The sequence below is a fragment of the Apium graveolens genome, chromosome 3 (assembly GCF_009905375.1).
Source record: "Apium graveolens cultivar Ventura chromosome 3, ASM990537v1, whole genome shotgun sequence".
Classification (NCBI taxonomy): Eukaryota; Viridiplantae; Streptophyta; class Magnoliopsida; order Apiales; family Apiaceae; genus Apium; species Apium graveolens.
Window position 1 is genome coordinate 108965786 of NC_133649.1, and position 67357 is coordinate 109033142.

Consider the following 67357-nt stretch of genomic DNA (forward strand, 5'->3'; position numbering starts at 1 on the left):
GAATTGGATATTATACTTTTAATTTAAAAACCAAGGTTAGGCTGCTGATCAGTCACGCACTAACCCCGAGCAAGGCACACAGCATTGCTCTAACTACTGGATCCAAGGCACACATTGGCCTAACTTGACCATTATATGGTCTGACCTCGAATCTGGTCCACAATTTTATAAAAACAATCCAATTCTAACATAATAACAGAATATGCAATAATAAACAATAACCGAAATCATTAACAACAATAAATGTTTAACAATGAAAGGGTTTAAATCCTTGTAAGGATCAACAAGGTACTTTCAAAGCTTGAATGCTGGGTATTGAAAGAATTGGATAACAAAGGAAACAATATTTCATGGTTTCAAGGATTTGGTTTTTCAAAGCATAAGATATCATGGATTGAGTATATAATAATTCAGTTCAGTGTCTGGTATTTAGTTTGTATGTATTTGTGGAGTAGTATCGTAGATTTGTGGTTCTTGTTTGGGTATACAATAATCAATGGATTAGAAAGAATATGGTTCATAGCTCAAGAACAATAACTGAAATCAGGATTTAGGTTTCCGTGCTTCAAAGCACTTGCAATGTCAACAAGACTATCAAGAATTACAATATCTCGAGAAAGTTCAGAACACTTGCCTGATATTAGCTTACTATCCTGCACTTGCTTTCAATCACAATCGTCTTACTCCTCAACTACCTGTTTCCCTTTCCTATGCCTTGCCTCTTCTGCTCACATATCATAAGCATCTATCAATCATCAACTCATAGGATTCTATTCAACACATACTTCTATCTACCCTTCGTTTTACCCAAATCCGATTAACGGATTGAAATCTATGCAATAACCAAGTAAACACCGAATATATAGACCGATAGTTAAACAACAGGTCACGTATAACACATAATACATCACGTAATTAATGACATATCATTTATAAAGAAGTCTCGGGTCATAAATATGCTTTCGGATATTTAAAATGATTTTTAAAGCATTTTTCGGAATTAAAACGGTTCGTTGGATCAATTTCGGGTTAATAAACAGGGTTCGGTTGGCCAATTCTGGTTCCGAAACAATTTTAGAATAATCATCAAGCCTTGGAAATAATTTAGAATAATATTTTAAAGCTCGTAACTATTTTTCGGAATTTTTAAATCATTTTTAAATAATTAAATCTAATTAAATAATTAATTAAAAATCAACTAATAATTAATTAAATCAATTAATCAATTAATTTTCGAATTAATTGACCAATCAATCAATTAGAAAATAACTGAAATTAATTAACTAATTAATTCAGATTTATTTGTGAATTAAAAATAATTTTCGGAATTAAAATAATAATTTTTAGAATTTTAAGAAATTAAAAACGAATTTTTATAATAAAAATAAATAGGAAATATGATTTTTAAATATTTTATAAACAGGAATCCTAAATTTGCAAAGTCTGGAAACTACAGGGACCAAACTGCATCGTTTTTAAAACTGCAGGGACCAAACTGCAATTTTGTAGTCCAGTCGCCGGAAAAAGTCGGGGGTGGCCGGAGAGGACGATCCCGGCGTCCTCATCCCACCAACACCTCCAGATCAACACTACACAATACCAGGAACTTGTTCATGCATTCAAAACATTCTAATCATCCCTGTTCTGGCCGGAAATTGGCCAAGAACATCGCCGGTTTCCGGCGAACATCGCAAATCTTTAAAACACAACTCCCTTCGATTCAAACATCCTCTGTTAACGAGCTATATATCAATCGATTGCAAATTTTATAAGGAACACAACCTACTATAAATCAACAGCTAATAACCCCTGAATCAAAAACCCCCAAATTTCAATTGAAAACATTCATATGGGTTATAAAACCTAATTTTGAAAATCGAAAATTAAACTCAAATTTGAACATGTTATTGAACTCCAAATCAGACGTATGACATATGAAAATCATCAGGAAAACAAGCTCTACAACATGCAATCATCAAATCATACAAACAATCATCCGAACAAAAATTCATATTTTTAATAAAATAAATTCAAAAATAAATAAATTTTTAGAAAAATAACCTTGATTTCTGCAGTGAAACCAAGCTCAGAATCTGATAGAACACCTCAAATCCTTTGTTTTGGTTACTCAAGCTTTAAAAACAGAGATCGGTAACGCCTTCGTTTTGCTGTTTGATTCTTAGAACAGTTTATGTAATTAGGGTTTTTCTCTGAAAATTATATAATTAACTATCTGCAAATGATTTTGATACGAAATAAAATACGGTAAAAGGCTATTTATAATTATGGAAAATTAGTATCCCGTTGGATCATTCCAGATATAAAACGGTACGTTTATTTGTAAAAACTGATCCAAACGTTATCGGTTTTCGGGATAATTATCTAAATCAGTACAATTTGTACTGCGGTCTTGGTCTCAGCGCCTGGTTACACGTATTACGAAGTGATAATTGGGATAGTTTAATAAAAAGCTCCCGTTTATCGAGAATACGGGTTTTATTGATTTACCGAAACGAATATTGTATCGAAAATGTTGTGCCGGGACCCGCGTAGGACAAACCGTAAGCCGGATCGAAAAAGTCGAAACATGGAAAATGCTCGAAATATTACAATTAGGTTAGGAAGGAGTTCTCGAAAGAGTTTCGGGTTCGAAAAATGTAACAACGGTTGACGTCGGTTGGTTCCCTTTTTATAAAATAGATTTTAATTACCCGGAAAAAGATTTTAGAAATTTCAAATGATTCTTATAAATCCATAAACCAACATAAAAATAATTAGGAAGATATGACAATTATCTATATTTTATTTTGGATATATAAAAATTAAAATACTCAATTAATATTATTTTTGGAATATTCAAGTACAGATAACACTTAATAATTACACGATATATCCCGGATATTACACTATAGGGTCGCACAAATAGAGCACTTAATGGAATAGTTAATTTAAATTATGGATTTAAATTAATTGATGATTATTTGAATTTTATTATAATTAAGTAAGACTTAATTGAGATAATATAAATTCGAATTAAAAGGAATATTTTTGCCCATAATAATTAAGTATGACTTAGTTATTAATTAAATAATAGAAATTCATTTTTATTATTTAATCCAATACCTACTAGGGTTAGGCTTTGCTGTTATGGGCCTTTTTAATCAGCCATTATAAATACATAATGATAGGTTAAAGAGGCTTGTACGTTTTTTAGAAAACCCTAGCAGCAAAGAGAGGCAGAGGCAATTCAGATCGTCAAGAAGGAGGCTAGTACATCCATTCCGTAGTCAAGTTCGTGAGACGTTCTAGAAGGTGCTCGTGTGGATACCATAGAGGTGTTTCTCCGAGAGGTAGACACAAAGTGTGATAGCTAGGATCTCCGTTGAGTTCGTGAAAGTTAAGCTCTTGAAAGGTATGATTCGTTATCTCCATAATCTGCCCATAATTATACATGGATCCTGTTTTTGGGTTTCGAATTTTTTTTTGTTTTATTTACGTTTATCCGCTGCGTTTTATGCCTTCGAAACCCAACAATGGCATCAGAGCTACGTGTATAAAGGGCTAATTTGGTTACGTGTTTACAGTATTTTTACAAGTATGCATGTGTGATGAGTCTGCCATGATAACAGTTATGTTATATGAGTCTTCCATGATAACAGTTATGTTATATGAATGATATAATGAATCTGTTAATGATCTATATGATGATACTAGTATGTTTAAGATCTGCCATAACTCATATGTATGCGATCTCTTAAAATATGTATACTGATACATGTTTTTGGTAACTGGGATATGGATCGTGTGTATACTGATACATGCTTCTGGAATAGTATTCTGATACATGTTTTGCTAGTATTCTGATACTTGATTTTGCAAAAAATTTCACCATCGGGGGGCTCCCTCCGCGTGCTTAGGGTTTCGTTTTTAATTTGTGCTTATGACATATGCTTTACTTATTTATTATTCTTGATTGGATCATGATAAGTGATAAATAGTATGTCATCTTTATATGATCTATCATGTTCTTTAATGGTTACTTGAGGATGGTGCATAGTTATGGCCTTAAGACCTTAGTTGTAATGGTTTATTCTTTTGGTTTGTAATAAATACGACTTGCATGTCGTTTTCTATTTGTAGTTGTTTTATCTCGAATGTAACTCGAGTTCTTTTGTAAGTTCATTAGTATAATTCTTAATGTAACATCCAAGAAGGACAAGGGAAAGAGGAGGCATCCTATGGAGGCCAAGGAGATAATGGAAGCAATAGAGAAGACATATGTAATAGTTATTTTTATACCATAGACTGACCTTGATCTTTTAATTAGCCTGAAAAGATCACATAGGATTGGGCCATAACTATTGCATGTTTACTTTACGCACTTTTCATATGATGTATAAATAGTATGTGTAGAGTAGAAAATGCATGTTTTAATTAGATTAATGATGCATGTATGTATTAGATACATCACCCATGCCATGCCTTTAAACAAGATAAAATCTGTAACGACTCAAGATTTAAAATTAACAAACGATCATGAGATTCTCGTGTTTATGAAACACAGAATAAAATATGAATTTTCTTTATTTCTGATATGGGGCGATTTTCTCAACAACGGGGTCATAGAACTTGTAAGACTGTGGGTTTTAAGCGAGACCGATGTGACTCCTCCACTACCTGGAAATCAAACCATTGACGAGTATTGATTTGAAGTATTTTATTCAAGAAAAAATTGGGAATCTCTTTATGATGGGATCATGATCGTTTTAAATTAAAAATCCCTTAAGTAAAAATATTAAGTTTTAATCAGATGCTTTCCAATGAATGAACACTCATTAAATCCTAGATCGATAAGGGGAAGGGCTGTCAGTGGCAGGGGACTCCTATCTATCATGGTAAAATGCGACGAATATAAACGGTTATATTCGGACGTTGTATCATTGGGTCTAACTTAACTGAGTCATCATAATAAGGTGAATATAAACGGTTATATTCAACTATTATGAACTTAAAAGCATAGAGTTTGGTTAAAAATCTATTAGATAGATAAGATCAATTATTGTTCACCAAATTATCCAAGAATTATATATGATATAATTGACAACTGTTGTCTACCTAAATAATTATGTTTTAAGGATACCAGTGGTTGACTTAGAACATGACGAAATATGGATCTTGGCTCACTAGAAAGATTTATGGGATATACTTTCCGAATTAATAGTTAGGGCTATTAATTTGATAAAAAAATAGTGGGAGATATATTATGAATATATCATAATCATATGAACATAAAATTTTAACTCAGACAATCTAATGTTTATTTTGCACTTTTATTATTGTAGATACTGAGTAATGGCAAACAACACAAACACACTATCCGTACGTTCAGTCCTTGAGAAGGACAAGCTGACAGGAGGAAACAACTTCCTAGTCCAGGCCCCCTTCCTGAGGGTGCTATTGCTGATGAACGAGCAGCACGCACAAGGGATGAGAATGATGCAAATGATGTTGCATGTCTTATGTTGGCAACTATGAGTGCTGAGCTTCGAAGACAGCATGTGCATATGGATGCATATACTATCAATGAGCACTTGCAAAGCATGTTTGCAATCCAAACTCGTCAAGAAAGGTTCAACATGAGTAAGTCACTTTTTAATTGCAAACAAGGGGCGAGTGAACCAGTTGGCCCACATGTTCTGATGATGATTGGTTACATTGAGTACCTTGAAACTTTGGGTTTCCCGATTGGTCCGGAAACTGGTATTGACCTAATCATGAATTCTTTGTACAACAAATTCACTCAGTTTGTTGTGAACTACAATATGAATGAATTTGACAAAATACCTACTGAATTGTTGCATATGTTGAGAACATATGAGACCAACATGAAGACAGCTGAACCTGCTCCCATACTAATGGTGGGAAATAAAGGTAAGGCCAAAGGGAAGGGCAAATGGAAGGGTAAGAAGAAGATTGGATCTGATTCTACACCCATGCCAAAGTCAGGTCCCAAGCAGGCTTTAAAGCCTAAAGGTGGTGTGGCCAAGGGTGAATGTCACTACTGTAAGAAAGATGGTCACTGGAAGAGAAACTGTCCAATTTACTTGGAGGATCTGAAGAAAAAGAAAGTAGTTCAGATTTCTGGATCAGGTATTTATGTTATAGAAGTCAATTTGTCTATTTCTACATCTTGGGTATTTGATACTGGATGTGCTTCTCACATTTGTATAAATGTGCAGGGCCTGCAGAGAAGTAGAACTTTGGCTAAGGGAGAAGTGGACCTAAGAGTAGGCAATGGAGCAAAAGTTGCTGCTTTAGCTGTAGGGACTTATTATTTATCTATGCCCTCTGGGCTTGTTTTAGAACTAGAAGACTGTTTTTACGTGCATGCGATTCGCAGAAACATTATCTGGCATTGTCGTCTAGGCCACATAAATGAGAAACGCATATCCAAATTACATAAGGATGGATACTTGGATAAGTTTGATTTTGAATCATACCAAGAATGCGAATCTGGTTTGCTTGGTAAGATGACTAAAGCCCCTTTCACTGGTAAGGGTCAAAGGGACACTAAACGTCTGGAGCTAATATATAGTGATGTATGTGGCCCAATGCGTGTAATGGCTAGAGGAGGCTACTACTACTTCATAACATTTACTGATGATTTCAGTAGATATGGATATGTATATCTTATGAAGAACAAATCCGATTCTTTTGAAAAATTTAAAGAATACAAGGTTGAAGTAGAGAAGCAAATTGGCGGAGATGCAAGTATTAAGATCTTACGATCCGATCGTGGGGGTGAATACTTAAGCACCGAATTTAGAGAGTATTTGAAAGAGTGTGGTATTGTATCATAACTCACTCTGCTAGGAACACCTCAATGGAATGGAGTTTCAGAGAGGAGAAATCGCACCTTGTTGGACATGGTGCGATCGATGATGAGTCATGCAGATCTTCCAATTAGTTTCTGGGGTTACGCTCTAGAAACGCTCTAGACTCCATATGAGATATGGAAGGAGAAACGGTCAGGCATGAACTTTATGAAAGTTTGGGGATGTAAGGCGTTTGTGAAACGTCAAGAATCTGACAAGCTTGGACCTAAATCCAAAGAGTGCATTTTTATAGGATACCCTAATGAAACAAAGGCGTATTATTTTTATAGTCCTTCTGAGCAGAAAGTGTTTATTGCTCGAGATGCTGTCTTCATGGAAAGAGATTTTGTTTCCAAAAGAAACAGTGGGAGAACTATATATCTCGATGAAGATCGAGAACCGCAAAATAGCATTGAACCTGAAGTGGAACAAGAGCAGAATAATGATAATGCTCAACAAACACAGGTTGTTCGTAGATCTGGTAGATTTCACCATGAGCCAGAGAGATATGGATTTCTCATGACTCAGTGTGGTGATTTGATGCTCATAGATGAAGATGAGCCTCTCACATACCAAGATGCTATGAACAGTCCAGACTCTAAGAGATGGCTTGAAGCCATGAAATCCAAGATAGATTCCATGTACGAAAACCAAGTATGGACTTTGGTTGATCCACCTGAATGGGTAAAACCCATAGGGTGCAAATGGGGTTTTAAGAAGAAAAAGGGCATGGATGGAAATGTTCAGACCTATAAAGCTAGGCTGGTTGCAAAAGGTTTCAAACAAATTCATGGTATTGACTATGATGAAACTTTCTCACCAGTGGCTATGGTCAAGTCTATAAGGATTTTACTTGCCATTACAGCATTCCATGATTATGAAATCTGGAAAATGGATGTCAAAACAGCCTTCCTTAATGGAAGCCTTGAAGAGGATGTGTACATGACATAACCTGAGGGTTTTGTCGATCCAAGGAATGCTGGAAAGGTATGTAAATTGCGTCGATCCATTTATGGATTGAAGCAATCCTCTAGGAGATGGAATATCTGTTTTGATGAAATAGTCACAGAGTATGGCTTTGTTCAAAACGAAGATGAACTGTGTGTTTACAAGAAGGTTAGTGGGAGCTATGTGGCATTCAAAGTACTATATGTTGATGATATACTACTAATGGGGAATGACATACCTTCTCTAAAGGCTGTTAAGACTTGGTTAGGGAGTAATTTCTCCATTAAAGACTTAGGAGAAGCATCCTACATTCTAGGAATGAGGATCTATAGAGAAAGATCTAGAAGGATGATCGGTCTAAGTCAGAGCACATACATTGATAAGGTTTTGCATCGTTTTGGAATGCAAAATACAAAAAGGGGATATGTCCCCGTGTCTCAAGGGATAACGATCTCTAAGGACCAGTGTCCGAAATCATTGTATGAGAAGGACCACATGAATAAAGTTCCATATGCTTCAGCAATTGCATCAATCATGTATGCAATGGTATGTACTCGCCCAGATGTCTCGTATGCTTTGAGCATGACGAGCAGATACCAGTCTAATCCGGGTGAAGGTCACTGGACGGCAGTTAAGAATATTCTTAAGTACCTGAAAAGAACTAAAGATTCATTCTTGGTGTATGGAGGAGAAGAGAAACTCGTTGTAAAAGGTTACACCGATGCAAGTTTCCAAACAGACAGAGATGATACTGTATCACAGTCTGGTTTTGTGTTTTGTCTAAACGGAGGTACTGTAAGCTGGAAGAGTTCAAAGCAAGAAACAGTAGCTGATTCTATAATGGATGATGAGTACATTGCAGCTTGTGAAGCAGCTAAGGAGGCCGTTTAGATTCAAAAGTTCATTTCTGATTTGGGAGTGGTTCCATCGATCGCAGATCCCATTGATCTATACTGCGATAATAATGGAGCCATTGCACAGGCTAAAGAACCTAGATCATATTCCCGGGCTAAACTTATACTCAGGAGATTTCACCTTATTCGAGAGATTAATGAAAGGGGTGATATACACATATGTAAAGTGCACACAAATGATAACATTGCAGACCCACTGACCAAAGGCTTGTCGCAGTAGAAGCACGATGGTCACACTAGTTCCATGTGTATTAGATATATGGGTGATTGGCTCTAGTGCAAGTGGGAGATTGTTAGTGTAGGTGCCCTAGAGGCAATACATTATTCTTTTATAATCTTTATGTCAGTTGATCATTCAATAAATGTATTTATTATGACCTTAATTACTGCGATATTTTGTTAGCATAATAAATGTCCTTAGAATCATGATACAAATTGTATAGTTTAAGTACATGACTTGAACTTGAGATTATATAATATATCATATTCTTAAAGGTCCCTAGTCGAGTATTATTATATAGGACAATAATAATACATAGATAGACTAGTATATTGTTTGACAAGATAACCACATCTCATTGGTTATAAGTATGGGGATACTAAAGTCAATACATAGGTACATGTGAGAGTACATGGTACTGGACAGACCCACAGTGAGATTCTTCATGTTTAATAAAGTCATAAGAAAGACTCACAGTGATAATGGTGTAACGATCCTTTGACTTGAAATCATTATATTTCTATACGAGGATTAATATACTTTGACTACATTAAAAGTTACTTTTGATCGGGTGATGATAAAAGTGGACATCGGGTATATCATGAGTCGTATGAGAAATATGAATGATAGATAAAGGATTTAACCCTCCTATAATTAGGGGAGATATTATTGGCCTCTTGATTGAGTGAGATTATAAAAGCATGGCCATGCTCAAATAATGATTTGTCTCGATAATCTACTCACTACAAGAAAAAAGTCCATAGACATCGCTTTTTGACCGATGTCTATGCTGTTTTCCAACTGATGTTGATGTCGGTGATGTCTATTCTAGACATCGGTGAATACCCGATGTCTATACTCGATTAGACATCGATTTTAGTTAAAAAAACAGATGTCTATGTGTTGATTATTTACATAAAATGCTATAAATAAATTAATTAATAACTAAATTACACCTAATTAAACATGTTAAACATATCATGAGCTATCTTTTTTGTCACAAAAACATCGATTTTCATGAAAAACACTGATGTCTATGTGATGATTTTTTACAAAAAATGCTATAACAAAATTATTTTATAACTAAATTACAACTATTAAAACATATTAAACATATATTGAGCTATGTTTTTTGTCACAAAAACATCGATACTTTTGACAGAGGTGATGTAAAATGACATATTAAACATCGGTTTCTTTAATGAAAGGTGATGTCTAATTTAGCGTATAGACATCAGTGTTTTCTAGAATGAAGTGATGTCTATGTATCATTTAGACTTGAACATGTTAGTCTTTAACATCAGTTGTTTGCCTAAAACTGATGTACATTGTGTTTTTTGACATCAGTTTTGTTTGGTTAAAAGTGATGTTTATAATGTTACTTGACATCAGTTTTATCTTAAACAAAGTGATTTCTATGTTTCATTTAGACTTGAACCTGGATTTCTTTGACATCGGTTTTTTACCTTAAAGTGATGTATATTATCTTTTTTGACATCAGCTTTTCTGAATTGAAAGTGATGTATAAGAAGTTTATAGACCAAATTGTGTAAAGTTTTACATCACTAATTATGTAATTATTGTCTGAGAACGTCAACCAAAATAGTAAAACATATGATCTGAAATCTAAACTATTACATTCTCACTTCTAAACATATGCAGCACGGAAGGTTGATAAAAGTTGTGGTTACTGCTGCCTAATTGAAGTTGGTGAAATCCTTGATAGCTTTGGGAGGAAGAATCGACATCTGGTATTTCTTGTTTACACCAGAGCCTTTGGTGATCAGCGTACGGGTAATGCATAGTAATTGGAGACTTCGTTTGCTGGAATGCGATAGTAGGCCAGTTAGTATGGTGGGAACCATAGCAGCAATGTCATACGCTTCTGCTGCTTCTTCCTGAGTGCCTATTAAATAGTCATGGTGAAAACTGAATGAGATCGCGAGAGAGTATTCTTAATTAGACCACACACACATTCTCCCTAATATAAATGCATTTCTGATAAGCATGATTCAATCAGTACAGGGGATAAAAACTAAAGGATTATTATTCATGGAGCTCTAAACGATTGAAAGAATGCAACACACATGTAAAATTTTTTTATTACAAAATATTCTCTATGTTTATGCAACAACTTTTTAAATTCCAACAGTCTCCTCCTTAAAGAACACATATCTTAACTTACTACTTTGAGCAAAGAAAAGCACACGTTGTTCTGCTAAGAAAGGTCTTTATTACTGAATATTCTCTCCATTTACACCTTTTTAAATTCCTAAAGTTTCCTCATTAAACAACACATATATCAGCTTACTCTTTTGAGCAAAGGAACAATACAGATAGACAAAAAAAAGGCAAACCGCACCCGTTCTTTTGCTCAGGAAGGTCTTCTACAAATTCTTGCTTCCACGAACTAACATCCATTGATTATTCCAAATTCACAAATAGAAGCTCCCTTAACACAGAGGAAAACCAAACATCATGATCACGAGGAACTTTATTAGTTATAAGTGGCTAAGAGCCATAGGTTAATTGACAGTTCACCGGTAAATGTGATAGTTGGGACTATACATGCAGCTTTCAGCAAACTTGACCAGATCTTCTGGAGGAAGACGTGTTGCCAAGCCTGTGAGACATCAAATTTGTTATGTTTTAGGATGGCAAATAGATGGATAATAGATAAATCTATGATACAAAAGATACTAACCAAGATCATATGCTTTAGCAGCAACTTTAGCTGCAACGTTAGCGGATATTGTTCTGATATTAGAAAATGGTAGGAATGTCATTCCCTTATCATAGTGTTCCTGTGTTACTTGACAGGCCAAAGCTTCAGCTGTTTAAAAAAATTCACAGATAATAAGTTTTTACGCACTCAGCTGACATAGTATGCGTCTAGTTATCAAACAATTATGGTTCATACTTAGCAATTTATAGTTCAGTAGGCAGCATTATTAATAGGAAGAATTATGGTATATTTAGAACATGTAATTCCATGGTCCTATAAATGGAGTGTCAGTACTTACAAGCTGCAAGAAGCATTTCATCGTGCATGCGGATTGCACCAGACATAACCAAACTAAGTCCAAGTCCAGGAAAGATATACGCGTTACTTGCCTTTAAAACAAAGAGAACCCAAACATCTCAGTCATTTATGCTTATATAATTTTTTCTAACTAATACTGATATAAAATGTACAAGATTAATCTATAGAACCTGGCCAGGAATGAAAAGTTGGTCATTGTATTTCACAGGGTCAAATGGACTTCCACTGGCAAACACTGCGCGGCCCTGTATTAAGGAATAAGGTTTTGTTGGTTCAATGAGTTTCTTTGAAGTAAATAACATCAACTAATGTTGGATACATATCAATATATCATGGAGGGAAGAAAAACATCTTTTGTTTACCTCAGACCAGTTATAAGATTCTTCAGCAGTGCACTCAGCTTGAGAGGTTGGGTTTGAGAGAGCCATAATAAGAGGTTTCTGCATTTCGTCGGCTCATGAACTTACATACATGTATATAAAAATATGTTATATTGAGATACATGCCAAGGGGGAGGAAGGACCTTATTGAAAGAAGCCATAGCCTCTACAACTTCTTTAGTGAATGTCTTCCCCTGTCCTGATGTTCCAATCAAGACTGTTGGCTTAATAGCCTACAGTAACTCGAAACCAAATTAGAGATCAGAAATTAAACAAGAGACCAGGACGACAATCTTTGATGACTGACTGCAGGGAATACTACGAGTCTACTGTGTACAAGAACAGTTGAATTGTTATTTCAGTTTATTGAACCTCATTTATATGTGTGTTCATGGTTCTACTGGTTCTCATTTATTTATTGGTTCTCACTTGATCAAAACCCACCTTTTTAAATATTTTGCCTTTTCTGTGAGTTAGCAAATCAGGGCTCTAAAATCATTTTTAAGATTATTATCTTGAATCAGATTAGATTTAAGGAAAAGATAAGAAAACTAGATATAAGTAATTATAAAGAGGCCAAAGCGACAGATGTGTTAAAAAACAACAGTCAACAAGACTGTTGTTTAACAACAGTCTTTTGTGTGCTCACTATAAAATTTTAATAACCATCTTTTGTCTTGTTTTATTTACAAGTTATATTGCAACTCCTCTTCATTCTTTAATAACCAATTTACTGAATCTTCACATAAGATAGATAAGGAAGCTTTGCATTAACAACCATGCTAGATTAGCCAAACCTAAAGTCTACTAAAACTAATTTACACGTATGCAAGTAGACAAATAATTTGAAGGGAAGGGGCGAACCCACAACATACCAAAACTTTCATTACTTGTCGATCCCCTCCTTTAAGAGAATCAAGATACTGGAACTTCTCATATTTCCTGTTGATTACTGCCAAACACCAATGTGCTTCTTTGTGGATAGGGACAAATATCTGAAATTAATAATGATGATAAGAAATATTGTCAGCATCCCAACTATAATAGGGTAACAATAATTAACACACACACACAAATTACTTTTTCACATTCAATGAGACTGTATCCCAACTTCCTTTGAGTAGTCCATCTTCTGACTGATTTATAATCATAGCCACTTCCCCCACCTATCAACTGAGATCACATATAAAAAAATTTATCAAAACAAATAGGACGCGTAGAGCAGAAAGAAAGATCCAACACCAAAAGAAAAATATATCAGTCAACTCTAGCAGGAACCTTAATTAAATAGGAAATAAAACAAGTAATATTTATATAGGAATAAATTAATAGTCATTATATAAAGAAGTAGCAATACTACAATCAAGTCAAAAAACTATGAGAATTTTGGCAGCATGACACCAACTTAGCCGTCTAAAACTTAAGTCTAACTGACTTTTACTAATTGTTGACGTTTGAAACACCAGGACAGGGGACTATATGTGTAAATACAATAGTCAGAATTCCATCTCTTCTCATTCGGATGATGGTTCTTGAAGAAAGACCCTTTATATAAATATAAAGAAGCAAAGCAAACACTACAAGAAGTGACAAATAAACTAAGTTAATAATAGTAGCAGGTCTTGCCAATTGTGATAGTTGCAATACATTGAAGTTCAAATCATACTTAATAATCTAACTTGTTTTATAGTTTAAGATATGAATAGTACTTCTTTATAAGTTTAAAAGGTGAACCAGTCTAACCAACAAGGTCTAAACTACCACAAACCTGCTAATGGCAAATTGGCAATATACCCAGAAAGGAAAGGCAAGAAAAAGTATATACCAGTTACATTTTTGTGGACATTAAAAAATTATTCTTTTTTTCAGTTGGCTTAAAAAATTATTCTTTTTTTCAGTTGGCTTCAGTACATGGAAAGAGCACATCATATTTCCATCAACGCTCATCATTGCACCAGCATTATCAAATTCACCGCAATAGTTGGGAGCGAAAAATATGGTAACAAGCTGTCTTTCAGCAAAGAATTCATAACCATCCTCCACAACCTGCACAAGCATAACGTCAAGTCATCAACTCCGGTGCAAATTAATTGTTGAAAAAGAGAAAATTATTGGTTTTACCTGATGAGCACGACAAACAAGGTCCAAGTCATGCTTCGCTAAGAACTCTGACATCTTATTAGGGCCAAAGGTGAATGATACTCCTCTATCATTCAATCCCCATCCCTTGACATCATTACTGGGATCTGACCAAAATAAATCATAGATCAAACCTGTGTCAGGTATAGCAGTTGGACGTGGCAGGTTTTTGATCTGATCCAAATTGTTAAGATCAGGGGACAGACCACCATACATGCACAATATCTTATCATCAACAACAACAGCCACAGGAAGACAGTTGAAACAGTCAGTAAAGGTTTTCCATAGTTTAATATTGAATCGGCGCTTACATTCATCATAAAATCCATATATTCTATTGATAGAGGCGCATTCATGGTTCCCCCTAAGAAGAAAAAAGTTATTCGAATACTTAATTTTATAAGCAAGCAAGAGCCATATCGTTTCTAAACTTTGTTTTTCACGGTCCATATAATCCCCTAAAAATAGATGATTTGATTGTGGAGGAAAGCCACCATATTCAAAGAGTCGTAACAAATCACTATACTGCCCATGGATGTCACCTGAAATACAAACGAGTGTACATTATATATTTTCAGCAAGCACAAATCTTAGTATTAAGTGAACCATAGCAGTCTTGTGTAGCAGAAAATTTAAAAAAATATAAACAAAAAATCCAGACATTGAAGTGTAAAGTATAAATAGCTTCACCTTTTATCCAAATCAAATGTACAAGCCTTAAATTGCACACATTACATATAACATTTTTACAGTTATTGCTACAATTCAATTTGATGTTGTAGAGCTAAATCAAGAGATGAAATCTATAACAAGCACCAAGCACCAAATCAAAACATTTAAAACCTAATCATATCCGTAATAAAATAATGGATCAACATTTATAACGAGCAAAATAAGATAAACAACACTAAATCAAATCACAAATCACAACTAAAGCAAAAAAAATAAGGATTGAAGTTAAAAAATACCATGTAATCAGTAGAGATGAAAAGATCGTTAACTTTACACAATTTACAAAAATAAAAAAAACAAAAATACAAATGAACAACCAAAAACACCCAAATTACCTAAAGCTCTAAATCTTTTTCTCAGATTAGGTCCTGTATATAACAAGAAGAAAAGTATTAGCAACAAGTTTAGACACTAAATTAATAAAAAAAATAAGGGTTTCGAATTAGAAAAACCCCAATTTACAAAATTAGGGTTTTGAATTCAAAAATCATCAACTTTTAAAACTGGTCTTCATGCAGAGAAGACCAGTTCGATTCAAGTAGATACAACACTTACCGAAGTAGAGAGGTTAACTGAAAGAGGTTTAACGGAGAGATTGGGAGCGGAGAGAGGTTCAGAGAGAGAGAGAGAGGTTCCAGAGACAGGTTCGAGACAGAGAGGTTCGAGAGAAAGAGAGGTTCGAGAGATTGTGATGGTGAGATGATGGCCGGAGTTCAGAGAGATTGTGAGGGGAGAGAGGTTTGATCTAGAGAGAGAGGTTGAGAGAGAGACGGAGGTTCGAGAGAGTGAGAGAGACTGTTTTTTAGTTTTTAGTTTTGATTTTTTAGTTTTTTGTTTTGATTTTGTATCTGAAGATTAATTTGGGGGGGACCAAAATTTGGTTAAGGGGGGAGAATTTTGGGATGGGGGGAATTTAGAACTAAAACTGAATGAAAATTTGACTAAGGGGGGAAAGAAAAGGTGGGCGTGAAATTATTTTTTTTTAGTGAATTTTAGACATCGGTTTAATTATAACCGATGTCTACAAAGAACAAAGACATCACAAAAACACGGGGTGATATCAATATTTCTTTTAACATCAGTGGCAAAGTTAACCGATGTCTAATATGTGATGTGCTGAGCTTCAAAGACAGCATGTGCATATGGATGCATATACTATCAATGAGCACTTGCAAAGCATGTTTGCAATCCAAACTCGTCAAGAAAGCTTCAACACGAGTAAGTCACTTTTTAATTGCAAACAAGGGGCGAGTGAACCAGTTGGCCCATATGTTCTGATGATGATTGGTTACATTGAGTACCTTGAAACTTTGGGTTTCCCGATTGGTCCGGAAACTGGTATTGACCTAATCATGAATTCTTTGAACAACAAATTCACTCAGTTTGTTGTGAACTACAATATGAATGAATTTGACAAAACACCTACTGAATTGTTGCATATGTTAAGAACATATGAGACCAACATGAAGACAGCTGAACCTGCTCCCATACTGATGGTGGGAAATAAAGGTAAGGCCAAAGGGAAGGGCAAATGGAAGGGTAAGAAGAAGATTGGATCTGATTCTACACCCAAGCTAAAGTCAGGTCCCAAGCAGGCTTTAAAGCCTAAAGGTGGTGTGGCCAAGGGTGAATGTCACTACTGTAAGAAAGATGGTCACTGGAAGAGAAACTGTCCAATTTACTTGGAGGATCTGAAGAAAAAGAAAGTAGTTCAGATTTCTGGATCAGGTATTTATGTTATAGAAGTCAATTTGTCTATTTCTACATCTTGGGTATTTGATACTGGATGTGCTTCTCACATTTGTATAAATGTGCAGGGCCTGCAGAGAAGTAGAACTTTGGCTAAGGGAGAAGTGGACCTAAGAGTAGGCAATGAAGCAAAAGTTGCTGCTTTAGCTGTAGGGACTTATTATTTATCTATGCCCGCTGGGCTTGTTTTAGAACTAGAAGACTGTTTTTATGTGCCTACGATTCGCAGAAACATTATTTCTGTTTCTTGTTTGGACAAGAAAGGTTTTTCGTTTACAATAAAGAACAACAGTTGCTCTTTTGCTTTGAATGATTTAACCTATGGTGTTGCGCATTTATTTAATGGTTTATATGTCCTTGATTTAGATAATCCTGTCTGTAATATAGAAAACAAATGACTTAAAATGAATGACTCAAATCAAACATACCTCCGGCATTGTCGTCTAGGCCACATAAATGAGAAACGCATATCCAAATTACATAAGGATGGATACTTGGATAAGTTTAATTTTGAATCATACCAAGAATGTGATTCAGGTTTGCTTGGTAAGATGACTAAAGCCCCTTTCACTGGTAAGGGTCAAAGGGACACTAAATGTCTGGAGCTAATACATAGTGATGTATGTGGCCCAATGCGTGTAATGGCTAGAGGAGGCTACTACTACTTCGTAACATTTACTGATGATTTCAGTAGATATGGATATGTATATCTTATGAAGAACAAATCCGATTCTTTTGAAAAATTTAAAGAATACAAGGTTGAAGTAGAGAAGCAAATTGGCGGAGATGCAAGTATTAAGATCTTACGATCCGATCGTGGGGGTGAATACTTAAGCACCGAATTTAGAGAGTATTTGAAAGAGTGTGGTATTGTATCACAACTCACTCCGCCAGGAACACCTCAATGGAATGGAGTTTCAGAGAGGAGAAATCGCACCTTGTTGGACATGGTGCGATCGATGATGAGTCATGCAGATCTTCCAATTAGTTTCTGGGGTTACGCTCTAGAAACAGCGGCTTTCAAACTTAACCGTGTTCCTACTAAGAAGGTTCAAAAGACTCCATATGAGATATGGAAGGAGAAACGGTCAGGCTTGAACTTTATGAAAGTTTGGGGATGTAAGGCGTTTGTGAAATGTCAAGAATCTGACAAGCTTGGACCTAAATCCGAAGAGTGCATTTTTGTAGGATACCCTAATGAAACAAAGGTGTATTATTTTTATAGTCCTTCTGAGCAGAAAGTGTTTATTGTTCGAGATGCTGTCTTCATGGAAAGAGATTTTTTTTCCAAAAGAAACAGTGGGAGAACTATAGATCTCGATGAAGATCGAGAACCGCAAAATAGCATTGAACCTGAAGTGGAACAAGAGCAGAATAATGATAATGCTCAAAAAACACAGGTTGTTCGTAGATCTGGTAGATTTTGCCATGAGCCAGAGAGATATGGATTTCTCATGACTCAGTGTGGTGATTTGATGCTCATAGATGAAGATGAGCCTCTCACATACCAAGATGCTATGAACAGTCCAGACTCTAAGAGATGGCTTGAAGCCATGAAATCCAAGATAGATTCCATGTACGAAAACCAAGTATGGAATTTGGTTGATCCACCTGAAGGGGTAAAACCCATAGGGTGCAAATGGGGTTTTAAGAAGAAAAAGGGCATGGATGGAAATGTTCAGACCTATAAAGCTAGGCTGGTTGCAAAAGGTTTCAAACAAATTCATGGTATTGACTATGATGAAACTTTCTCACCAGTGGCTATGGTCAAGTCTATAAGGATTTTACTTGCCATTGCAGCATTCCATGATTATGAAATCTGACAAATGGATGTCAAAACAGCCTTCCTTAATGGAAGCCTTGAAGAGGATGTGTACATGACACAACCTGAGGGTTTTGTCGATCCAAGGAATGCTGGCAAGGTATGTAAATTGCGTCGATCCATTTATGGATTGAAGCAATCCTCTAGGAGATGGAATATCCGTTTTGATGAAATAGTCACAGAGTATGGCTTTGTTCAAAACGAAGATGAACTGTGTGTTTACAAGAAGGTTAGTGGGAGCTATGTGGCATTCATAGTACTATATGTTGATGATATACTACTAATGGGGAATGACATACCTTCTCTAAAGGCTGTTAAGACTTGGTTAGGGAGTAATTTCTCCATTAAAGACTTAGGAGAGGCATCCTACATTCTAGGAATGAGGATCTATAGAGAAAGATCTAGAAGGATGATCGGTCTAAGTCAGAGCACATACATTGATAAGGTTTTGCATCGTTTTGGAATGCAAAATACAAAAAGGGGATATGTCCCCGTGTCTCAAGGGATAACGATCTCTAAGGACCAGTGTCCGAAATCATTGTATGAGAAGGACCACATGAATAAAGTTCCATATGCTTCAGCAATTGGATCTATCATGTATGTAATGGTATGTACTCGCCCAGATGTCTCGTATGCTTTGAGCATGACGAGCAGATACCAGTCTAATCCGGGTGAAGGTCACTGGACGGTAGTAAAGAATATTCTTAAGTACCTGAAAAAAAACTAAAGATTCATTCTTGGTGTATGGAGGAGAAGAGAAACTCGTTGTAAAAGGTTACACCGATGCAAGTTTCCAAACAGACAGAGATGATACTGTATCACAGTCTGGTTTTATGTTTTGTCTAAACGGAGGTGCTGTAAGCTGGAAGAGTTCAAAGCAAGAAACAGTAGCTGATTCTACAATGGAGGCTGAGTACATTGCAGGCTTGTGAAGCAGCTAAGGAGGCCGTTTAGATTCAAAAGTTCATTTCTGATTTGGGAGTGGTTCCATCGATCGCAGATCCCATTGATCTATACTGCGATAATAATGGATCCATTGCACAAGCTAAAGAACCTAGATCACATTCCCGGGCTAAACATATACTCAGGAGATTTCACCTTATTCGAGAGATTAATGAAAGGGGTGATATACACATATGTAAAGTGCACACGAATGATAACATTGCAGACCCACTGACCAAAGGCTTGTCGCAGCAGAAGCACGATGGTCACACTAGTTCCATGGGTATTAGATATATGGGTGATTGGTTCTAGTGCAAGTGGGATATTGTTAGTGTAGGTGCCCTAGAGGCAATACATTATTCTTTTATAATCTTTATGTCAGTTGATCATTCAATAAATGTATTTATTATGACCTTAATTACTGCGATATTTTATTAGCATAATAAATGTCCTTAGAATCATGATACAAATTGTATAGTTTAAGTACATGACTTGAACTTGAGATTATATAATATATCATATTCTTAAAGGTCCTTAGTCGAGTATTATTATATAGGACAATAATAATACATAGATAGACTAGTATGTTGTTTGACAAGATAACCACATCTCATTGGTTATAAGTATGGGGATACTAAAGTCAATACATAGGTACATGTGAGAGTACATGGTACTGGACAGACCCACAGTGAGATTCTTCATGTTTAATAAAGTCATAAGAAAGACTCACAGTGATAATGGTGTAACGATCCTTTGACTTGAAATCATTATATTTCTATACGAGGATTAATATACTTTGACTACATTAAAAGTTACTTTTGATCGGGTGATGATAAAAGTGGACATCGGGTATATCATGAGTCGTATGAGAAATATGAATGATAGATAAAGGATTTAACCCTCCTAGAATTAGGAGAGATATTATTGGCCTCTTGATTGAGTGAGATTATAAAAGCATGGCCACGCTCAAATAATGATTTGTCTCGATAATCTACTCATGGATCAAGTAAACCCGGATTAAATATTGAAGAGGATGACTAAATACATGCCTCGAGTTTAATCTATAATATGTATGGTTAAAGGGATTATATTACATGAAAAACATTAATCACGAAAGGTTTTATCTAATCACGATTTAATTATTGTTTAATTGGGTAACAATGATGTATTACTAGATACCGCTCATTGTTTATAATTTTATTAAAGAATAAAATTATTGCCAATTAAATAATAGCCTATAGGGTCGCACAAATAGAGCACTTAATGGAATAGTTAATTTAAATTATGGATTTAAATTAATTGATGATTATTTGAATTTTATTATAATTAAGTAAGACTTAATTGAGATAATATAAATTCGAATTAAAAGGAATGTTTTTGCCCATAATAATTAAGTATGACTTAGTTATTAATTAAATAATAGAAATTCATTTTTATTATTTAATCCAATACCTACTAGGGTTGGGCTTTGCTGTTATGGGCCTTTTTTAATCAGCCATTATAAATACATAATGATAGGTTAAAGAGGCTTGTACATTTTTTAGAAAACCCTAGCAGCAAAGAGAGACAGAGGCAATTCAGATCATCAAGAAGGAGGCTAGTACATCCATTCCGTAGTCAAGTTCGTGAGACGTTCTTGAAGGTGCTCGTGTGGATACCATAGAGGTGTTTCTCCGAGAGGTAGACACAAAGCGTGATAGCTAGGATCTCCGTTAAGTTCGTGAAAGTTAAGCTCTTGAAAGGTATGATTCGTTATCTCCATAATCTGCCCATAATTATACATGGATCCTGTTTTTGGGTGTTAGGTCCCAATTTGTTTGTAGAAGGGGGGGGTTGAATACAAACAGTACCGAATAATCGAATTAAATGCGGAATAAAAAATGTGAAACAAAATTCAAGTTAAATAAAACTTTTATTAAACTTGAAAGGTGTTACAACAACTGTATCGATTACAAGGAATTAATCTCAAATTAATTATCACAAATCTAGAATAAATTCGATATGAACTTTTTCTATTTTTGTAATAAAAAAGATTCAAATGCTAAACGCAATTTGAGATTAAGTTCTAGGGATTTTGATCCGCTAGATTGATACACAAGAGCAAGATAAAGATTTCTAGTGGATTGCATTTAACTTTACAATCTAGAAATTTAATCTTGAATTTCAGCAGAGAAGATGATTTTATATTTCAAGGCGGCTGCTCTTTTGTTCTTGACTTGTGTGTTGGATGATTAAAATGATATGCTGCTCCTCTGCTTCTATTTAAATCAACAAAACCAATAGAATTGACTTGGCATGACAATCCTATAGCTGGCAAGACTTTCGGTAGGACAATTGAATGAACTAGCAAGACAATCTGAATGAACTAGCATGACAATCAGAATGAACTAGCAAGACAATCAGAATGAACTAGCAAGACAATCATCCTCCTAGAGTAACTTTCGGTGAGACAATTGACAATGGCCTAGCATGACAATCGGTATGACAATCCTGATTGTCATGCTAGTTCATTTTCAATTGTCTTGCTGATTTAATGCTTGAATTTAATCCAATTAAGCTTCTGAAAATTCCTAAAATTCCTAGAATTAATTCAGAATTAATTAATCAATTAATTCAATTAATAAATAAATTATTCTTCGCAGATATAATTTATTTTCTTAATTAAATTAGATGACTTAATTAATTAATAGAGAATTAATTCTAGTCTTGAGCAGCAACCATTCTTCTGCAAATCTTCTAAAAATCACTGAAAATTATGAATCAATTCCGCCACTTCAACGTTGACACTCGATGTACTGTCTGGTTCACGAGTGACTAACTTCCATGACGTTTCTTCATGTCTTGACTCTGACACTTTGATTTTCTTCAGATTAAATCCTTGTAATTAATGATACTCTGACGAGATCTCTGTCACTTGATTAAATCCACGATCTTGACTTATATCACTGAGGCATGATCAATTTCTTGAACTTCTTCCAGTGAATTAATTCCTCAAGTCTGTAGATGAACCTTGATTCTGAATCCTTTGACAGATATTACTTTGCGAGATCTCTCTGACGGTAGATCCACTATTTACTTATTACATTCTTATTTGAGTTGAGTTGAATCCTCGAATATACAAATAGGTCTATGACATATGACTTACAATCTCCCCCTATTTGTTTGTTAGACAATAACACACAAATACCTAGAGGATAACTCAACTAACAAATAAGAAAAAGATATAAATATACATGCAAAGTAAATAGTAGAAAAGTTCTGGATGAGATTTAACATTTTCCAGATTCCAAGTAGATGTTCCTCTAGACTGAACATATCTTCAAGTAGTTCCATCTTCACATGTACAACCACATTTCCTGTTGAGAAGCCTATATCTCTTGCTTCTCCCCCTATGAGAATCAACTGATTAAAGAAGATCACCTTCGTTTTACCACCTCTCCCGTACAATAGGATCCGCAGATAAAAACCAATGGTACTCCCCTAACAGCTTCTTCCCTTACTAGGAAATCACCTTGTGTTTACCACCTCTCCCGTACAATAGGATCCGTAGTTACAAACAACAATGGTGTGGTGTAGTGTACAAGTAGGATCTTTTTCTTCCTCCCTGCTATTTCTCCCCCTTAGTTGAGGAATCCTCCAAACTATTACTTAAGCTTCTATCTCCCCCTTAAAGAAGGAATGTATGCCGTCGTCTGAAGGAGTTCTCATATTTCACTTGGTTGGAAAAGAAATAACAAGTAGTTTCTTTTTCTTCCTCACTGTGAGTGTGTGATTGTATTTTAGTGTACCTCACATGTGTTTCACTCTTCTCTCCACTCGTGTTTACACTCATTCTCACAAGTGTATCACTCTTCTCTCATAGCTCCATAATCCAGCTGTACCTGCAAGGAAAATCACCTTAGCCATCCTTAAAGGAGGTCACAGGTGGTGCAATGGGAGTTCACAAATCCCCATCCTTGTTAAACTCGTCAGATAAATCTGAGTCATAATCTACAAGTTGCTAGTTTCCCTTTTAGGGTTCCAGATTTGAATTCTGGGAAGGTAAACAATGATCCAAAGAATTTAGCATAAAGATTAAAGTTCCCTTCTAATGTCTGTGAAGACATTTCCTTGTGACTTATCAGGTAATATCTGAATCATTGTCAACAAGTTGCCGATCTGCACCTATGTCAGATCCACTATCCGCAGATGCATCCAGGGGATTTAAGCCTGGGGAGGTAGACACTGACCACTAACATATGGCTTTTGGATCAGTATCCTCTCCTAACACCTGTAAAGGCAATTGGTCCACTAACGAACCTTGAACAATCGAATCTGACCTTAAAATGGTCGAAACTCTTGTTTCCGTCAACTCATCCTTTGTGTGTGTAACCTCTCCTTGTGCATCAAGAATTGATTATGTTTGAAGTGGTGACACTACATCGGATACCTTGGCCGACAGGCAAAATTCAATAGACTCACCCTGTTGAGAGAATGAATCTAGTAACTGTTTTTGTGCCTTTTCAGCCATTACATCTTTTTGAGAAGATGTATGGGGGCTAGCAGTTGTCTCGGTTTAAATACTACTCATCTATGTAGGAGACAGAGCCACTGGGTTGACTACAGAACCTTCCTTATGTGGTGCACTAAGGCACTATCTCCCTCACGCTCATTCATACTACATTTAGTGGTAAGAGAGTGTTGGTTGGTTCTGTTTTTTTGTGTTTGTCTTTACAGTCTGGGATAGACGTTGTGGGTTTTCAACCTCATGACTGTCAATGAAAGAAAGTCATAGGAGACTGAACCTGTAACACAGAACATATGGTGATAGAGAGAAAATGATTTACAATAGTGATTTCAAAAGATTTTACATGACATAAGAAATCACTAATGTAGAAAGAAATTTGATTTTGTTTTTCAATATGAATGAGTTTTTGATAAAACATTGATCACTTAGGGTAAAGTCTAAGTAATTCTCATTCATGTCAAAAGCTTACAAATATCTGCAACATAATGTTAACAAGATATCATTGACCGATACTTGTCAAGTACTTTAGATACTAATTGTTATGTTGCATTAGCAATATACCACTGCACATATAAAACAATATGTTTGTGCTTAGTGATAAGATAGTTATTAATATGACGACTCTACTTATTCATATAAAATTATAACTTCTGTTAGAGTGCCATACCATGTTCTTGACGATTGCTTGAGCAGTATACTAGTTCATACCAACCTGAAGTGAGATTGTGAAGAAGAGATTGCATAGTCCAATAGATCTGCAGCTGCAAAGTCCATGAACTGTGGTGCACTGACTTCCTCTTTTGACTCACCAAACAGGAGTACACTTGTACACATCTTACTAGAGTACAATTCCAAGTGTAATGTGCAGCAGGTGTCTGATATGTCGTAATATTCTCAAGTCTCGTCACTGGTGCTATATGTTAGATGATGCTTCCTGATAATAACCTAGCACAATATACAAAATTATAATGATAACATTCCCAGCTTGCAAACAGCCATATCCCTCGGATAAACCTTTGCTGTTATCTCCAAAGGTAACCATGGGGCCAGCTTTCTCAACCACATTTGATAGCAGGGCTCTATCTCCGGTCATATGTCTTGATGATCCACTGTCAAGAATCCACACTACCGGTTATACTTGTTTAATGCCCTGCACTTCAAATGGATTAGACCTTCTTCGAAACCCAAACTTGGTTGGGCCCGGCATACTTGTAGAACTGTCCTTTGTCAGGCAAAACAACATTTTTAATTTTAATTGTCTCAACTTTCTCAATGACTGAACATTTGACCTTGTAAACAGCCTTAACAAATTTCTGTTTAAGCTTAGGCACAAATGTCTCCTTTCTAGCCTTAGAAGGACTAGCAGTCTTAGACCTATCATGCTTCTTGTTATTCACATGCTGACGAGGAGTAGTCTTATCATTAGACACATGCTTACCATTAAAATAAGCATACATCATATTAAAAGCACAAGACATACAATTAGCAACACCACATGCTTTATGAGAGTGATTAACAGCAGGCAATTTATGCATGGTAGACATGGCATTATTGTTATCCAACTCATGTGTGTCTGATTTAGTCTCAGTTGCTTTCACAACTTTGACTGGAACTTTCGACTCACTTGACTTGGAAACAATCTTCTCATAAGCATGATCCACAGCACGTATTTCTTCTTGAATAACAAAAGAGGTCGCATCAAATGGTTCAGCAATTGATGCTTTATAGAGGGGTTCATCAACACCCTTAAGCACATGTGGTACTTCCCTCCCTTTAGCACATACATGAGGAGGGGAGTTTATGCCTAATTCTCCAATAGCAGCATTGTAATCATAACCTATTCCAGATGTTTGATTAACAGCTTGCTTACTGTAGAACTCTTTAGCCTTCGAACAAGAATTGAAGTAGGCTCTAACCTTAGTCTCAAGACCGGTGATCTTGTCTTTGAGAATAGTTTCGAGTTTTCTATAACAGTCAACTCTATTCTCTAGAAAAGATACCTGTTCTTTTAATTTGTCTTGATTAATATGCACAAGTCTTAATTCATTGACCTCTTTCTCAAGGTCTGTGATCTTTAAACTTAACAGTTCATTATCACGACGTGCACAATCTAAGTTACCTCTTAGATGATAAACCATTTCAGCATCAGAAAGTTTTACCTCTATTCTTGACGATGAAGCTTTTCCATCAATAGCCATAAGAGCAAGATTTCCTTCATCTTCATCTTCACTGTCAGTATCATCCCAGCTTCTTCCCTTTGCCAGATAAGCCCTTTCAGAGTTCTTTCTTACTTGCTTTGGCTTCCTACATTCTGTGGCAAAGTGTCCCAACTCATTGCAGTTATAGCATCTAATGGTGCTCCGATCAACCATCCCTGTTTTGTATCCACCACTGCTGGTGTTAGAGGATGAAGATCCACCTTTCTGGAATTTGTTGTAGTTGGACTTGTACTTAAGCTTGGGATTCCTCTTGAATCTGATATGGGAGAGTCTCTTGACAATTTGGGCCATTGACTCGTCTTCCAATTGCTCCAGCTCTTCCAAGGAATAAAAATCATCACTTGATTGATTTGTAGTAGGAGGATCATATTCTGCTACTAACTCATTTTCCTCACCCTTGGAAAACTGTACCATTCTTTCTAACTGTTGAGATTGTTGTTGTTGTTGACCTTCAGCTACAAGTGCAGTAGATGTGCTGACCATTCTATCCTTCCCGTAGACTTCCTTCTGTTGAATCTGCTCCAACTCATAGGTTTTTAACACTCCATAGAGCCTGTCCAAAGAAATCTCACTCAGATCTCTAGCTTCTCTAATGGCAGTGATTCTATGTTCAAGATGAGCTGGCAGTGTTAAAAGGAACTTTTTGTTGACCTCCCTGATTGAATAATACTTTCCATTGATGTTCAGGTTGTTGATCAACGCATTGTACCTCTCAAACACTTCAGTAATTCCTTCTCCTGGATTTGATTTGAAATGTTCATATTCAGAGGTTAGGATTTCCAACTTGTTCTCCCTAACTTCCTCTGTGCCTTCATTAATCACCTCAATAGTTTCCCACATGTGTTTGGAATTTTTACAGTTCATCACATGTCTGTTCATCAAGGGATCAAGGGAATCAATTAATATTAATTGAAGGCTGGCATCCAAGGAAGCTTCTTCCTTCTCAGCAGGAGTAAAATCTTCAGGCTCTTTTGGATAGGTTCTAGCTTCAGTAGTCACCACACCATCTATTATTACCTCCGGTTCAATAACCATCGGAGTTTTTATACCCTTCTTTAACAAGTTTGAATATTTGGGATTTGCAACTTGTAAAAATAATAGCATCTTCTTCTTCCACATGATATAATTCTCTTTATCAAATTGTGGAATTTTAACGGTTCCAACTTTATGTGAAGTCATTATGAATTTTTGAATAAATAAAAATTCAAGGAGTTGAAAAATCACAAAAGTCTAGGATCTTGATTTGTTCGTTAATCAGAAGGCTCTGATACCAATTGTTAGGTCCCAATTTGTTTGTAGAAGGGGGGGTTGAATACAAACAGTACCGAATAATCGAATTAAATGCGGAATAAAAAATGTGAAACAAAATTCAAGTTAAATAAAACTTTTATTAAACTTGAAAGGTGTTACAACAACTGTATCGATTACAAGGAATTAATCTCAAATTAATTATCACAAATCTAGAATAAATTCGACATGAACTTTTTCTATTTTTGTAATAAAAAAGATTCAAATGCTAAACGCAATTTGAGATTAAGTTCTAGGGATTTTGATCCGCTAGATTGATACACAAGAGCAAGATAAAGATTTCTAGTGGATTGGATTTAACTTTACAATCTAGAAATTTAATCTTGAATTTCAGCAGAGAAGATGATTTTATATTTCAAGGCGGCTGCTCTTTTGTTCTTGACTTGTGTGTTGGATGATTAAAATGATATGCTGCTCCTCTGCTTCTATTTAAATCAACAAAACCAATAGAATTGACTTGGCATGACAATCCTATAGCTGGCAAGACTTTCGGTAGGACAATTGAATGAACTAGCAAGACAATCTGAATGAACTAGCATGACAATCAGAATGAACTAGCAAGACAATCAGAATGAACTAGCAAGACAATCATCCTCCTAGAGTAACTTTCGGTGAGACAATTGACAATGGCCTAGCATGACAATCGGTATGACAATCCTGATTGTCATGCTAGTTCATTTTCAATTGTCTTGCTGATTTAATGCTTGAATTTAATCCAATTAAGCTTCTGAAAATTCCTAAAATTCCTAGAATTAATTCAGAATTAATTAATCAATTAATTCAATTAATAAATAAATTATTCTTCGCAGATATAATTTATTTTCTTAATTAAATTAGATGACTTAATTAATTAATAGAGAATTAATTCTAGTCTTGAGCAGCAACCATTCTTCTGCAAATCTTCTGAAAATCACTGAAAATTATGAATCAATTCCGCCACTTCAACGTTGACACTCGATGTACTGTCTGGTTCATGAGTGACTAACTTCCATGACATTTCTTCATGTCTTGACTCTGACACTTTGATTTTCTTCAGATTAAATCCTTGTAATTAATGATACTCTGACGAGATCTCTGTCACTTGATTAAATCCACGATCTTGACTTATATCACTGAGGCATGATCAATTTCTTGAACTTCTTCCAGTGAATTAATTCCTCAAGTCTGTAGATGAACCTTGATTCTGAATCCTTTGACAGATATTACTTTGCGAGATCTCTCTGACGGTAGATCCACTATTTACTTATTACATTCTTATTTGAGTTGAGTTGAATCCTCGAATATACAAATAGGTCTATGACATATGACTTACATTGGGTTTCGAAATTTTTTTTTGTTTTATTTACGTTTATCCGCTGCATTTTATGCCTTCGAAACCCAACACCTTCTTCACCAAAATATGATGCCTACTCACCAGAAACTAAATGATGTAGAGAAGACAAATTAACCAGCAAAAAACATGAGCTTTTTATAATAACGATCATGTTCTAATATCTATTCAATAATTTTCAAATATGGAAATTATCTAGAAAAAACAAACAACTTCCATACAAATTATAAAATATACCGAGATAAATAACTTAAGAGGATCAGTCTCGTGGTAAAACTTTTACACTTCTACAATTAATCACATAATTATAACTCATAAATACACTGATATATATTATTAATAAATTAGTGAGTCTCGTAAAATATATAAGATTAGCTAAAAATTAATATACATGACATTTATACACATAAATATATACGTACCCATAGTGAGTGCTTTCTTAAACCTCCTCAACTGACCTTCGAACCCGCAATATGCGCCCTCCAAAATGAGCTATAAGTCAAATATCAAAACACAAAAATAGATACCCACATGTACATTAAAACTGAAATAATTCAACTAAATAAAAGTTTAACATGCTCAATTCAAACAATTACTCAAATAAATTAAAGTTTAACATGCTCAATTCAAACAATTACTCAACTAATTAAAAAATTAGGGTCTCAAATTGAAATCTCTAGTTTTAAAATTAGGATTTAAAGCATTTTAACCTCCGACTTAGGTTTAAACTCCGACTTGAACAAACTATGACGACCTTTTCAAACTTGAACGAGAGCACACAGAGAGCACACACAGATAGAGAGAGCACTCAAGCAAAGAGGGGGCGGGAGAGATAGAGCAAAGATATCAGCACAGTTGAAAAAAGTTGAAAAGTGGGGGATGGAGATTTTAGACTTGAAATTCTACCAGGGAAAAAAACGAGGGAGGGGGAATTTTTAAGAGAGAATGAATTATTTGGTTAAGGGGGAAAACGGGGACGAGGCATGCCCAATCATTTTTTTTAAAATAGACTTACAACATCGGTTAGGTTAAAAATTTGACGTACATCATCCGCAAAGACATTGGTTGGGTAAAACCTTAAAATAATTTTTAGAGTTTGTAAACGCGCTTTGACTGAGATTTTGAGCTTTGGCGAGATGATTTAACAGTGATTTTATCATGCGAGAGATTTTGGTTTATGAGATGATAAATTAAGGTTCGTGTGAGTATTTTTTAGAGAGAGAAAGAACAGATAAGTGTTCGTGAAAGATTTTGTGTCGGTGTGTTTTAACTTTAGTTTTTAATTTTTGTGCGGGAAAAATATTTCAGCAAGAGTGGGATTATTCCCCCGCTTTTTTTAACAAATTTTTACATGTCTAAGGCCACACCAAAAAGGTGTTGGTGTAAAAAATCTAAGACAACATATGTAGACGATGTTTCCATACATCATCCTTTTCAATTTTCAAATCATACAGGACAATATTTTCTGTGGCAACACTAATTTTGGATGTTGCTAAATATCATTTATGATGTAATGAGAGGTTTTTTAGTATTACTTGGTCGGAATAAGATGACATGTATATCATGTCAACAATCAGTCAAACAATATTGACCCGGTCATAATTGGTCGTTAAAAATTGAATACAGACAGATATTTGACCACAATCTGCATTGACTATGGGTATTGACTATGTCATTCCTACCGAGTTTAAAAGTCGGTCATTTTATCCCTTAAAACGGTTTGGTCGATATTAGGCGGTAAGAAAATACCATATTTCATGTAGTGTTATACATATATTTAAATATATAAAATAATTTATTTTATTTATAATTTTTTTTCTTCATATTTAAATTTAATATAGGTAAATACCACCAAATTTATTTTATAAAATCAACATTTTTATAAATTATATAGACAAAGTTAAGTTACTGGTAATTTGTAATTGATATAATGATATTCATCTGGGTTTTAGGTCACAAATTTTTTATTTTACAGAATTATAAGAGTAAATTTTATAAATTCAAATTGAATAATTTATTGAAATATCTAGCATTTGAAGGGAAAATAATCTTCCTCCCACATGATTATATACTCTTTTTTTATCCTAGGGAACCCGCAGTCGCTACTCTTGGGGGCGCACCGGGTAATCCCCACGGGCTCACGCAATAGAAAATAGAAAATAATCTTCCTCCGACTTGATTATATACTATTTTCACTAATCTAAAATAGAAAATGAAGTTTTAAATAGTTTTTTAATTGAGATGCAACTTTTTTCAGTATAAAATAATAATAATATTATTATTGTATATGAATAGATTTTCGTGTAATTATAATAACATCCTCGTATGTTTATGTAAGAATAATTTTTTAAATTCAAATATTTATGTGAGATAAATTAGGAAAACCAATCTAGAAAATACTAAATGTAAGTGATTTTGGTTAGGCACTTGAAATTAAAAAATAATAATAATTTTTATGAAAACCACAATTATCGATATTATGTAGCGAAAAAACAGACTATTATTAGATATAATGCGACAAATTAGAAGCTTTTATAACAAAACAAGAAGAGTGAATTTGCAAAGATTAATTATACTAACTATTGTATATTTTAAAAGTCAAATATTTTTTTTGGGAAATCTCAACTTCACAGTAATCCTGACTAATATTTGGTCTAGTAATATTATTATTTAGTCTTTTGTCCCCTACAGTTATTCAGATTCATGATGGTCTCATTTCACTACAAGAAAATATGACAAAACCGACCGTCAAAAACGGTCGGTTAAGAGGCAAAACGGTCGGTTAAAAGGGTCATAACCGACCATAGGCCGTGGTCGGTTTTAGCCTGGTCAGTTATGACCTTTGGTCGGTTTTGACCTTTGGTCGGGTTTAACCCTCATAACCGACCAACATTGTGGTCGGTTAAGTGCTTGGGCATTTTACTGAAATGTGGGGTCACTATGTACACGTGGTAACACATGTGCACACGTGTCGCCATGTCACTGAGTCATAACCGACCGCTAGTGGTCGGTTATGTTTATTTTTAAAAAGTTGATTGGAACTCATAACCGACCGTGGTCAAAGTGTGCACATCGGTCGGTTTTACACCAGAAGCTGACTTAAATGTCATAACCGACCGTCCTAAAACCAACCACCCTCTAAAGGAGATGATCAGTTTTATGAAGAAGATGGTCTGTTATGTCACCTGACGGTCGGTTTTCTGGGTTTTGTAATGGTCAAAAGTGGTCGATTATGCCTATTATCGGTCGGTTTTAAGGTTTGATTTTAAAAAAAATTGCAGGTTTTTCTACAGTCCCTATACAAAAACAAATCAAACAACCAAACAACCAAACAATATTTACAACCAAACAGTATTCACAACCAAATCTCCAATCCATTCAATAACCTATACTACTCAAAATCATTCCACCAAACTAGTAAATTTAATAATTAAACAATAGTAATTAAATCCAACGAAATCATTTACAAACTCCGATAACCGGAGGATCAAAACATAGCATTACATAATAAGCAATCTCAAATAACCGATAAAGTATCAAACCATAACAACGTATTAAATTTAAAGTAGCAAACTACAATAGTCTTAAAATCGATCAGTGTAAACTAATCCGACAAATCAACAACGGATGATCCACCGCCATCACCGCTATCACCGCCGCCATCACCGCCGTCATCATCAAAGTCCTCATCATCGGAGGTCTCATCCTCGGACGTGTAATCCTTATCGACTTCCATAGCATGCCGATTGTTTTTCTAGATACACAAGTTTAATTAAACTAGTTAAAAAGAAGAAACAAAATTTGCATGTGAATGAAAACAAATAAGTAAACAAGAAGGTCAAAAATTATACCTCCGCGACATGAGCTTCCGTCTTTTGGACAATATCTTCAATCAAGGAGCCCACGATATGCACGATCTCGCCACCGATAAGGTTATTCCATTGCAACCTTTGGCTATGATCGGATGATGGATCTGAGGCCTCGAGAGCGGTATGTGCGAATATAGCTATTTGCGCATTAAAAAGTTGGCGAGCAAACCGATTTGGATTAGCACGGATCTCCGTAAGCACATTCCTCACGATGGCAAGATATACATTGTCGAGGATGGCTTCACGTTGTCTCGGAGCGGATGAGGATGAGCCGACTTCATTCTATGTGGAATCTCGGTACCGGGTAGCTAGTGTAGGCAAGAGATTGGTGGCCCAAGCATTGGGGAACCCCACCACATAATTCTTTTTCGGCCTTGTACCTTGGGGGACCTCCAAGGCTTCCATCCACCAATCCCACGGCTCATCCCAATCACCCGTTTGTTTAACCTTCACGGGCATGCGCTCGAGAATGGCGGCATATCGTTCCTACAAATTCATTTAAAACAATTAACGATGCATTTAAAATCAAATAAAAATACATATAAAATCACATATAAAAATGCATTTAAAATCACATAAATACATATAAAATCACATATTAACAATGCATTTAAAATCACATAAAAATGCATATAAAATCACATATAAAAATGCATTTAAAATCACATAAATACATATAAAATCACATATTAACGATGCATTTAAAATCACATAAAAATGCATATAAAATCACATAAAAATGCATTTAAAATCACATTAAAATACATATAAAATCACATATTAATGATGCATTTAAAATCACATAAAAATGCATATAAAATCACATTAAATGTATTTAAAATCATATTAAAATACATATAAAATAACATATTAAAGATGCATTTAAAATCACATAAAAATGCATATAAAATCACATAAAAATGCATTTAAAATCACATGAAAATACATATGTATTCACTTATTAAAGATGCATTTAAAATCACATAAAAATGCATATAAAAACACATAAAAATGCATTTAAAATCATATGAAAATACATATAAATTCACTTATTAAAGATTCATTTAAAATCACATAAAATGGTCATAAAAGCACAAAAAAATTACCGCAATACGCATGGCGGCCGATGTAGTTTAGACGGGATTTTCCGGATCGGATCCAACTTTCCTATGACATTTATCCCACACCTCGAGTCTCGTCGGCTTTTTCTTGTTTTTGTTCGTCATTACCTTTCAAAATATTAAACAACTTATATTAGCACGTCCTAATAATTAGTTGATTATATTAAATATGGTGAACGTGTATGTATGTGTGTGTGATGGAATATAATAATATTACCTCCCGAACTTTATTGAATGACCTTGCATCGGCACTATGCAATCTTTCAACTTGTTATCGGTTGGTGGATCCAACCGATGACCGGTGCAAATGTCCTTCGTTCTTCTCCCAATACTCCAAAAGGTCATTCCAAAAAGGAACGGACCAATAAGGCGGCTTCAAAGATAACTTGCTCATGCCCTCCTCCCTTGCTTTTCTCTCCACCCTCTTCTTAAGCTCGTTCAAAGTCTTTTTTATCGTCACTTTAATATGAACTTCCATAATTTTTCGGGCCTTTGAACGGCTTTGCCCCATAAGATGCCTATAATATTTCTAAAATTGCAAAAAAAAAAAGAAAACAAGGATAAATGCATCATAAAATCAAGAAATAAATGACAATTACAAAAAAAATGAATTTTTAATTTACCTGAAACTCCTCGACTCTTGCATTCAACCAACCCGGGTGACGTACTTCGATATCTGTATAAGTGTAACGCCCAAGAGGCCACTTCTCCCGAATCATAGCCAAAAGCGTTTTCTTAGCCGTATCATCTTCAATACTATATTTACATAAAAGAAAATAATAAAAATTAAAAATTCACCTAACAATATTCGAGACCGCCTTCCTCGCCATTCTCGCTCCTCCGTATTTGTCATGTGCCGAGTCGGATCATTCGGGTCCGAATCTGAATCTGTCGGCTCATCCCGTAAATGCACGCTAGCTTTGCCCTTACTCTTGGCCTTGCCCTTGCCCTTTGTAGTACTAGTGGCTTTGGCCTTGCCCTTGTCCTTCTTCCCCTTGTGCTTCTCAACATCCTGTCCCTTCCCTTTCCTCGCCATTGCCAAAACAACAAGGCTAATCATCATCAATGTCAACAACCAAGCAAAAATATCATAAAATAAACAATAAGAATATATTAGCCAATATGTATTTAAAATCACATTACATCAAAATGTATTTAAAATCACATTACATCAAAATGCATTTAAAATCACTTAGAGATACATATAAATATACATATTAACGATACATTTAAAATCACATAAAAAATGCATATAAAATCACATAAAATGAATATTAAATCACATTACATATAAAACATATGCTAGTAAATCACATTACATAAAAATGATTTTAAAAACACATAAAAAAGCATTTAAAATCACATAAAATGCATATAAAATGCATATAAACATATCCATTTCACAAATTGTCGATAGAAATAAACACAACTAATTAGAGTATTGTTTAATTACGCAAATTAAACCATTAAATCAACTTAATTTATATATACAACAAATTAAAGTTCCAAACTCATATATAAAGTGCAATATTTATCCATTTTCGAGTACGGATCATGTTTACAAGAGCAAACCCCTATAAATTAACCCTAAAAATACATTTATACTTCTACTTAAACATAAACAAACCAACAAAAAACCTAAAATTTATACTTATACATATATTCAACAAATTGACAAAACCGACGAATCTTTTACATGCAAAAGTTTACATGAAAACTGAAAAATCATATGAACTTCAACTGGAAGTGAAAAAATTCAATTTAAGTGGGAATTATCAATTTCGAGTACTTTTACGTGTTAACGAGAGAAAACCCCTAAAAATTAACCCTAAAAATACATTTATACTTCTAAAAAGAGTAAACAAACTGACAAAACACCCAAAAATTATGAATTTAACCTATATTCAACAAATTGACATAACCGACGAATGTTTTACATGCAAAACTTTACATAAAAACTGAAAAATCAATGAAGTTTGATTTGAAGTGAAACACATCAATTTAAGTGAGAATAATACTTTAACAAACACAAAAAACATATAATTAACTTCGAATCATATGTATAAACACAAAAAATACATACGCATACACAAATATATGCAATCTAATAAAAAAATAGCTTAATCTTAAGAAAATCTTACATCGAGAATGAAACAGGAGGCAATGAGAGATGATTTGGGGCTCCTTCGTGAATTAAACGCCATTGAATCGAAGTTTTTTAGTGAAGTTTTGAGTATAATAGAGAGATAGAGAGAATAGAGACATAGAGAAAGAAATAGAGAAAAGAAAAAAGTGAACCATTTTTTTTTATTTATAACAGACTTAAAACCGACCGCCTGGTCCTTAAAACCGACCACCTAGTCGGTCGATTTTAACCTTGAACCCTGTGCATCATGCAAAACGGTGTCGTTTTGCTAAAGGCGGGGTTTTTAATTTTTCACAAAAAAACCCGCATTTTTTTAGGTGGTCGGTTATGACCTAAAGTGGTCGGTTTTATACAGTTTAATTTTTTAATTATTTTTTAATTTTAGGGTTTAGGGTTTAGGGGTTAAAAACCCCTAAATTTAAAAAAATCTTATAAAAGCATGATTATTATTATTTAAATAGCTTAATTTTTGGTACATTTGCTCATTTTTACTGCGTCGGTCCATCCGTACGGTTCGATCATGTGTATTTCATAATTTTTATTTTTTTATTAATTATTTCACTTTTTAATCAAAATTGCTAATTTTCTTATAAAAACGTATTTGTGATCGTTCAAATGTGCTAATTTTTTGTGCATTAACATATTTTGACATAAAGTTAACATCCGAACGGTTCGATCGTTAAAAATAAATTTTAAAATTATACTTATAGTATCGAATGGAATGTTCAACTTATTCTGTCTACAGAATGCCGACATACTTACTGAAATAATCATATTCCATATGATTTTGATTATAATATTTTTTAAATAGCCTAATTTTTGGTACATTTGTTCGTTTTCACCGTGTCGGTCCATCCATACGGTTTGATCATGTGTATTTTGTATTTTTCATATTTTTCATATTTTTAATTAAATTTGCTAATTTACTTATAAAAATGTAACAGTACTCGTTAAAATGAGCTAATTTTTTGTGCATAAGCATATTTTGACATGAAGTTAACATCCGTACGGTTCGATCATTGAAAATAAGTATTAAAAATGTACTTTGACCAAGACTGCTAAAACCGACCGAGGTCAAATGTCCAATGTGGTCGGTTTTACATCAGAAGCCAATTTAATTCTTATAACCGACCACCTTAAAACCGACCGACCCTTTAAGGAGACAGTCGGTTTTATCAAGAAGGTGGTCGGTTTTAGTCAAGGAGACGGTCGATTTTCTGGGAAATATTATGGTCAAATATTATGATATTTTGGCCCTAACCAGACGTAAACTCATAAAAATTTAGCATTAAAACCAAAAATTCACAAACCCATTAAAAATTTACTATAACTTATAAATGAAGTATCCTAATCATTACAAAATTTACTAAAAATCATCTTTAAAATACAAATGACGTTATTCAAAATCGTCAAAACCATCATCATCTTCGTCACCATTATCATCCTCATTGTCACCTTCACTTATTTCTTCTTCTCCTTCATTTTCATCTTCGTCATCCTTCAAATCATCTTCTTCGTCTTCTTCGTCTTCTTCACGCCGAATAAACAGTATTTGTCCATATTGTGCAAAATTGACAAAGAGCGAAAACGAGGTCGATGCATTAGTTCTATCTTCCTGAAAAGCATCCTCTATATCATTTTGTGCAACGATAGATTCATCAATTGGGCGACTTTTACATTTTCCCACCGTATATATTTTCGCTTTTGGATCCAATACACTAGGAGCATAATATACTTGTGAGGCTTGACTAGCTAAAATAAAAATCTCATTTGACTTCAATCTTGAAGTCATATCAATTGTAATCACACGATTCTTATCAATCCTCACACCATTACCAACACTATCAAACCATATACATTTGAAAAAATATACATGATTGCATCCTTGATAAATAAGTCTAATAATTTCTTGTAGTAGACCATAATAATCAAGATTATTTCCGTGCAAATTTCCTTTAACAACAATACCAGAACAAGATGCAGATTTTGTTGAAAATTTATATCCATTAACTTGACAAGTCTCAAAAGTCATAACTTTTAATACCGGCCCTTCAAGTAAGTCCCTAAAACGAAGTCCTTCCACCTCATCTTTATCAACCTAAAAACAATTCAAATCGATGAGACATTGTAATTATAAGAATTTAAAACAAAAACAAATCATGCATGTGACGCCCTCAGTCTCGGGGTTAGGAAATGAGGACCCACACACCTTTAATCTACTAATTAAATAAACATAAACCCCGATTAACTACTAACAAGATCAAACAGGATAAAGTATGAGACAAGATTACAACTACCAACCATAAAATATAACTTACAACCCCAAAATAAATCCAAATAAACATAGTCGATCCCGTCTTGGAATCGACAGATTACCCATTGTATCTTTACAATTCTCTGGCTAAGCGCTTGCTCACTCAAAAACATTACTACCTGCTCTGGCAACCGGAAGCCCTCAACATGATAGGGACCACCAGGTACGCTCTTACGAGCAGTGCGCCTAAGCCTGACCATCTTCTTGCTTAACTGCCATGGTTAGATTAAAACAAAACATATGAGTATAAAACTCAGCAAGTAACTAAACATCAGTTCTACGATATAAAATCCATAATATACTTTACTGATCTCAGGGCATTCTACTTTATCAATTCTAGGTGGAAGATTTCTATTTTTAGGTTATGCAAAGGGGCTATGAAGAAGATTTTTTTGGGCTTTCAAGGAACAAGGCTTAAGGCAGGGTGAAAGCTGACATTCATCACAAATCATTAACAGGATCACAAATGATCTTTTGAATGGAAAGCGACAATCTTTTCATTATAAAGAATCAATTATATGATCAACAGAATTATAAATCAGGGTTCACGAGCTATAAGCTTCACAATATCATAATCAACTCTTTTCAAAGCAATATAAACCATTTTCATTTTCAAAGAATCAATTACTGAGTAGAAAGTTTCAATTCCTTTTAAAAATCAATATGGAACCCTTGATTAGACCACTTCATCTTTCATTTCATAATAATAATACGGGTGATCAGCCCGTACCGACCTCCATCCAGTCTTTAAGGTACCAATGGCATAATTTTAGCCTTAAACTAGACTAGCTCTGCTAGCCTCTTACTATGACTGGACTAGTCCCACAAGCCTCTTACGTCCCAATCCAATCCATCAGGAATTCGTTTGGAAAACCTTGAGTTGGAAAAAGGTAGGTTTTCTAAATTCATTTTATCATTACCGAGAATATGAAATCATTCAGATTCTTTCAAGTCGAAACTCTTTCTTAAATTCAATTTCGAGAATTCAAGGTTAAGGGAATGAATCAGGAATAAGCAAGGTTCAATTCTAGGGATCTTGATCAATGATAACATGGTAATCAAGTTAGGGAAACCAAAACTGTTTCAAGTATCAATAGGGAATAGGGTAAACAAGGAATGAAGCATCATTACAAGGGGTTCGTAAAGGTACTTATAGGGTTTATAACAGTTCATGGTATAACAAATAAGTAGAACATGAAAAAGAGTTACCAAAGGGGTTGGATCAATAAGCTTATCAATAATAATTTGACAAGATCAAAGACAGGGTATCTCAAATCAATAACAGGGGTTCATAACTTTAACAGTTCAATACTCTACATGGCATGAACAATATCCTCTCTATAACCATTTACACAAGTAATTAGAGTTACTTGCCTGAATTCGCTTTCCTGAAGGTTGAACTACTACCACCTAGTATACCTTTCCCTTTCCTAGCCTGAATGCCCTCACGCTCGGAATCTACAATCAAAACCAAAACCTTAATCAGTTTCTCAACTCTCGTTCCCAGAACATTCACTCAATACGATAGCTCGATTATACTCTTGACTCGAACTATACGAGTATAGTTTATACATACATGCACATAGCACATAACACATTCCTTTTTCATAACCTTTATACCTTTATATACTCAATAGTCAACTTATACTCGCTTAACCTTGACTATTCTTCAAATCAAATGATTATAACTCATACGAGTACACGATTCATAGACGAATAAATCTTTACGACCAAAACTATCACTTATAGCTATTAAAATCAATCAACTTAGTTCCCTTTTCTATTATTCCTTAATTCGAACCACATACCACAATCAAACAATCAAATCCATAGATATTCACATATACACACCCAATAATTCTTTGGTTACCATAAGTCAAGTTTTAATTCTAAATTCATATGGCCTATTCGGCCTTATTACAATTTCCAACCACAAAATCAATCAATTTTCACTTTAGCTCACATAAACATATAGAACAATTAAAAACCTTTGAAAAGAATCACTTTCCTTTCTTTTAACATCAAAATTCGAACCATAACCATATATATACAATCAAATTTCTCAAAAATTACCTTATGCAACTTTAGTTCTAGCATAATCAAACATTTAAACTAACATCCTTTTCTTTATTAACAAAATTCGAACCAAATCATACATGTATGCTTTTTATGCAATTCAAATTCATTGCTTACTCATTTTAATCACAATTTCGAATTACTCATTAAAACACAGCTTAGTGACTAAATCCCTAATCGAATTTTCCAATTAACATACATGCATTCACTTAGCATCAAACCAATCCCTTTATACTCATTTTTCATTCGGCTATAACCATAAATCATATTTTAAAAAATCAAACAATGACATGCATCACTAATTCCTCTTTTAAATCAACATGCAATCTCATTTCTTGCTAATTAACTTAGTTTATACCAAGAATCAAGTCACAAAATCCCATACCCTTTTATTAGTACAAAACCTGAACCAAACCTTAGCATGCAACAACAATTTCACTCCTTTTAAACCATTAACCAATCTAATTTCTCACTATTATTCTAAAATAACAATCCACAATCACTTTATTCAACAAAAATCAAATCAATAACTTCAAAGATCAAAACCATTCAGTTTTTAGACAATCGCCATATGCAAGTACCGAAACTAAGTTTTAAGTGTATTAGAGCTCAGTAATTACATCATCACTCACCATCGATTCACTGGAGTTCATCACCGGTGGCGGTGGCTTCACGGTGGTGCCTTCATTCGAGGGTGTCCAACCACGAAACCCTCGTTTTCCCATTAATTCCTCAAAATAACTAACATGCACATCTCATATATCATTCATTTGCAAAGAATCATGCTTAAACAAGATGGTATCAACAAGAACCGAGAGGTTCTCGGGTGAACACACACACATCGAGCACAAACAATACACACACACCTACATGCAAGTGGATATACACACATGCACAGTCTTCTACCTACATATATGTGTTTATCAAGAGGATTTGGGAAGGATTGGTGAGATTTAGCAAAGGAACAAGAGATATACCGAGAGAGAGAAGAAAGCCGAGAGAGAGAGAGAGTGATCGAGAGAGAGTGAGAAAGAAAGAGGGAGAGAGAGTCACGGAAAGAAAGAAATAAAAAGGGGGAAGAAATGAGCTTATATATAATAGTGGGAAAGGGTTGTTTGGTAATTTACTAATCCTTTCTTTTGGTTAATTTACTCTCTCTTTTTACTCCAATAAAATAAAAATTGAATATTAAATATATCCCTCTCAGAAAGTTGAAAATTATTGTGAATGACAACTTTAAGATGTAGATCTCAGAATTAGCTTTCCAACCATTACTCATAATAGACGTTTGAGCGTACGGTTGATTTTATATGATTTTTACAAGTTTGTGCTAATAATAGCATTTTATCACATAAAAATCATTTTAAAAACAACGATCATGAAATAATTTCGTCTATCATTTTTAGAAAGTCTCTAGGACTATTTCGAAGATAACAAAACAAATCCCATGCCTTTACCTTACTTAGAAAATTTTATAAAAATGTATAAAGGTTAAATAAACCTTATTTATATCAAATAATTCCTTTAAAGAAAAATATCACAGATCACGTAATCACGCATATAGACAAGCAAGCACGTATACTCACACATCACAACTTATGTCTGATCATAATATTTCCCTTTTATCATTATTCCTCTTTTCGCGTACCGGGTCACGTTCAGCCTGACGGCCCGACGCTCAGTGTTTCAATTACGCTTCACAATATTGTTACCGACCGACACGTCACTTAGAACACAATACTTTATTTAAACATTCATTTCACATAATAACACATATTTCATATTTTAAATACTTTAATCCCATTTTAGGACAGGTTCCGTTCTACCTGACGGCCCATCAATACAGCTTAACTCCTAAGCTGACTCTTTAAATTGGAACGCTTCTATCTAAGCTCCTAGATACTTATATACCATAAAGACGATTTATCAACACCTTAATCACATAATTTATAATCACATCACATAAATCATACTTTATTGACTTAATTACGTCACGAAATTCTCAGTAATCGCAATGCAAATTAAAAATAGATAAATACCTTTTGTTTAAACCAAGTTTTAAATCGATTTTTGACAATACGATCTAAATCTTGAGGTGTTGTTTCCGGGCGTTGTCGCATAACACGATCTTGGTACTTCCTAAAAGATAAACAGAAATTAACAAAAATCATGCATGTGTCATTAATAAAAATTATTACGCATATTTTTTAAAGTAAGATTTTGGTACCTTAGATAAGGTTGAACTTCAGGAGAGTTTAAAAGAACATATTCTTCCGCTAACTCTCGTTCATCATCACTCATGTATCGAGTTCCTTCCTTTCCAAGAGATTGAATTGGATATTTGAACACTTCTAAATTCTTGGAATTTTGCACATCAAACAAAACCTCGTTACGACGTACCTTATTATGGATCGTGTTAGAGGCAAAATAAAAGGAACAAATATTAAGAATCTCCTCCTCCATATATCGTTCGGAAATTGACCCTTCAACCCTTGTTTTATTACCGACTTTTTGTTTTAATTTGCCCAACAAACGCTCAATCGGATACATCCAATGCCAATAAGCAGGTCCAGCAAGTCTAATTTCTTCGGCTAAATGTACAACCAAGTGTTCCATCGACTCAAACCAACTTTGAGGAAAAATCATTTCCAACAAACACAACGCTTTGATAACCGATTTTTCCATTATTTCCAAGTCGGTTTTTGTAACCACGGATGAACATAAATCTTGGAAAAAGTTAGAAATTGTCGTGATTGCATCGGTAATAGGCGCCGGTAGAAGTTTACGAATTGCGAGAGGCAATAATTTTTGAAGAAAAATATGACAATCGTGCGATTTGAATCCATAAAATGTACACTCCTCAACATTGCAACAACGTGATATATTTGAGGAATAACCATCCGGAAGTTTTAGTGAACTATTCCATTCACACAAAAGTTTACATTGTTTTCTAGTAAGGGAATAAGGTGCTTTAGGTGACTTTCCTTTCTCATCGATCCACAAATATGGTAACACCCCAAAATGCTTGCAATCCGCTCTTGCTTTTTTATGATCTTTTGACTTTGCCGCATTGACAATAGTAAAAAAAATGTTTTCAAAAACATTTTTTTCCGTATGCATGATGTCAATTGAATATTGTAAACTATGTTATGACCAATAAGGGAGTTCGTAAAAGATTGGGACATGAGTCCAATGATGCTCTTCCCCGTATCCGACACTCCTTGCCTTCGAATTAGTCTTTCAAGGTGGTGGAAAAACTAAACCATCAAGTAATTCCTTAACACCCTCACCGGATAAACGACCACGAAACAATCTTCTTTCTTCGTTATCAAATAAATTACTTTTTTGACGGAGTGGATCATTTGATTCAAGGAATATTCGGTTTGTGCCATATAAACTACATTTTCCATAATATTTTAATTGAAACCCTTGCACGCTTCTAAGACACACTTGACATCCCATCTTTCCTTTGCCCGACCACCCACTTATCGTACTCATAGTGGGATAGTCACTAATTGTCCACATAATAGCCGCTCTCATTGTAAAATTTTGTTTCAAAGATTGGCCGTATGTCTTCACCCCGGTTTTCCACAATATCTTCAATTCATCGATGAGAGGCCTTAGACAAACGTTAATATCTTTTCCAATACTATTTGGACCCGGAACTATAGCGGTCATGAACATATAAGGCTTTTTCATACACATCGATGGTGGAAGATTGTAGACAACTATCACCACAGGCCACACACTATATGTTTTTTTCCTGGTAGGGCCAAAATGGTTGAAACCATCGGGTGCAAGACCGAGCCTTATGTTACGAATCTCTTGAGCAAATGAAGGATACCGACGGTCAAAATTTTTCCACTCTTCTCCATCCGCGGGATGACTTATTTCTCCATCTTTCACATCTCTATTTTTGTACCATCTCATGTGATAGGATGTATGTGCCGATATATATAAGCGTTGTAATCGAGGGATCAAAGGAAAGTGTCTTAAGATTTTTTTTCTATTTTTTACCATCTTTCCTAGAAACATCCCGATAACGATCTTCACCACATATATCACACACAACTTTCTTCACCGCATATATCATACACAACTTTATCCTTGTCGTTTCCATAAAATAACATACAATCATTCTCACATAAATCAATTTTTTCATATTCAACCCTAAAATTCTTCATAATTTTTTTCATTGCATAATAACTTTCGGGTAATGTATGTTTTTTTTATAACAGATCCGTAAGAAGTTTAAGCAAACTATCAAAAGTTTTATTACTACAATGCGAGTTATTTTTGAATTCCAATAATTTGGTGGTAAAGCTTAATCTTGTGTACTTTGTATTGTCGGGATTAATAGGTGCTCCATTTTCAACAATAACCTCGTATAATTTTTAGCACTATCATTTGGAGTTTCTTCTACATTCATAGTTCCCGTATCCGTAGTTTCATAAAATTGATAATTTTCACCGGCTAAATCATGTAACATCACATTCAAATCAACCAGTTCTTCTACTCTCGAAGGTTCCCGAACACAATAACGGTGATGTGATGTTCGACTACGTTTTCTTCCTATTTTTTCACCGTGCGACGTCCACACGGTATAACCCTCAAGCATCCCTTTAGCGAGCAAATGAAATCTAATATCATCAATCTTTAACCAATTCAAATTTTTACAACGTTTACATGGACACTTCATTGTACCATCTTCCATTCCATTTTTGCTAGCAAATTTTAAAAAAATTTCTACAGCAATTCTATACTCCGGGGTCAATGAAATTTTATCGCTTTGCAATTGATTACCAATCCAACTTCGATCAATGGTTTCCATTTACAATAATATTTTTTAAAATTAAAAAAAACATATTTAACAAATAATTTATCATTAATCTCATAATTATTCTTGTATTTCATAAAACAGACACACACACACTATAATTAAAATTAATGAAACTAACTTACAAATTATCTACTACCAAACTTCAATTCTCACAACAAACATTATATAAAAAAATAAAAACATTAAATACATACAACAAAATTTAATACATACACCAACATAAACACACACACAAATTAATTACAAAATATGGAAAGAACTTAAAATTTTCTAAAAATCCTCCACTTCAATCCTCAATCACTTATGTCTTTTTAATTTTTTGCCCAAAATTAAGAAATGAGGGATATAACAAAAAAATTAAAAAAAATACGTTAAAACCGATGGTCAGCGGTCAGTTTTAGGCAGAAGAATAAAACGACACCGTTTTCTCTGTAACGGGTACTTTTTTTTGTACTTTATATTAATTTTTTATTATTATACAAAACCGACCACAGGGTATGGTCGGTTTTAACCTGTAGAATTTGTGGATATAACCGACCACATGTAGGTGGTCGGTTTTAAAAGTGACATATCAGCAAAACGGTGTCGTTTTTTTCAGTAAAACCGACCACCAGTGGATGGTCGGTTTTATGTGTGCCACGTCATCGATATGGTGTCGTTTAGTTGGCATATAACCGACCACTGACGTCGGTCGGTTTTAAAGTGACCAAATCGACGTCGGTCGGTTATGTCCGGTCGGTTTTACCCCGTTTTCTTGTAGTGTTTGCGGTGGTTCTCTTGTCAAATAGTGTTTCTATGTCCTTTCCATTTTTTTACACTTTCTTGTTCGATGTCCCTTCCAATTGTTTATATTTCAAAAAAAATTTAAAATATTAAAATTTTATTAATTTTTAAAATAACTACATCCACTACTTCTCTCCACTATATCAACTTTATACATATAATATTAATCAGTTTTTTTTTTATTTTTTCCCATTATTTTATCATTTTTCTTAAATTTGGGAGGAGTATCAAATATTGCATGCATCTGTGGTCAGTGTCTTGATTCGGGTAGTATGATGCACTTTTTCTCTCGTGTAACGTACAGTGATTTGATCACTACAAGAAAAAAAGGCTAAATTCGACCTAAAAAAATCGGTCGAATTTAGCTTATTTCGACCGCGCGCGGTCAAATTTAACTAAATTCGACCGATTTTGAATCGGTTGTAATAAAGGGAGTCGAATTTAGGAGTAAGGTCGTATTTAACTAAATTCGACCGGCTTATTACGACCAGATATTTACAACCGCTTAAATTCAACCGAAGAAATTCGACCGAGGGTGGTCAAATTTAATTTTTCACCTAAAATTTAAAAATCCCGCCCAAATAATTAAATTTTTTGAAAAATTTAAAAAATCCTCCCAAATAATGAAATTTTTTAGAAAAATTTAAAATTACCGCCAAAATGTTAAATTCGACCTTATGCAATCGAAAATTAATTTCAACTATATTTGGTTGCAACAAATTCAACCGAATTCGATCAATTTTAACAAACCGGTTTTTAAAAAAAATAGTGAAAATTATTGGTTCATACAAAGAAAACCAAAGATCCAAAATTTTATAAAGATTAAATGGTGGCCTTTAATCATGTCAACAATTACTTCGTTTACAAATCAAGCCTGGAGATGTACTGATAACATCATAAGCAAGCTAACTATCCACCCAAATTCTTGTTTACGACTAAGCAAACAATTACAAATGGATTCAAAACATAAAACAATTATAAAATGAGGCAAAATCTACATATTATTAACTCATTTACTGGGTTTTATAGTATTGAGAACATACTTAAGTTTACAAAGATCTAACTTTAAAACCGTAACAAGAAGAGGTTTCATCCTTACAAAAAAAATCTAATAAGTAACAAAAGAAGTCGCCAAGAAGCAATGAACAGAGCAACAGCAATGAGCAGAGCATTCCTCTGGTCTTCATAATAATGACTTGAGGAGTGACTTACCTTTTCCACCACCTGACAAAAACAAAAAACAAAAAATAAAAATAATTGCATGAATAAAAATAAAAATATATGTAACGGAAAAGAAGAGATAGAAAGGGTAGAGATAGGGGAAGGGAGCGAAAAGTTGCCATGACTTTACTTTGTCTACTGATACTTGCTGAGAGAGAGAGGGAGAGGGGGAGAGAGAGAGAAAGAGAATTGGAGAAATTGAGGCGTACATCAGGAGAGGTCATAAGAATTGTAGGGTTTCAAACACTGTTTGTTGGGCTTTAAAATTGGGCCCAAAATTAGGGCCCATAATTTGGCTTATTGAGTATTTTAGTGTCAGTTTTAAGTTTTAAGTTTCACAAATCTTGAAATACCCAGATACTAAAATCACAAATCTTGAAAGTACACAAACTTGGTCTTTTCAATTTCAAGTAAAAATCAAGGGTTTATCCAAGAAAACCCTAAAGATTGAAACTTTTTTAACAAATAATAATCATAAACTTACATGTATATATTGTGTTGAGTATAAAGGGGAATCTTCCTTGATCAATTTGTTCAACACCAAGAACTTGAACAACCGTAAGCAACAACTCACACAAACAAGCTTCTCCCATAGCCATCTCCATTTCAAGAAAATCAGGATTTTAAAAAAACTGGGTTTGAGATCAAGATTAGCTGAAAAGATTTGAACACAGATTTGGGGTTTGTATGTATATGTGATTGGTTGTGTGTATATATTGAAGATGGTTTAATTTGATTAACAAAAAGAGAGATAGTGAGAAGTAGTTTGAGGAACATGAGAAGTTTGTAGGGAGAGAAGATTTTTATTTTGACTGAGAAACTGGTGGTGCGGATCATGTGATGACAAGGTTGTAATGGATTGTGGCCTGTGGGTGTTTGATGTATAATAATGGAGCTTGTAATTAGGCCCACGTAACATGTTTATTAAGTGATGTTGTAGTTTAATTTGTAATCTACGGAGTAGTTTTCTTAATTATATCCATTTTCGAAGAGTATATTCAATTTTTTTTGTTTATGGAATATATCAATATCGGTTTTTGAATTAAAAGTTTCAAGTTTTGGATTTTCTGTTACTTTTTAAACCACATTAAAAAATTCAGTTTAAAGCAGTTTTAAAGATATTCGTAAATTAATCTCGGAAAAGTTGGATTTAATGGATATATCGAAATTTTTGTGTTGAGGACGAAATTTGAACTAAAAAAATTATCGAAAAAATTCGATAAACTAATTTTATTTGGTTTGTCATTTTAAAAGTCAAACATCAGTTCGACTAGTACAACTACTTAGTGTTTAATTCTGAATTGGTGTTTCGATTTTTTTTAAAAATATTTTTTTTATCGATCAAACCGTATGGATGTAAATATATATATATATATAAGCAATATAACCAAAATTTCATATCAACATAATTTTATTTGGTGTGCCATTTTAAAAGTCAAACATAGATTTGACTAATACAACTACTTATTGTATAATCCTGAATTGATGTTTTAATTTATTTTAAAAAAAATCATCGATCCAATCGTATGGATGTCAATATATATATATATATATATGATATAACAAAAGTTTCGGATCAAAATAATTTTATATAGTTTGCCATTTTAAAGTCAGGAATCAGTTTGACCAGTATAACTAATTAGTGTTTAGTCCTGAATTGGTATTTCAATTTTTTTAAATATTTTTTAGCGATCCAACCGTATGGATGTCAATAGATATATATTAGTGATATAACAAAAGTTTTGGATCGAAATAATTTTATCTAGTTTGTCATTTTAAAATTCAGGCATCAGTTTGACAAGTACAACTAATTAGTGTTTAGTCCTGAATTGGTATTTCGATTTTTTTGAAAATATTTTTCATCAATCCAACTGTATGGATGTCAATAAATATATATATTAGTGATATAACCAAAGTTTTAGATCGAAATAATTTTATTTGGTTTTCCATTTAACAGTCAAATATCAGTTTGACTATTACAGCTAACTAATGTTTAGTCCTGAACTGGTGTTTCGATTTATTTAAAAATATTTTTCATCGATCCAACCGTATGGATATGAATAGATATATATATATATATATATATATATATATATATATATATTAGTGATATAACCAAAGTTTTAGATCAAAATAAATTTATTTGGATTGTCATTTTACCAGTCAAACATTAGTTTAACTAGTACAGATAACTAATGTTTGGTCCTAAATTGATGTTTCGAATTTTTAAAAAATATTTTTCATCGATCCAACCATATGGATGTTAATAGATATATATATATATATATATATATATATATTAGTGATATAACCAAATTTTCAGATCAAAATAATTTTATCTGGTTGCCATTTTAACAGTGAGGCATCAGTTTGACTAGTACTACTAACTAGTGTTTATTCCTGAAGTGGTGTTTCGATTTAATTAAAAATATTTTTCAATGATCCAACCATATGGATATTAATAGATTTATATGTTAGTGATATAACCAAAGTTTTAGATCAAAATAAATTTATTTGGATTGCTATTTTACCAGTCAAACATCATTTTGACTAGTACATATAACTAGTGTTCGGTCCTAAATTGGTGTTTCGAATTTTTTAAAAATATTTGTCATCGATCCAACCATATGGATGTCAATAGATATATATATTAGTGATATAACCAAATTTTCATATCAAAATAATTTTATTTGGTTTTCATTTTAACAGTTAGGCATCAGTTTGACTAGTACAGCTAACTAGTTTTTAGTTCTGAATTGGAGTTTCAATTTATTTAAAAATATTTTTCATCGATCCAACCATATGGATATTAATAAATTTATATATTAGTGATATAACCAAAGTTTTAGATCAAAATAAATATATTTGGATTGCCATTTTACCAGTCAAACATCATTTTGACTGGTACATATAACTAATGTTCGGTCCTAAATCGGTATTTCGATTTTTTTAAAAATATTTTTCATCGATCCAACCATATGGATGTCAATAAATATATATATTAGTGATATAACCAAAGTTTCAGATCAAAATAAATTTATTTGGATTTCCATTTTACAAGTCAAACATCATTTTGACTAGTACATATAACTAGTGTTCGGTCCTAAATTGGTGCTTCAAATTTTTTAAAAATAATTTTCATCGATCCAACCATATGGATGTCAATATATATATATATATATATATATATATATTAGTGATATAACCAAATTTTCAGATCAAAATAATTTTATTTGGTTGCCATTTTAATAGTTAGGCATCAGTTTGACTAGTACAGCTAACTAGTGTTTAGTCCTTAATTGACGTTTCGATTTATTTAAAAATATTTTTCATCGATCCAACCGTATGGATATTAATTAATTTATATATTAGTGATGTAACCAAAATTTTAGATCAGAATAAATTTATTTGGATTGCCATTTTACCAGTCAAACATCATTTTGACTAATACATATAACTAGTGGTCGGTCCTAATCGGTGTTTCGATTTTTTTAAAAATAATTTTCATCGATCCAACCGTATGTATGTCAATAAATATATATATTAGTGATATAACCAAAGTTTGAGACTAAATTAATTTTATTTGGCTTTCCATTTTAAAAGTCAAGCATCACTTTGACTAGTACAATTAACAAGCATCAATTTTATTTTTTATCAAATAAAGAAATTAGAAAATTCTTTTAGCGCACAATTTATTTTTTTCAAGAACTAAATTTTTTATTTGGATAACGTTTATTCTCTCCCATATTCATAATTTCAAAATATTCACTAACATTTAAATAAGTTTTTTTATTATAAAATAAAATTTTGAAAAATCCTAAATACAACTCAATTCCATTGAAATATATTTTCGAAAAGGGCGGGAAATTTCCCTCAATTTTTTTCGAAAATTTAAAAAGTGAGGGTAAATTCCCGCCATTTTTAAATATAAAATTTAACCGAAATCGGTTTAATTTAGGAGTTCCAAATAAATTACTTTCCGGAAAAATTCCCTCCACTATTTTATTAGGGCTAAATTCGACCGGAAAAAAAATTCGGTCAAATTTAGGGGCTAAATTCGACCGCTATAATTTCGACAGTTTTAATTTCAACCGTTTTCGGTTAAAATTGGTTGTAAATACGACCGTTTGAATTCAACCGAGACCGGTCGAATTTAGCCGTGTCCAGGGGATTTGATCGCCTGCGGTCGAATTTAACCCCAGTCGAATTTAAATCAGTTGTATTTAACCTTGTTTTCTTGTAGTGGATATTCTCATTGATAACATGCATTTTTGTCATCCTCACCTACAATTCTCACATTTAGAAAATATTTCAAGCAGGTGTTGCTAACAAATATCCTAAATTAATCTAGTAAATAAAAGATTCTACTCTCGTATATAAAAAATATCTGAAACACCTATCTAATATGGATATTGAATAAAATAATATCTTAAATCAATCAAATAAATAAAAAAATCTTTTTCCAAGAGAATTTTTTCTCGTACCACTCTCATATTTAGAAAATCTTTCATGGATTATCGCAAATACACTATCTCAAATGAATATTTCATAAATGATATCTCATATAAATCAAAACAAATAAAAAGTTGTTCTAGAGAATTCTCCCCTCCTGTATAAGAACGGGCTTGTCTGGAGTTTTTAAGTATCCTTTGAAATTTGAGCTCCTTTTCTTTTCCCTCGGTCCCCAGTAGTTTTCTAGTTTTTATCCCTTCTATTTCATAAAACTTTATTCTTACTTTTTGTTTGCTTTTTCGTGGGTAAGAGGTTAAATTTCTATTGATTTCAGACATATATATCATATGTGATTATATTTATAGTCAAGTACTTATTCATTTTTGATGTGAAGTCAAATTTATTTCATTAGATCTGTTCTTTTTTATATGTTTTGTAAAAAAAAATTATTTAAGAAGATGTATAAAGTGAAGCAGATTGCTGACCAAAAAAAATGAAATATCTCTTAAATTTATTGTCTTGAATTTGAACGGGGAACCTATTCGCTGACCAAAGATATGTTATACATATTGTTATTGTTGTTTTTTTGCCTCTCAAAAATCAAATGTGTGAAATTGTGCTTTTGTGGATTCATAATTTAGTTACTCGTGTATATATAGGTGTCTCTATGGTTTACTTTCAGTTGCTAAGTCAGTTTTGTATAATATTTTAGGCTTTTCTATACAAAGAAATCCTTGCAAACATATATATATATATATATATATACAGTTCACTTATCATTTCCGATGCAATTTGAGTAATATTGAAATCTATGTATATTTTTTTAGAAATAAGATAGTAACTTCCCTGTGTGTAACTACAAAAAAGTGCTATTTTTTTAATAAGAAAATAACACTGCTTTTACTTTTTAATATGTATATAAAGTTTATAATATACTATCTCCTTTTAATCACATATCATCTGTTCTCATCAAACATTACTAATAAATCTATTCATAATGCACATATATAAAACAACATAAGCCTGTTAGAAGTCAAACTCTCTGGAAGATAACATAATATCATCAATTCTTGAAAACAGATGCAGTAGTATGAAAGGCAGAAAAATAAAAGATGCAGCAGTGAAGTCAAAGACGGTGGATAACTCTGAAGGACTTTTATTTAGCCCTGATCATTAACTATAAAAGCTTGTTTTGTGTAAACTCAAAAGTCAAGACTATGCATGCATGAACCAGCTTGAATTCCATAAAACAAGGTAGGCTACACACGGCTTGAATAAATGGAAGGTAGAAAAATAAAGAAAAGGAGAGCAGCTGCATAAACGTGTATCAAGATATATCCTTAAATTAAGGTGGGCTGTAGAAAAATAAAGCAACATACGTAAGTGAATAGGTGTGCAGGTATTAGACAGACTATAAATACTTATATTGCCTACATGCATAGTGAGATAGAAATATATACATAAGTAAGAAAAAGAGCTGAAGCTCTTCGCATGTTGTAGCCTGAGATTCTGAGTAAGAAAAAGCAGTAGCTTTATCTACCAAGAAAAAGTGTGTTGAGTTTATTTTATTATTAAATTATTAGTATACTATTTTATATTAGTGTGTGAAGCTTATCACGTTTCCAACAAGTGGCATCAGAGCTAAGGTTCCGTTCGTGAAAAATGGCGACGATGGTGCAACCAAATATTCCAAAATTGACGAGTACAAATTACGGGAACTGGAGTATTCAAATGAAGGTATTACTCGGTTCCTACGATAATTGGAATATTGTCGAAAGCGGGTATGACGAGCCCACAAATGCAGCCGCTGAAGCAGCCCTGTCAAATGCTGAGAAGATGATTTTGAAAGAGACCCGGAAAAAAGATAAAAAGGCGTTATATACAATTATTCAAGGAGTTGACGAATCAACCTTTGAAAAAATTTCAAATACAAAAACGGCGAAAGACGCGTGGGAGATTCTGCAGAAATCTTTCCAGGGTGTCGAGAAAGTCAAAAAGGTTCGGCTCCAAGTGCTACGTGGGGAGTTCAAAAATTTAAAAATGAAGAGTTCCGAAAATATTGGTGAATTTGTTACGCGTTTGAAAACGGTGACAAATGAGATGAAAAGAAATGGGGAAAGTCTCGATGATGTTCGGGTCATGGAAAAGTTGCTTCGTTCATTAACAAGAAAATTTGATTATGTTGTTACTTCTATCGAAGAGTCAAAAGACTTGTCCACAATTTCCATTGATGAGCTGGTTGGTTCACTTCAAGCCCACGAGCAGCGAATGAACCAGTATGATGATGTAAGCCATTTGGAAAAGGCGTTGCAAAGTAAGGTGTCCATTGGTGACAGTTCTGGCAGTAGCAGAGGTGGCTTTAGAGGTGGCTACCGTGGTGGACGAGGACGAGGAAGGCAGTCCTTCAATAGAGGCCAGAATTCTGAAGGGTATCAGCCATCTGGTCATGGTCAAAATTTCAGAGGCCGAGGATGAGGCAGATATCAACAACGAGGTGATAAGTCTCAATATCAGTGTTATAAATATGGCCATTTCAGTTACGAGTGTAGATCACCAAAGGTGGAAGAAAGAAGTCATTTTGCAGCAGCAAAAGAAGACAAAGATGTTGGCACTGCTATGTTCCTCACTTACAAAGGAAACGAGGAAAGCAAGAAGAATGTTTGGTATCTTGACTCAGGGGCCATTAATCACATGACTGGTCACAAGGAATTATTCACGGAGATAGACGACACCATCAGCGGAGAAGTTACTTTTGGTGACTCGTCAAAGATTCCGGTGAAAGGAAAAGGTACTGTCACAATCATGTCAAATAAAGGTGAAAAGAAATATATAAATGATGTTTATTATATTCCTGCGTTGAAAAATAATATTATCAGTCTTGGCCAGCTTGTGGAGAAAGGATATAATATACAGATGCAGGACAATTCCCTCATTATCAGAAATCAAGCTCGGGAATTGATTGCAAATATGGAGATGTCAAAGAATCGTTTGTTTACGCTTGATATGCAAACAAATGTGCAGAAGTGCTTAAAGTCGGTCATTAAAAATGACTCGTGGTTGTGGCATTTGAGATATGGTCATCTTGGATTTTCTGGCCTGAAATTATTGTCAAAGACAAAAATGGTGGACGGTTTGCCAGAAATCAACGAACCAGAAAATTTATGTGAAGCATGTGTAAAGGGGAAGCAACATCGATAAAGTTTTCCCGTTGGAAAATCTTGGAGAGCCAGGAGGCCATTGGAGATTGTTCACACAGATATTACTGGTCCATTTGATATCTCATCACTTGGAGGTAATAGGTATTACCTAACTTTTATTGATGATTTTAGCAGGAAAAGTTGGGTGTATGTTATCAAAGAAAAGTCGGAGGTGCTTGATAAATTCAAGGAGTTCAAAGCACTGGTAGAAAAGCAAAGTGGACATTATTTGAAGGTACTTAGATCAGATAGAGGAGGCGAGTATACTTCTAATCTGTTTAGAAGCTTTTGTAGAGCATATGGAATCAATCATCAGTTGACAACGACCTATACTCCTCAACAAAATGGCGTTGTAGAAAGAAAGAATCGCACTATTCTTGACATGGCAAGGAGCATGGTAAAAGCAAAGCACTTGCCGAGAACCTTTTGGGCCGACTGCCATTTTATGTGCAGTTTATTTGTTGAATCGCTGTCCAACAAAAAGTGTCAGAAACAAAACTCCAAATGAAGCATGGAGTGGTAGCAAACCATCAGTGGGACATCTCATAATTTTTGGGTGTATTGCATATGCCCATGTTCCTGATCAGAAAAGAAAGAAGTTGGATGATAAAGGCGAGAAGTGCATATTTACCGGATATGACAAAAGGAGCAAGGCGTACAGACTTTATAATCCCTTGACGAAGAAATTAATCATTTCTCGAGATGTTGAGTTCGATGAATCAGATTACTGGAGATGGAGCGAGGATGAAAGAAAAGTTGCTGGTTTATTTTTCAATGGCGATGACGATGACGTTGATAACCAGAACATTGAAGATAACGGAGATGATGATCAAACTCCTCCACCAAGTCCAAATCAACAAACTCCTGGATCAACACCATCCACGGGAGGAAGCAGCAGCTCAGGAGGAGCACCACAAAAGATGCGGAGTCTGGATAATATCTACGAAGCTACAAGTCCGGTACAAACAACCTTTGATTATTCGCTATTTTGTTTAATGGCTGAATGTGATCCAGTTACATTTGAAGAGGCTTCTGAAGAAAGCAAATGGAATAAAGCCATGGATGAGGAAATTGGTGCAATAAAGAAAAATGATACTTGGGAGCTCACAGATCTTCCAGAAGGGCACAAAGCAATTGGTGTCAAGTGGGTCTACAAGACCAAGACGAATCAGGATGGAGAAGTGGAGAAATACAAGGCGAGGCTAGTGGCTAAAGGCTACAAGCAGCGATATGGCATTGACTATGATGAGGTATTTGCTCCAGTTGCACGAGTTGACACCATTAGACTTCTTACAGCAATTGCCGCTAAAAATCAATGGAAGATTTTTTCAGATAGATGTGAAGTCAGCATTCCTAAACGGTTATCTTGAAGAAGAAGTCTATATTGAGCAGACTCCCGGATATGTTCAGAAAGGCCGGGAAAACAAAGTCTACAGACTGAAGAAAGCCTTATATGGTTTGAAGCAAGCTCCGCGAGCATGGAATACAAGGGTTGATGAATATTTTCAGAGAAATGGTTTTGTGAAGAGTCCATACGAGCATGCACTCTACACGAAAATAAATTCAGGGGGAGATATTATGATCGTTTGCTTATACGTGGACGACATGATATTTACCGGAAACAATCCTGGTATGTTTGATGATTTTAAGAAAGTTATGACTAATGAATTTGAGATGACAAATATTGGTCAAATGTCATACTTTCTTGGAGTCGAGGTGAAGCAAAGCAAAGATGGGATTTTTGTCTCAGAAAAAATATGCTGAACAGATTTTAAAGAAGTTCAGAATGGAAGAGTGCAGGTCAGTGAGCACGCCAACAGAAGCAAGCATAAAGCTCAGAATTGATTCAACAAGGGAGTTGGTAAATCTGACATTGTTCAAAAGTTTGGTTGGTAGTCTGAGGTACCTAACTTTCACTCGTCCAGATATTATGTATGCAGTTGGACTGGTTAGTAGGTACATGGAAAAACCGAAGCAAGATCACTTCATGGCAGCTAAAAGGATTTTGAGGTACATAAAAGGTACACTTGATCAAGGTCTGTTTTACACGCATTCTCAATATTCAAAATTAGTTGGCTACTCAGACAATGACTATGGCGGTGACTTGGATGACGGGAAAAGCACTTCAGGCTATGCTTTTCATATCGGTTCAGCAATATTCTCGTGGTCATCAAAGAAGCAGCCAACAGTGGCACTTTCAACATGTGAAGCAAAATACATCGCAGCAGCAGCGTGTGCATGTCAGGCTATGTGGTTAGGCTACATATTAAGCGAGTTAAATCTTATCAAGGAAGATCCGGTTACTATTTACGTGGATAATATATCCGCTATTTCTCTCGCGAAAAATCCAGTGTCACACAGTCGCAGCAAGCACATCAATATTAAATATCATTTTCTTCGCGAACAAGTGAATGATAAAATCGTGGAGTTAGTGCACTGCAGCACAGCAGAAAATTTAGCGGATATATTTACAAAGCCATTGAAGCCGGATGTGTTTTACAAAATGAAAAACAAGCTCGGAATGCAGAGTCGAGTTTGAGGGGGAGTGTTAGAAGTCAAACTCTCTGGATGATAACATAATATCATCAATTCTTGAAAACAGATGCAGTAGTATGAAAGGCAGAAAAATAAAAGATGCAGCAGTGAAGTCAAAGACGGTGGATAACTCTGAAGGACTTTTATTTAGCCCTGATCATTAACTATAAAAGCTTGTTTTGTGTAAACTCAAAAGTCAAGACTATGCATGCATGAACCAGCTTGAATTCCATAAAACAAGGTAGGCTACACACGGTTGAATAAATGGAAGGTAGAAAAATAAAGAAAAGGAGAGCAGCTCCATAAACGTGTATCAAGATATATCCTTAAATTAAGGTGGGCTGTAGAAAAATAAAGCAACATACGTAAGTGAATAGGTGTGCAGGTATTAGACAGACTATAAATACTTGTATTGCCTACATGCATAGTGAGATACAAATATATACAGAAGTAAGAAAAAGAGCTGAAGCTCTTCGCATGTTGTAGCCTGAGATTCTGAGTAAGAAAAAGCAGTAGCTTTATGTTAGGTCATACTTTCACTGTAGAGGGGGTGAATACAGTGTTTATTACAATCAAATCAAACTTCAAGAACTTATGTAACAGAAAACAAACTTTATTTAAACAATAAACTCTGTTACAATCTGGAACTGTTATCTCTCAGTGATGAACAAAATATCACGAGAGCTGCTAGGGTTATAGTAAATAATATTCTCGATAATGATAACACTTATAGTGTAAACCCTATGTCTGTGTTTATATACTACACAGTTACAAGATAATCGCTAATTGATATGGAATATAATTCTGCTTCCTAAAATATATCAATCAAATATCTTTTCTTTCAAGCATTCCATTCTTCACGGAATTCCTTCTTCATGCATATCTCTTCTTATGTTTATCTTGATCTTCTTAACTTCAATCAGCTACTATCCTTATCTGATCGTTCTTCAGCACTTAAGTTCCGATATCTATCTCCTGATGCTTATCTTCTGATAATATAAGTACTGATATCCCTTAAGTTCTGTCTTCCAGTATAAGTACTGATCAGTTAAGTACTGATTTGTTCTGTTCAAATAAGATCTGAAGTCTAAACATAAAATATATTAGCCATGACATTATCAAATATATCTAACAATCTCCCCCAACTTGTAAATTAGCAAAATATACAAGTTTAACAGATATTTGATGATGTCAAAAACATTAAGTACAAATGCATGAGAAATAGACTAGATAACTACAACTTACAGTCCTTAAAGCTTTTACCAATTCAACTTCTGATAACAACTTTGGTCTGTATACACATCAGAATTTTAAGTAGTTGTAGATCTTTGACTTGGCTTCATCATTTTCTGATCTCTCTGATGTCAGGAGTTGTTCTGAGATAATTCTTCAACGGACATTTCTCAGCATATCTGAGTTCATCAATCATTCTCCGTTTGACATCTTTAAGCTCTGCAGTATCTTCACCAGTTTGAAATATTGCAGCTCTGAGATCATTAATCTTTGCTTTTCTCAACTCCCGATCTAGTCTTATGACATAAGCTTTGTTAGACTCTAGATTGAATTCAAGCCCCTTAATACCAAGATATGTTCTGATCTGTGCAGTATTAGGCTTCATATCAACAATATCACCATTGTGATTTCTGTACTTTGGAACATATCTGCTGTCAGACTTAACAGAATAAAGTCTTTTCTGTCTCTGAATCTGTTCTTTTAAGTAGTTTGCAGCAGTCTCTGTTATTCTGTCATCCACTTGAAGTAAGAAAAGTACATGCTCCAATTCTTCAAAATACTTCAAAGGAATGGCATTTTGTCTTATATGATAAACCCTACCATCTGTCATGAAATACAACATGATGTATTCTTTCAAGTAGGTATGGTAAACCATCTGTACAGATTCTAGTTGATTCAATCTCTCAGGAGTTGCTCCAATACCTGGTTCACTCAAGGAAGTTGGATCATCGGTAGTGTTGTGTACTCTTCTTTCATCAGCACTTCCCAATCCAGTTTTATCTCTAGCTTCCTTTCCAGTAACTACTCTGGCTTCAAAACCACTTGAAGTAGTCTTCAAAGATTGAGTCTGTTTTGCTTTAGTGAATCCTGGTAGGAGTGTTTTAGATTTATTTTCTGATATCAAGTTAACTTGAGCACTGTCAGAGGTTACTTGCTTCTTCTGAATATCAGAACTTACAATTTCTTGACTCTGAACAACTTGAGCCATGTCAGAGGTTGTTTTAAGAACTTTTCTTGAAGTCAGAGCAAGATCATCTTTTCCATCAGTAATTTCTTCTTCCTCAGGAGGTACATAAGGCTTGATAGGTTCACCAACCTTTTCTTTACCCTTGGATCTTGGATCTATCTGTGGTTGTGATCTAGCCAAAGTTTCTTCAGTATGTATCCTTTCTTTGATCACGATGCCTTTAGGTTTTGGAAGTAACTTTTTACCAGAAGCTTCAGATTTAGATGTGACTTTCTCTAATTTAAGTCTGGCTTCTTCTTCCTTTAAACTTTCCAAGTCCATCCCTGGATTTTCTTGAAGAAATAACTGTCTTGACATTTCCTCATCAAGATCTAGAAGTTCATCAGAACTTATCCTTTTACCAGCAGCAGAACTTATTCTTTTCCCAGTATCAGAACTTGTTCTGTGACTAGCTTGTCTTGATGTAAACCTTCTACCTTGACTATGACCACTACCCATTCCAGAGTTTCATTGGTCATCTTTTCCATCATCCTTTCCTTGCAGTGACTTGTTGGTTTTGCATTTGGACTTAATTACCTTCTCCCCCTTTTTGGCATCAGCAGGTAATAAAAGAGAGATAAGTAGTTCCACTGAGGTCTGGATTTCAGTAAGTTGCGATTGCTGAGAAGCTTGATTTGTCAGAATTTGATCAATCTGAGCTTGTTGCTTCTCTTGAGTTTTCTCAATATAAGCAACCCTGTCAATGGTAGGTTGGAAGAACTTTTTCTTATCAAGTTTCCAAACTTGTTCCTGTTTGATAAAGTTCTCCTGAATCTTGTGTAGCTCTGCATGAGTGTTGGAATAAAGACCTTGTAGATGTTTAGTACTCAATGCAGTGACTCTAAGCTGGGTTTTAAAATCATCAGAATGTAACATTTCATCAGCTTTAGTCAAGTGCTCAGCAAGATGTAAAGCATTTGGAACACATGAAACTGAGTTCCATTCCTTAGTCCACTCCTGACCTGCAGGAGTTTCACTCCAAGGTACTGGTGCATCCCTGATAACAAACTCCTTTACCAATTCAGACTTAGGAAGAGTCAGTGGAGGAGAATGTCCTGAAGGACCTGCTTCATCAGCATCTACAGTTGTAGCAGCTTCACCAGTATCTCCAACATTTGCAGCATCAGAACTTAAAGAATCAGTATCTTCTGATAAGACAACTGTGTGAGTAGCAATGGAGGCTTCAACATCCTCTAATTGCTGATCTGATACTAAGTTCTGATCAACAGCCATATCCTGATGCTCACCTAAAATCTGATCATCAGCATCTTGATGCAGAGAAGGTGTTAGTGATAACTCAGGAGTTTGAATAGCATCAGTAACAGGTGTTGTGGAAGGATTATTTGCTGTTGGAGCTTCTAAGAAAAGTATTTCAGGCACAACCAGGTTCTGAATATCAATTTCAGCATTTGTGCCTGGATCAACAAGAGACATAGAAGGTGAATTAGCCTTGTCAGATACAGGTTCTTGAGATGGAGTTGATGGAGAAGAAGTGACTGGAGCAAATTCCTTGTCTTGTGAGATCAGAGATTCCTGATCCCCTTCCTTAGCTGCTTCTTCCTCATCATCTGAAACTGGCCTCTGTGCCCTCTGTTTCTTGTACTTCCTTGTTGATTTGGATTCATTGGGAGTTTCAGGAACCGTCATACGTCTAAGCCTCTTGAGAAGCCTAGAACCCCCAATTGCAGAATCCTTCTGAGAAGTTGCCTTCTCAGCTTCATTTACCACAGGTTCTGAAGAGGGAATCTGATCCTCAGAATCTGATTCATCTCTCAAAGTAATCCTCCTCCTCTTCTGAGATGTTTGAGGAACAGTCTTTGTTCTCTTTGGTTTAGAGGATGTATGCTTCACAGTAGGTGCTGAAGAAGAAGGTTGAGCAGTCTGTGAAGTGGAGAGATAGGATTTGAGATAAGTTCTGAGGGTAGGTTGAGTAGAATGAGAGGTAGGTACTGAGGTTGATGGATTTTGGTTATGGTGAGTTGGTTGAACATTTGAGTAAACAGATTTGTAAGTAGCAGGATCAGCATTTACCAGAATCTGTTTCACAGACTAAGGAATCTGTAATTGTCTCACCATTGATTTCTTTGTGTCAGCATTTATCAGGTCGTTAAAGTACCTTTTTGCAACCTTAAAAGGTGGGGTTTGAGTGCTGACTAACTGGGGTTCAGCAGTACAATACGTATAAATAAGTTGACAGAATCTAGCAAAATAAACAACATCTCGATCCTCTATCATCCTATCCCCAATAAAACCAATTATTCCAGTTGCAAAATCAAAATGAGTTTGATGGATAATAGCATACCCGATGTGCTGACTCAGAATTGGGATGGCATCAAAATTTGAACACTTGTTGCCAAAAGCCTTGGTGATGCAATCGAAGAAGAAACTCCATTCTCTTCTGATATTAGCCCGTTTCAACTGTCCAAGTTTCGTCAGACTCTTTTCATATCCCAAATCAGTCATTAACCCCCGAAGTTCTGATTCCTCTGGTATAGAGAAGGTACAATCTTCTGGAAGATGTAATGCTCTTCGTACTGTACCAGGAGTGACTACATAGGATGAATCACCCACTTGGAAGATAATACTGGGAGTTCCTCGTTTACCACCATCATCAAAAACTCCAGTCCTCCAGAGCCGCAGAACTTGTTGACTTGAAAATAATTCAGGCTGAGTTAAGGCGTACCCAACCTCACTATGTGCAAGAAGATCTTGCACAAAATGCAATTCAGATGGAGCTTCAGCATGATCAAGAATTGCAGCATAGTTGTTTGGAACAAACTTTGCTCCATCAATGATTAAATCCTTTGGTGCCATGTGAAAAAATATTGAAATTCAAGTATGCTTGTTAGGTGTTTGAGATAATGTCTGTATGAAAAACCAACGTGAGAAAGAATGAGAAAGAGAGTAAAAGTAAGAAGAGAGATAAAGTATAAAGAAAATAAAAGATTAAAGAAATCTTCTCTCTGTTGTTCTTATACTCTGAAAAAAAAAATGTTACCGTTGGACACCTGTCAGACATGCAGTAATAACGGATAGTTACTGGGCTCGAGAAAACAGGAATGATTACTTACCCAGTTGCCTTGTTTCAAGGAAAAACCATTTCAGTTATCAAGAGACACAGTTTTAATTCAAAATTGAAACCGTTAGCACTGATTGAATTATTTTTCACTGCAACATTAATATTCTGAAAATGAATCATGTTAAAAATGACCGAGATAATTTCGATGAATAAGTGCTGACAAAGAATCAGAACTTAAATAAAGACAAAATTTAAATGGTCATCAGAATATCAAGCAGGATTTAACAACACAAGATAAAGTAACTCAGAGACAAAATCTTGAAGTAAAAACAGTTTTCATTAATATATCAAGTCAATACATATATGAAAAAGAAATTACATCAATACAAGATTTTCCCTAAGCTTCTATTCCTAACGTCAACATCTTTAGTCCTAGCTAAGAAGCCTGACAAAGCTGAGGATGAAGAAGAATAGGAAGAAGACAAGATTAAGTCATCTTCCTCTTCCTATCTTCGACAAACAAGATAGCGAGTCGAATGATTCGCTCTTGCTGACGGATAGCTTCCCGCCTTTCCTCCTCCAGGCGCTCCAGATGGCGATGGTAATCCATCTCGAAGAATAGAAGGTGAGCCAGCACCTCCTGTGGGACAGAGTCCCAGATCTCCTCAGGAATGGCTGTTATATGCCACTCCTGCTGCCACTCAGCACAACTAAGCTCCATTGTGAAGGTTTGTGTGTTCAAAAACATGTTGTATCGAACCATTGTGTTTTTGACAGAAGAAGGAGGATAAGTGTGTGTGATGGAAAGACTGATGTGAAGTGGTTGTTTATATAGGCAAGAGAATGCCAAGAGACGCAAAGATATTTAATGCTGACAGGTAGAATTAATTCTACCTCGTCTCCCTAGACTTTGAAAAAGAATAACAGTCATTGGAAAAGGAATGTGCACATGTAACAAGAGTGAACTGTTCAAGGACGAGTGCCATTATGTTTTAACCATAGACTATTAATCTTCCACTTCAACATTTCGAAATTAATCTGAGACTGTTACCAAATTTTACTCCCAGATAAGTCAAGTAAAGGGTTAGACTGACAAATCAGAACTTAGACCTATACCAGAACTTAACAGTCATCAGAACATAATGTCTTAACTCGAACAAGGAATATCTATCTTAGTAAATACTCATACAAGTTCTTAGTTATGAATGTCAGAACTTAATCATCAGAACGTGTAACTAGAGTTTGTCCTCAGAATTTGTGCAAAAATGACACAATGACTGTTTATCTAAAATAACATAGACCACCACAGAAATTTTCATCATTCAGATGGAGTGATGTGTGTGTGCATTAAGCTAAATAACAGACAAAGAGTAAAGTCTGATCTACTTCAGTACATCTTAGAAATAAGTCATAATTAAAATTTTGCTAAAGAGCTGTCATTATCCTGAAACCTACTAATAAATGAGTTCATGCATAAGTCCACCTCAACTGTTTTTGTGCTAATTTTATGCATCTTTTGAAATTCTATTTTACAGAGGCTTCTCAGTGTAAGTGAGTCACGACTGTTTATCAGAATTTATGCTATTATCAGAGTATTTCTCCAGTAATCATAGAGTGTGAACAGTCACCAAGAAAAAATATTTTGCTTTTCTAATGCATATTTACTTAATACCAGCTATGCACTTGGGTCGTCCCATTCACATTTTTACTCTAGATCTCAAAGGAGTACCTGATGTTATTCTTTGATTTTTTTTTCTTTTGATAAGTGAGGTTTATCAGCACTTAGTACATTCAGCAGTTTTACTAGAATCAGAACTTAACAGATGAGTAGCATTATTCTAATTTGGGACTTAGTAATAAGATGAATAAAGTAAACTAAACTAAGCTCAAATATCAGAATTTGCTTGTGTCATAAGATTTCCACAGAAATAATTACTTCTTTCATGGGATCATTTGTTTATTGAAGATTACTAGATCAGTATCTAGCACAGTTATCCTCATAGGATTGAATAGTTACTGAAACAGACATATCACTTATCAGAGTTTAGAAACATATATCAGACAACAGTCAGTACTTAATGACAGTTATCAATTAATGCACAGAATATACAAAGAGATTAATTCTGTAAATACTGATCATAAAGTCTGATAACATAGAACAAGTTTAAGCAGATTTAGAGAAAGAACCTGAAATCATTCCAAGTTCATTTACCAATTTTGAAAAGGTAGCTTCACACAGTGGTTTTGTGAAGATATCTGCTACTTGTTGATCTGTGGGAACAAAATGCAATTCCACTGTACCTTCATCCACATGTTCCCTGATGAAATGGTACCTGATGCTGATGTGCTTTGTCATAGAGTGTTGAACTGGATTACCTGTCATAGCAATAGCACTTTGATTATCACAGTAAATAGGGATTTTGAAATATGTTAACCCATAATCCAGTAACTGATTCTTCATCCAAAGAATCTGTGCACAGCAGCTTCCTGCAGCAATATACTCTGCTTCTGCAGTTGATGTGGAAATTGACTTTTGTTTCTTGCTATACCAAGAAACCAACCTGCCTCCAAGAAATTGGCAGCTTCCACTTGTGCTTTTCCTGTCAATTTTGCAACCTGCAAAATCTGCATCTGAGTAACCTATTAATTTAAAATCTGATTCTCTAGGATACCATAATCCTAGATCAGCTGTTCCTTTAAGATACTTAAAGATTCTTTTTATAGCTGTTAAGTGAGGTTCTCTTGGATCTGCTTGAAATCTTGCACAAAGACAGGTAGCAAACATGATATCTGGTCTACTAGCAGTTAGATAGAGAAGTGAGCCAATCATACCTCTGTAATCAGTAATATCTACTGAATTACCAGTATCCTTATCCAGTTTTGTTGCAGTGGCCATGGGAGTGGATGCACTTGAACAATCTTGCATTCCAAATTTCTTCAGCAAGTTTCTGGTGTACTTAGATTGACAAATAAAAGTTCCTTCTTTACTCTGCTTGACTTGAAGGCCCAGAAAATAACTGAGTTCTCCCATCATACTCATCTGATATCTTGACTGCATTAGTTTGGCAAACTTTTTGCAAAGTTTGTCATTTGGAGACCCAAAAATAATATCATCAACATAAATCTGGATCAAAAGTAAGTCCTTGCCATGGTTGAGATAGAACAGTGTTTTGTCAATAGTTCCTCTGTTGAATCCACTTTCCAGAAGAAACTGAGCTAAAGTCTCATACCATGCTCTAGGAGCTTGCTTAAGTCCATAAAGTGCTTTATCAAGCCTGTAGACATAATCTGGATGTTTGGAATCTACAAAGCCTGGAGGTTGTTCAACATATACTTCCTCTTCCAATTCTCCATTGAGAAAAGCACTTTTCACATCCATTTGAAAGACAGTAAACTTTTTGTGAGCAGCATAAGCCATGAATATCCTTATGGCTTCTAACCTAGCAACTGGCGCAAATGTTTCATCATAGTCAATTCCCTCCTGTTGAGAATATCCTTTTGCAACCAGCCTTGCCTTGTTCCTTACAATTATGCCATCACTGTCAGTTTTGTTTCTGAATACCCACTTTGTACCAACAACCGATCTATTCTTAGGTCTTGGCACTAAGGTCCAGACTTTGTTTCTTTCAAATTCATTCAACTCTTCCTGCATTGCTTGCACCCAATCAGCATCTTGAAGAGCTTCTTCCACTTTCTTTGGCTCAGACTGAGAGATAAAAGTATTGTAAAGACATTCATTCGAAGTACCTGTTCTAGTTCTGACACCTGCCTCAGGATTTCCAATTATCAAATCAGGTGTATGTGATTTTGTCCACTTCCTTGCAGATGGAAGATTTTCTCTAGAACTGGATGCTCCCCCATGATTCATGCTGTCTTCGGTTTCATTTTCTGATGCTCCCCCTGAAACTATGCTCTCTGAGTTGGATCCTTCAGTATTTAGATTTTCAGTACTGTCAGTACTTGGCTTATCAGAACTTGACGAATCAGAATTTGAAGAGCCAGATGTATGTTCTGATGCTTCTTGAGATGTGATAATATCTTGAGTATGCTCCCCCTGCATTGGTGCATCTTCTTTTGACGTAGTCACCACAGTTTCAATAACATCAGAGTTTAATCCATCAGAATTTACAGTATCAGGACTTAGACTGTCAGGACTTGAGGTATCAGAATATGAATCTTCATTTTCAAATCTCAGCTGATCATGATCAATGCAATCTTCAAGTCCAGTGATCTTCTTGTCATCAAAAGAGACATTGATAGATTCCATGACCACTTTTGTTCTCAAATTATAGACTCTGAAGGCTTTTGTAGAAAGTGGATATCCAACAAAGATTCCCTCATCAGCTTTTAGATCAAACTTGGATAGCTGTTCAGGATGAGTCTTGAGAACAAAACACTTACATCCAAATACATGAAA

At 34.6% G+C, this 67357-nt stretch overlaps 2 protein-coding genes across 2 annotated transcripts; both read right to left on the reverse strand.

Annotated features, from left to right (window-relative positions):
* Positions 1-9693: 9693 nt before the first annotated feature.
* LOC141714517 (serine/threonine-protein phosphatase PP1 isozyme 4-like) lies at positions 9694-15065 on the reverse strand (the record flags this gene model as incomplete). The annotated part of the gene is made up of 3 exons (XM_074518032.1): positions 9694-9740; positions 14267-14426; positions 14502-15065. Coding segments are annotated over 3 exons (771 nt in total), but the record flags the coding sequence as incomplete, so codon positions are not given.
* LOC141710854 (NADP-dependent malic enzyme-like) lies at positions 11495-12638 on the reverse strand. The gene is made up of 6 exons (XM_074513367.1): positions 12524-12638; positions 12363-12440; positions 12171-12245; positions 11981-12071; positions 11662-11790; positions 11495-11580 (listed from the first exon to the last, which is right to left on the reverse strand). The coding sequence occupies exons 1-6, from the start codon at positions 12539-12541 to the stop codon at positions 11495-11497; spliced, it is 477 nt and encodes a 158-aa protein (XP_074369468.1). The 5' UTR covers positions 12542-12638.
* Positions 15066-67357: the final 52292 nt, after the last annotated feature.

What these genes read in the sequence shown, in the direction of transcription:
- LOC141710854 (XM_074513367.1), bottom strand. An exon ending in AACTTTTCATTCCTGGCCAG is followed by an intron (nt 12,072 to 12,170) that starts GTTCTATAGATT and finishes TTTGTTTTAAAG; the next exon opens with GCAAGTAACGCGTATATCTT. An exon ending in TGAAATGCTTCTTGCAGCTT is followed by an intron (nt 11,791 to 11,980) that starts GTAAGTACTGAC and finishes TTTTTTAAACAG; the next exon opens with CTGAAGCTTTGGCCTGTCAA.